Source organism: Sander lucioperca, chromosome 13, assembly GCF_008315115.2.
Source record: "Sander lucioperca isolate FBNREF2018 chromosome 13, SLUC_FBN_1.2, whole genome shotgun sequence".
Lineage (NCBI taxonomy): Eukaryota > Metazoa > Chordata > Actinopteri > Perciformes > Percidae > Sander > Sander lucioperca.
Genome location: NC_050185.1, coordinates 15,758,209 through 15,830,297, shown reverse-complemented (window position 1 = coordinate 15,830,297; position 72,089 = coordinate 15,758,209). Strand labels below are relative to the sequence as shown.

General features: G+C 40.3%; 2 protein-coding genes and 1 long non-coding RNA gene across 4 annotated transcripts in view; all 3 read left to right on the top strand.

Moving 5' to 3' along the window:
* Nucleotides 1–9,200, top strand: part of LOC116037068 (protocadherin Fat 3) — a 69,279-nt gene extending 60,079 nt beyond the window's left edge. The window contains exons 49-52 of one of the 2 annotated variants that reach the window (XM_031280832.2): nt 1,702–1,800; nt 2,613–2,672; nt 2,952–2,990; nt 5,489–9,200. In XM_031280832.2, coding sequence (XP_031136692.1) covers nt 1,702–1,800; nt 2,613–2,672; nt 2,952–2,990; nt 5,489–6,249 — 959 coding nt within the window. In that variant the 3' untranslated portion in view covers nt 6,250–9,200. The remainder of the gene's footprint in view (nt 1–1,701; nt 1,801–2,612; nt 2,673–2,951; nt 2,991–5,488) is intronic. The other variant, XM_036008804.1, reaches the window with a different exon arrangement.
* A 7,643-nt stretch (nt 9,201–16,843) lies between these two features.
* On the top strand, nt 16,844–45,647 carry mtnr1bb (melatonin receptor 1Bb). Its single transcript, XM_031280903.2, has 4 exons — nt 16,844–17,973; nt 43,676–43,794; nt 43,899–44,243; nt 44,741–45,647. The coding sequence occupies exons 1-4, from the start codon at nt 17,766–17,768 to the stop codon at nt 45,161–45,163; spliced, it is 1,095 nt and encodes a 364-aa protein (XP_031136763.1). The 5' UTR covers nt 16,844–17,765; the 3' UTR covers nt 45,164–45,647.
* A 1,862-nt stretch (nt 45,648–47,509) lies between these two features.
* Nucleotides 47,510–50,034, top strand: LOC118492995. Its single transcript, XR_004894923.1, has 2 exons — nt 47,510–49,414; nt 49,927–50,034. It is a non-coding gene; the product is annotated as an uncharacterized LOC118492995 (long non-coding RNA).
* The last annotated feature ends 22,055 nt before the right edge of the window (nt 50,035–72,089 follow it).

Sequence of the window (72,089 nt, the reverse complement as noted above, 5' to 3'; positions counted from 1 at the left end):
GGACAGAGTTTCAGTTATAAGATGGGCCAAGAACTGACTGCTTGCTTGCAGACTATCCCGACATTTTAAGAAGATGTGACAGACAAGGGGGACAAAGAAAGGCTGTGTTATGAGACGCAAGCCACAAATCACAAACCTTTTAAAATAATACATGCTACCAAAGTACACTATCAAAGAACAGAAAAAGCTGTTTACAAAAGAGCTGGGAACAACAGCAGTTCACAAAATATGCCAAATGTCTAAATGCATCTTAATACAAGCAACTGTACAATAACTCACATATAGTCTTTAATTACCAAAGTTATGATTAAAATGAAGAAATATTTGATGAAGACTAAGAATCTCGAGCATTCAATGCCAATCAAGTTCGGTACTTGAAGTGTATTGAGATTCAGCAGAGGAGGCAGTGAAATGTCTGCAAACTGTTTTCTCTTTCTGCTCTTTTTTATTTGTTCCACTGTCCAACATAAAATCTATTTAAGTTACTTTTATTCCCAAAAAGATTTGTTTTTTAAGCCCATACCAGTGATTTACGACCTTCTGTATTTCTTTCCCAATTTGAACACTGTGAAACCAGGCGTTTTATTACTGCTGGATTAGAGCACCTGGTAGAACTATGCACCTGTCTCTTGGCTTAACAGAGAGTCTTCACGGCAACATGCCTTTATCTGAAGCCATTGTGACACCTGCTCTGCCCCTCTGGCAGTGTTTTTGGAATACTATGTCAGGAATCACGCTGACTTGTACGCATCTATTTATTTGAAATGTTGCCTCTAAAATCATGCAGGTTAAGGGTAACTGGAGACCCTAAGGCTGGCAGCTTTCTGCAAATGAAATTGAATCTGACTTGTTCGCACAGACAAAATGTAAGATTTGTGACTGTGACTATAGCTTTGATTACTGCCATGTCAGTAGGCTCACCAGACCAACTTTTTAAAGATTTTAAATTTGATTGGTTGTACTTTTCCAATGTCCCTGCTGTTTAGAGAAGTTTGTGTTTCACATCTGATACGCCGAAATACACTAGAACAAGTAATGCTGTGGTCATTACCCTCAGTGACATGTCCATCTGGTGCAGACGGCATTAAAGGAGCAGACCTGGAGATGCAGTGGGTGTACTGGGATTTGTTGAAAATGCTCTTAGGCAGCCTTTGAGCACATGCCTGAATACATTTTTTGAGTATAGTGCAATTTAATTTAATTTTAATTTCTTTAGGTGGGATTAGTTTGTTGTGTGTGATTCTGAAGGATTGGTGTAGATATTCTGTAGTCTATACTAATACAATACTCAAATACCCATGTGTACATTGAAAGACTTACTGTAATCATGTATCCTGTTCATTCTGGCTGTTCAGACATCCCTTCAGTGTAAGAGATGGGAAAATCCACAGTTCTTGCTTCGTGCAAAAGTACATTCCAAATCAAGTGCCTACCCACCTGATTTGGCTAACTAAAACTGCATAGTGGAGTCATGCCAGGAAGGGATCTCTTCACGGCCAGGATGGACTGAAGGAATGATTACAACATTCAATTACTCTTTAAAATGTACATAGAGGCATGCCAGTATTGTATTAAGATATACTTACAATGTTGAATTATTATAGGTTATATTTTTTTTGGTTATTGGTTATTAAGAAAATGCTTCTGAAAGGGGTTTGGAAATAAATATGTACCTGTGTTTTTTGTGTGTTTGTACATTAGACATGCCAGAGCAGGTGAATGAGGTGACATGTCTCTCAGACTCCACCTCTGATGAACACTCACTCAGTTCCTACACATCTGTTTCCTTTGATGATAATGGTAAGACTCTTAATGCTATACAACCCAACACACTTTTCACTTTTTTACTAGTTTACCACATACTGTAAGGTGTCTAAAAGTTATACAAAAGAAAGAAAAAGCTCTTCAAGTAGACATTGATTCACATTTTGTAGGCACATTCAAACAGTCTGGGAACCACAGCTGTAGTAGATACAACTCACTGAATGTAGAAACAGTCCATTTTGCACTTTTGGTCTAGTGCATTACCTGTATTGACATAATGAAAAGCAAGCTGAAAATAGACCGGTGGAAATGTTTCATGCAAGGTACCTTATTGCAACCAAATCCATATGTGCAAATGCATTTACAGTTAATAAAAACGGTCTTCATTGAGTCTTCAATTCTATAGTGTCTTTTTCCAAGATAACTCAATAGCATTGATCTTTCCTTGGTTTAAAGTTAGGAAACCGAAACCGAACACCCTCTGATCATGTGTGTGTGCATGTGTTTGGGGGTGTGTCTTTCAGATAAGGAACCCATGTGGATGCTCTGTTTCCTGTCTTTTACTACTACTGTTGCTGCAAAGACCTCATGTCACTCCCACCCTCTATAGGACACACACACACACACACACACACACACACACACACCACATGCATACAAACATGTTGGCAAGACAAACAAGTCTCCTCTGTTCCCAATACATGTGCACACACCTGCTCAGGCACATCCTCCATCTCAGCTCAGTCACACCCAGCACATGAAACCTTACCCTATTCACAAGTGCACTGACATTGTTTCTGTTCTTCTTCTTCTTCTTATCTTCTTCTCTCTTTCTGTATTCTGCCTAGCCTCCATAGTGACAGTCATACGTCTAGTCAATGATGCTGTTGATAATATTGAAAGTGAAGGTATGAAAGTATATCTTCTGTTAACTCCTCTATCTCGTTTGTGTCTATCTTCTGATGCCAAAGTGTTTGTTCAGTGGTGTAGCTCTAAGATATAATGTACTGAATCCAGCCAAGCCTCTGTTGTTGTCCTTTCTATTCAGAATAAAACATCCTGCTTAGATTTCCAATATCTCTCTCAGTTTCTGACACTGGATCTCTGTGTGTTTCAATTTTCCCCCTTTGGTTTCGGTGTTGTTTGTCAGTCTTTCTCTGACTTTAGATTTCTCTCTCCCTTTGTAGTGTCAAACATGGACAAACAACAGCAGCGAATCAGCCCTGGTGAGTGAGATGCAAAGCAACTGAAAAACATCTTAATAACCTAACCTGCTTTATTTCCCAAGCTGTGATCCCAAAACCCAACCTTTTGTGTTCTTTACATTATTTACTCTGAATACTTTTTTTTTTATCATAGCCCATACAGAACAGATTCCCATTTCTGTTTATGCACAATTTCTGCTATCCAGACTTTATAAGGTTCCCTGTTTCCTTTTGGTTTAATAACCAAATATTAATGGATCCTTTTCAAGAATGTCTGTTTATGTTTTGGTTTTATGTTAGACAACGGATATTGTCAGATATTAAATAGCAATATCAGCATTGACTTTAATAAATCCAGGATCAGTTAGGGTCTTTACACTTCCCAATTTCAAACACCTCTTCAAACACGATCACGAGTGGTTTAACAAGTAGCAAAACATCTTTTCCCATCTTCCATACAACATGTATAAATATCATATAAATATTATGACCTTGCTAGCTTAATAGTTTAGAATCAGCACCTTTAATCGGATTAAGATGTGTGTGGAAGATTTGTACTGAAGTAAACTGGCTACACCTCTTATTTCAATGTGTCAGATATACATAATTAACATTTCATTTTATGCTGCTCGTGTCAGCTACAGATTGTAACTACGGCTTGTGATTGATTAACAATATTGGTAATTTACAAAAATTACATTATGGCTTCCATCAGAAACTAGATTGTTTCTGCTTTTTTAAGCAAACAAAAGCTGATAAAGATCACAATTGCATTTTTGTTAATTTATGTCTTGTGGGTTTGATAATGGATTTGAGATGATTTAGATTGGGTGAACAGAATTCATGTCTGTTATTGTCCATTTGACATATCATTAATCCCTCTTGCATGAGATAACGTGTTTGTGTGTACAATTACAGTGTGCATGTGTATGTACTGTATGTGCATATTACTTGTTATGCATTTTGTCGGCGTGTGTGTATCTGTTTAAATGTATCTGCGATATGCTAAATGGATCTCTGCCAGCCTTTGTCTTTCATTATCCAGTTGTGTTTTCTTCCGAGTCATAATTCACCGTGTCTTTCTGCATTGACTTTCATCATCAAAGGCTTCTTGTCCCAATAGATTTTTTTTTTTGTTTTTTTTCGCTTCACTGACAGCAATTCGCCACCTGCAGAGTAAAGATGAGATTTGTGTAGAGTTCATCAAAGAATACATTGTGGATTGTAAGAAAAAAAAATAGTTTTCCCCCTTTAACCTTTCTTATGAACATATTATTATAGAACATATTATTTAACAGATTTTCTAGCAGCATGACATACAGAACTCCCACATATCTCTGTCCACGCCTGTCATGCATTATATACCAGGAGCTGGCACCACTTATGAAGTGTACTCTCCATCCCACACAGAGGATGACCCCCTGGCTCCTTTCTCTTTTTTTTCACTATTTTTTCACTCACAGCTCATTAATCAGGAATTATGCATACCTATTTCTCGAAAGTAGTGGATTAGTGAGGAGTTTGGTGTCAGTTCATTTAACAGCATGAACTCTGTAGAAAAAAAGTGAATTTTGTTGACTGGTTTAATTTGCACATTAATAAATTCTCAATAAGAAGTGGAGCAATTACACAACATATGCAAACACACAGTCCCACAGAACAGGCATTAAGCTCCATAGTGACACAACAAGAAACAAAGCTCTTCATGAACCTGCCGCTGCATCAGAGACACAAACAAACATGTACTTACTCTCAAACATGCAGCGCACACTCACACACACACACACACACACACGCTCTCACGCACATAACAAGCAACACATTTCTATGAAAATAAAAAGAGATCAAGGGAGTAGATGAGAGCAGAGGAAAAGCTTAAAAGGAGGAACACAACAAGCCAGAGTGTATGCATAAGCTATTCATTAATGTCAGGAGCATTGGCTGACATTTGTTTTTCTTTTAATTAAAGGAGTTTGTTTATTAGGAGGCAGTCAATTCCAGATTTTGGCACCTTGTGTTTTATTTTTACAGCCAGAGTTAGCTGTTTGGCTTTATAAGGTCAGAGATGGAATTTCCAGGGATTTGAGTAATTGCAGCCAATCCCTCCAGTAACTGAAAGCATATTCACTGGTGTTACCTCGCTTACCTCCTGTAGATAAGACTGCGATGATACTGTTTTTTAGAAGTTAAGTGATTTATTCATGTGTCACCTTTTGCCGGCTGATCCTATTAGATAGATAATCTGATCCTTGCTTACTTGCTTAAGGCTGTTTGAAACGTACCACACACATTCAAGAGAGAACTACATATTTCCAGTGATTTGGCAGCGCTACTTTGTCCAGGGAATAAAGCCTAAGGCTCCTAACACAGTATGTTAACTAAAATCCTTTTCTTAACTCTCTTAAGTAAGTCGTCTCTGTACTTGTTGTTCCATTAAAAACATATTATTTCTCACTGCAATTATTATTCCAAACTATTTACAAAAAATATCTTTCTGTATTCGTCCTTTTCTTTTTCAGCATACTGCTTGGAGTCTTCCAGTCAGACTTCGAGCTGGTTGTCCCCATCACGTCTGCGTCCACCAGAGGTGGGATCCCATTCTGACCTCAGTGACACCCAGCAAAACATCAGACGAGGAGGCAGCACACGGTCTCTCCAGCTGGACTACAAAGCGATGGGCTACAGCGGTGCCAAGGGCCGAGAGCGGGGACCGGAGACCGGGAGGAGGACCTTCCAGTGGGAGAGGAATCAGTCGGGTGAGTGGGAGAGGAAACGTATCCTGGACAGAGGAGAAAAGAGAATGCGTGACGGGGAAGGTAAGGACACAGGCAACAGGAGCAGAGACATGGGGGTGAGCCAGGACCACAGAGACCAGCAGCAGTTGCATGGCCATGGCAGCAGTGAAGACAGCTCCTCGCCTGTTTATGAGGAATACCGAGAGTCCCGCCGTGACCCAGAGCAAAATGAAGACACAGAGAGCCTTTACGACACTCTACCCCCAACCCGACTAGCCTACGAAGGATACCCGGCAAGCCCCGCGGGCATCAACCTCCACCCGGCTCAACTTTTACCCCCCCTCAGGGCGTGGGACTTACAGACAGGGGAGTGGAGGGGATCACAGGAGGATCGCAGAGGGCTTGGCTCCAGCAGTCTGGCAGGTTCTGGGGACGAGCTAGAGAGACTACTGAACCTGGTGTCCCTTAGAGCCAGGAGAGCCACACGAACAAACAGAGCCTCTACTCAATCTGAACCCTCAACAGACTGGGATGAATTTAAATGAGCACACAAGACTGTTTAAAACAAATCAATTTAATATTCCTTTATAAATTAAAGAGAGGCAGTGACCTTCTCTGATTACACTTGACATTAATATGATTACAATGTTGGTCCAACACCTAAAAATAATTAAAGGAGAAGATTACCATATTATTATTACCATATACTTTTATTATCCCATATTATCGTCCTGCTGTAAGTAAACACTTATCCACCACCAATCCCCTGGCTCATTTATAAGCTGGAGGAATAAGAGGAAATATATGTGTTCTCTAGTTGCCTTCACCTGTGCTGCATGACAGTTAGCTGAGATTGGCTGTAAATCAATGCTATTATATTTATTATTTATGAAACCATCGGAGCACAGCATTTATCAACATCAAAATATGAAAGGAACTAGTCTGTCTGTTTTTAGATGATATCACTGTATGTACATATGATATTGTTTATTTCATCCTTTGTTCTGTTGAATCGTACACATACAGATACACACACACAATCATTTTGTTAGCTCATCCATGTAATGCTTAATGCATTTCTTAATTTTATTGGCAAGTGCTCGGGGTGGTTTTGAAGATAACTATTCACCCACATCCCAGACATAGCCTCAGAGATGCTATTAAGATTACCAGATGTTGATACCAGGAGATTTTTATTTAAATTCTATATTTAATTTTATAATTATTTATTTAATAATTACGCTAGTCATGTATTTGGTTGCTTAAGAGCCTCTTCATGAACACAGGCGTCAGGGGCATATATTGCTATGATTAAATACAGCATTTTACTCATGCAGCTCAACAATAGTTTTGACCTATCAGTTTAACTCACAATACCTGCTATGCAGTTATGAAAGACAGTGTGTGGAAATATACAGATAAACTTATGCACACAGATTCTGATGTACATTATGTACCTTTTACTGTATATATTACTGAACTTTAAGCTGCAGATAGAAAATAATCCCACTTAACACCCGGTATTAACATGTTATACGAATTTTCAGGCTTTATGTGCTGAAAGGCTTAGATAATTATGTGGAAATGCATCCGTAAAGTACCCAAGACATCTACACATGGTAGATGTCTCCCCTTCTGCTATCTCCGCTATCTATTTTGCAAGGGCACCGTTGCTGCGTCTGGAGCTTAGCGTCCCCCAAGACAATTGTAATTAGTTTAAAGAAATGCAAACAAGCCAGCATATTTCCCCCCCCTATCCCAGAATGATGAGCAGTGTAGCCAGACCAAAATCCAGCGCTGGAGTATGGTCTGGCTATGCTAGACTAACATATTCACAACAACAGTTCAGGACAGTTGTGGAGTGTAAATGAGCCAGACTAAATGTCACAGACACAGCTGCACTAACCTGCCTTCACCTCACACTTGAGATATATATTCTGGTAAAAAAAAATGGCTCCTTGTGTTTGATTTGAAAAAGAGATTTGTTTTTGACAAAACGCTCTTTGTGATGGAGAGGAAAAACATTACATCTTGCGCAAGGATGTAAACAGTAAACAATATGCATAGCAAACCTTTGGACTCTTGAAGGACAGAGTAGATATTACCAGGTGTAAATGCAAATCATCCACATCAGAATGTGCTCTACATGTATCTTAATGATGATGTAACACTGTGAAGAAATACAGCACTTAAAAAAATTCAAGGGCACACTGTTAAATGGAATCGTAATAATTCTAACAGAAAATGCTATTAAAATGTATGTTAAGTTTTGAACTGCTTTTGTTGTGCAAGTAAAAAATGTCTGCTTGCCAGTAAGAGTAAATGGATTGATTTGTTATTGCAAGAATGTTATTTTTCAGAATAACTGTAGATAATGTTAACACTGAAGGGAACTATACAGATTGACTCTTTGGAAGTACTGTAACAACCAACACCAATAGTAACAAATACCAACTGACAGGTCTTAACATAGTCATAATCAGGCCTAGTGTCATCTAATGTATTCATGTCTGACAGTATGGTGTCTACCCATCCATTCATCCTCTTTATCCCTTCCTGTTCAGGTCTGCTCTGTAAGTGGGTTGCTAGATAGAAACATCCTGGACAGGTCAGACGAACACAAAATAAAACATTCACCCTTGTGGGCACTTTACAGTATCTAGTTCACCTGGCCTTCATATCTGTGGACTGTGGAAGGAAACCAGAGCACCGTAAGGAAACCCACAGGAATACTGTGAGAATGTACAAACACAGCACAGAACAAGCCACTTCCAAAGTCTGAAAATTTGAACCTTAAAATCTCAATGCTGTGAGTCAACACTGCTAACAAGTGAAAAGCCATTGCTGTCATGTTTTAATACTTTATTGCCATAAATTGAGTCATCTCGCAAAGTACCTTTCAAGTGTGCTGGATTTTCAGTAATGTCTGGGGCTGATGTGCTGAAGCATAATGTTCATGTACCAGTGTGGATGTTCAAGGACTTAAACAATATTCTCCAATCAAGCAGATTCAAACTTAATTGGAAAGAAAACGACATCTGTCTTAGGGGTGAATATGTACCTGGCGTGCTGGAGCAGGTGAGCTATATCTCAGACTACATGAGATGAATAATCCCCATAACATTTGTAATCCTATCAAGTCAGTCTTGGCACGCCTCTTATATGTTTAATTCTTTCCTTCTCGACTAGAATCTGGTAGATTCATTTAGCGGAGCTTAAAGTCATCGATGTGCTGGGAAGACATTCATGAAGGCATAAGAATATCTTCTGAAATGTTAAGTTCATAAACTGTATGATAAGTCAAACAATACAATTTATTTTGAAATCATTTGAGATTATATGGAAAGGGTGTCATGATCATGGCTAAGATTGTTTTGGCTGTACACGCTGTCAACAGTTGAGCCGATTTCATCATAATCTTCTCATTATGTGCTTTTGTTTACCTCGGGAAGTGTTTTTTTTTGCTGACTTGAATAGATGTATGCAGCTTACTGTCTGACACTCTTTGTTCCTGTGAGTTTCATTGCTATACTGACCCAGTGCTATGATCAAATTATGCAGACTATGCATCTCTAAAAGCATCTGTCTGTAATCTGATAATACCTTTGCTATCAGAAATGTGTTAGCCCGTTTTGTACACCAGCCATTAGCCCCATTCCATAGCCCCAGTATATATTTGATTAATAGAATATGCACCTCTGCACATCATCCAAATTAAAGCAACTTTATTTACTGAATCTTACAAGGTATGCTACCGGTGAGTAAGGTGACATTTCTTAATCGCTTTATCTACATCCTCAAAAGGTGACCAGTCATAAATACTTGATAGGTGACAAAAGGTTTAAGGGAGGGTATTGTCAGCGTACGCGCTGCACTCACTGTGTGTAACTAACAAGGAAACACACAGAGGAACCGTTGTGGTTTTATGATCATTTTCCTTCTATGCCCCTGTGGAGTTGAGAAACAAACTTTGTCTTTGTTTTCATTCAAACTTCCTTCTATAAAACCCCACCAGTCTGACTGTCTGGCCAAAAACATTCCCATGGCAACCAGATATTCCCCTGATCATGTTTGTGTTTCATTTTCCCTGTCACACACAACACATTTTGGCCAATTAAAGGTATAGTAAGCAATGTTAATCTATTAAAAAAATGTTTAAATTCAGCGAATATCTCCTCATGGTCACCTAGCTCTCTATTTTCTGTGTGCGCAAAAAAAAATCTGGTGTTCCTACACAGCCCTGGCCCTGTAAATGCAAAACAAACAGAAAGGTGTGCTAAAGCCACAAAACACTATTCGAGCCAATCAGCAACAGGCAGTGCCAGTTGCTCGTGCAAGCGAGGGATGGGTGGTGTATTTTTTTTGGCTGTTGAGTTCAAATATCAACAATCTTTGCGTAGCATCACTTACTGCACCTTTAAGGGGCGAAGAGGTGTAAATGTGTGCATGTATTGTACGTGTGTGCATGTGTTTGCTGTAGTACAGATGCATAACGTTTGTCTCTGCACGCTGCTCAACATGCCTGCTCCCAAAATACTGTATGTTTCTTTGAGCAGTAGGGGGAAAGCAGAGTTGTTTGACACAAGAATAACCAATCGCCTACTCAAAAACATTATACGTAGGTATTGTGTATGCATGCACTGAGATAAGTCAGGATTCATTGGTAACATGCATGCCTGAGTATCTTAGGTTTTGGAGAGAAAAATTAACCTTAAAATGATTTATACACATTTAAAGAATCTGTCATTACATCCTTTTAAATGATTATTTGCAAAGTGCACATTTTAAGAAAGCCAGTCAGAGTAGTCTGACAGAGATATCTTTTTGAGTTAAACACTTCATATATCTTTTAGTGCATGCCAGTTTGTGTCAGTGCAATAGATGGAAATAGCTCATAGTCAAATGTTTGCTGGCTTGTTCCAGTTCTATTCTCCCTCCCTGCAGGAACCATAAACCACAAAAGATTCAAACAGGAACAAGGCAAAACCTGAGGTAGATGAATCCTCAGCCCAGTAAAAATAAATCCTGATGTTTTGTGTACAATTAACATAAAACTTGATGAGATGTGTCACTGCAAGAGACATTCTAAATCTCATATTACGGACTTTACATCCTAAAAATAATCAGCTTGTTTTGCTCCCCAATGTGATCACAACGCCTGCATCTGTATTTCCTCTATTACCCCTGCCTGTCACGGCAAGGCAAAACAGAAAATTAGATTTTATCAATTAGCATAATATGCTAAAGATGTCTCAAGTGATAACAGCAGGAAGCCTAAAATGTACAGGTGGCATGTCAGCTTTCTCTGAATCCACCCATTCATTCATTCATTATTATTTTTGTGGTGATCCTCCCTTCCTTTTGGGTCTTTAGAGGGAGAAAAAGAAGAGTCATTACCCACAAGACATGTATCCTTTCGGACAAAACCTTACATAATATTGCCTCTGCTTCCAGCCGTGCATGTAGTAGACACAGAATCAAAAACAAAAATGCAAACAGCACACCACAGGTAGAAATAGTCCTGCTGTCCGGTCAGAAGGATTGGAAAAACCACAAGCAATTTATTCATAGAGTTCCACATCTAATTAAACTATTCTGAGGGATTATGCAACATGTCCCAATAATGTACATACTCTCTCTGGCACACTCTTTTGATGACCAACCATTGTTTAACGTATTCCAAGCATGCTGGCTGTCCTAGTGACAGGCAAGGGGGTCAAACCAAAGACAAATACGAGGGTGCGTGAGCGAAAAGAGGCAGACGGACAGAGAGAGAGCAGTAAACAAAGTGACTGTTGTGTTTATTATGCATCAGAGGAAACTGATGAGGACCTGCCAGTCCCTTTAGCTCTGCTGGTTTTTCATTGAACCATCCGGCTAAGCCACTTAAAACCTCTTTCTACCCCCACATGTCCCATTTTTTTTTCTCCTTCTTCTTCTCTGTTTATTTCACAATGACGTTCCTACAGATCTGGCCGGACACACCAGGGATGGGAAGGGATGGACAGAATGGATGTTACATAAAGGAGGAGGGGAATAAAGGAAAGATCATGTAAGAAAGGCGTGAGATGAGCAGAGAAGTGGGAAAAGTATAAGAGATTACCATTCCCCAGTTTCTGTGTATTGAGGGGTAGCAGTGTGGGTGATTATAAATCCACGCTGTTCTCAGTAACACAAGGATTACACACCCAGCTAGACCTAATCTATGTGCCTAACATCTGCTTCTGATAACACAGACACATGAGCGCACACATACACACATGCAGGCCCACACAGTCATACATGCACGTACAACACTCACATGACCATATCATGGTCACAAATGCAGTCAGTGTCTCAAGCAATCCCATCACCTGTATTATTCATGAATACATTAATTTTAGAGAGTATAATCAGAAACAACATGCCTACACCATTAAAATAAGGCAACAAGGGGGGATGGGAAAATTGAATGGGAAAGGGTCACGTCCATTTGTGACAATATTAATTCACATCAGAACGCTGCCCTCAGCTGTGTGTGACTGAGTAGCAAAGCCCTACTCCATCACCCCACTCCCCCTGCTGTTCTAACAGATTATTAAGGCAATCCTCTGTCATATGTGTGTGAGACAGGGAAGTTAACTGCTCTGCAGCATACGTCATGTACTTTATTTGATTTTCTTGTGTCACAGAAGTACATAAATGCCATTGGATTATTCCACACAACTAAATTGGTGTTGAACATTATAACATTTACCTGACATTGGAAGACCAATTCTCTCAAACTATGGTACATTTCTTTGGATTGAAAGTTTTTTTTCACACAGCCACTTTCTGCAAACTACACAAAGAGCACAGAACAAAAGCTGAAAGCCATTATCAGGGACATGTTTATTTTACCCTCCATAAAGCTTGGCTTGAGTTCTGATATGCTGATTTGACAGGGCCCTTCAATGTTATGCTGTTGGCCTTTAGTTCTGATCTTGTAAAGAAATGCTGCGTTTAACAGAGGTGAGGCAGAATAATGGATAAAAAATGAGAAACTTGGCTGCATCATGGGCTTCAGAGCTCAGCTTGTTATCTGCTTTAGCTCTTTTTTTGGTACGCCGTCACTGTCGAGATTGCTGAGATCTGATTTTGGTAAGAAGGTCTGCTCTATGTTGTGCTTTGATCATCAGTGGTTTTTATGCTCGCCAGCAGAATAAGCATCTAAATTTGCTGAAGTTGCAACAACAGTAAGATTTTCATAAGGTCCTTGTTGAACTGTGCAAGCGTAAAATTCACGTGGTAAGTCATCTATCTGATGACTCAAATGTAAGAACTATCATAACGCACAAGACTGTGTGAGAAACACACCTAAATGGCAAACTGGAGAGCACAAACCTTCGCAAAATAGAATTCTTAATATGATTAATAGCTTCTACCTTTCTACCAGTCTCTGTCCCTGTAAATGTCCTCGTTGTTGCTATAAAATTATAATCTAATGTTAGAAATTGCAACTCTAGATTATCTATTAATATTCCTTGGTATATGGCCCACCACATTCTATTCCATATTTTTGAGATTTTTCACCAAATGTTATGAGCAAATGTTAAGTGATTATCATCGAGGGTAACAGGTTTCTACAGTAGTTTTCAAATAAGCCATCTGCCAAAGTTGGTAAGTCATCTGCAAATATAAATGTTGTGACACTATTAAAAATTAATATTACAACAATGGTCCAAATCTGAAATTATAAATGGCAACAAGTTGGTACTAAACTGGCAAACACTGGCCAACTTATGAATGTCTGTACAAAAATAAGTAAACAAATAAACAAAAATATGTCATTGCAATTAATCCAGTAGTTGCCAGGATTTATTCTCTGAGGACCATGAGGACCATGAATTTCTGTACAACATTTCATGTGAAACGATTCAATAGTTGTTGAGATATTTTAGTCAGACTCTGGACAAAAGTGTTAACTATCCAAAAGATTGTCATTGCCATCCATTGAGCCACTAGCATGGCTAAATATAGGTTACATCCTGAAAGACCTTGTTACAGAAAACACACACTCCAAGTGCAACATTGGCAAATAGCCCAATTTTCTTCATCTCATCTAATACACACAATAACTTATTTATAACACAGATTGACCCGCTTGTTTATTAGACTTTCCTCACACATCCACAAACCTTTAATACACATATTTTTATAATTTCAGTTTTATTTTAATGCACTACATTATTATTACATGCTGTACCTATACTGAGTGCTACTTAAGACTGCACACACCTTTCTCCTCCAAGCCTGTTTCTCAGTAAGAGGCAAGTCATTAAGAACAGGTTCTTATTTACAATGGTGGCCTGGGTCATTGTAAATAAACACTAGTAAAATGTTGTTTGTATGCATTACAGCAAAACAAATATGGGTCTCACTTTATTTTATAGTACATTATATGACGTAATAGTTGAAAATATGGCTTTTTATGTCTTATTAGTGTACCGTAAAATAAAGTGAGACCCAAATATGGTTACACTTGTATTTCCAAAGATACTTCCAACAAGAAAATATATACCTACAGTATAATATGGCCAGGTTACTTCCCCTTGTTAAATCACAACATACTCTACAGACATTTGTTTTGGCAGCACCATCTGGTAATTTCAACAAAACTTTCTGCGGAACAACGGCTCTGAGAGTAAGCCAACAAAGACTCATCAAAATTAATAAAATCTTGTTATCCTGTAGGGTACAGCACAAAGAACATAGCCATATGAAGCAGCAACGCTACTGGTTCTTGTAGAGGACGGTGTTGATGCTCAGTTGCTGTGGCCAGTTTGTCCAGACATCAATCATCCACATCCCCATTCCTGCTTTCATACCCACAATAATATGCTTTATTGCCGTAATGCCACAATAATCACATTGGTAATAGATTTAGAAGTCATCAAAGCATGTCCACCATAGTAATAGCACAGCAATATAAAGACATTGCACTTTTCAATTAGCAGATTTGTTTTATACACCAATGCTGTTTTTCTTGATGTAAGATATTGTGATGTTGTTAAGCATGCCCCAGATATTAGGGGTCCAAGCCCGAGGGGGCTGGGATCCCGCGTATGCAAGGCAATGCAGATCACAGTACCAGCGATGCTGGGAACCCTATTGTAATCGTATTTAATTTTTTCCGTTGATAAAAGTGTCGCTACAGCCTAAGCTGTACATGGTGTGTCTGTGCAATTTTCAGGACTGGTCTAGAACCCTGCAAGGACCTTAGGCACAAAAATGTACATACTTCTGCCAGTAGGGGCGCTATAACAAATAAAACGCATTTGCCCTATAACTCATATACCATACTAGCCTGGGAAAACCCTGACAAACTTCTGGCAAATTTGAGATTTGCCCTGCAAGTCAGTCTGGCCAAGAGCCCATTCAAGCCCATTTCCAATTTTTTCAAATTGAGACACCAATCACAACCATTGAGGCGGGCTTTACACAATGACAATAGCGTAGAAACAGCAAGCTGCTTTTTGTTTACATTCAACATGATGGCCACCAAAGCGCAGCAACCTGTTGATGCCGCTGTCGCTGCTACGTCACCTGGATCGTTGGTCTGATTGGTTGAAGGACTATCCAATTGCGCCCAGAGGCATTTGAGTGGCGTCCGTTGGTGACACCCCGTTGGAAATGGGCTGTGAATGAACCTTGCCCAGACCCACTCTCAGTTACAACTGAGAAGGGTCTGGTGTCAACCAGGCTAATACCATACATCGCACATTTAAAAACTTTATATCCACCGATCCTTGAATTTAGCTGAATCTCCTGATATAGACCACGCCCAGCAGCTCCGGCTAGACTTTTCTCCCTGCAAAATCATGATATATTGTAAAACTATGTTTCCAAACTCATCCTAGGCCATGTGTCCGATCTGCACAAAACTTGGCCTATAGCATCTCCAGACAGACCTGATAAAAAGTTTTAAAAACAATTTTGCTCCATTCAAAAATCCGAAAATTATGTAGGTGAACAAATTGGTGTAGCTAGCTACCAAAACACAAACTTTTGCATAACTCTGCCAAATTAAATGATATAAACGCTAAACTTAAGATTATTGTTGGCAATGACACTCTGTGGCTCAAAGGACCAAATTTAGGGCCACTACTGCCTTTACAATGGATGTATAAAATGAATGTAAATGGGAAGTTTGCAGTTTCAATTTACTACAGACCTTGCAGCTCACGCATTGCGATATTTCCTGACGTTTGCCTCGTGGCCGTTGCACTTTGGGTTCGACTTTCGCGGACTCCGCGGGTCGTCTGGGGCGACTCGTACCGGGGAGGCTTGGACCCCGTCATAACTGCTTTCAGTTCTAGTTGAGTTTAGCTCTGCATTTAATGTGTGTGTGTGTGTGTGTGTGTGTGTGTGTGTGTGTGTGTGTGTGTGTGTGTGTGTGTGTGTGTGTGTGTGTGTCAATCTGGCTGACCTCACAGCCAGAGCTGTCTGTTGTGCCTGGTCATCACCCTGCTTTGAGGCTGACACTGGGCTGCTCTAATCTGTCCCTGCTGCTGTGCTTGAGGGCATCCGCTGCAGCTATTCGCCCAGCAGTGAGGATTTAAACAAGTGAATGGTGCTGGCCTCAATGTGTCACCACCGGCACTGACGGTATCGATGACATATGAATCCACTGGATCAGAGAGAGTTCGACTGAACTGTTGCCACCAGTTACCCACTTTAAGGATAAATGGAATTATGCTGCCACCTCTACTTGCTCTGACTGCACTGTGCACAAATTATAGTCCACAGTCAAATGATTGGTACCCTGGTGAATGCATTCACACTGCTAAATGTTTTTGGTTCAATCAATAGCGTATTGTGTTTGCAATTGAAAGACAATACAGCTCCAGCAGTTTTAATTTTTTTCAACTTGTGTTTTTTATTGAAAAGGTTAATGCATTAGCACAAGTTTTAATAAACCTAATAAATCAGAAAATGTACTCATATTATGTAACTTCAGATTACGTTTTAAAAAAGGCTGTTTTTTGTTATGTGCAACATTGTATTTTCAAAAGTCTTGCGCTCATTTGTGACAAATGCTCCACATAAGTCACAGTGTGCTGATTGGATTTCCCGTGCAGACCCACCGCTGTGTGTGCATTTGGAGCAACTCCGAGCATTGTGCAGAGAATTCAAAGACGGATTCTGGGAAGTCACGCTGGGAATTATAGGCAGTGTAATATGAGGGGAATGTTTGTCTGCACGCACACCTCCGCTGCTCGGCATGGTAGCCTAATATATGGAGAGAGAAAGTCAACAGGGGAGAAAAGGGAGATGCACATTTAAAGCGTAGTCTGATGTTAATAGGTTGTGTGTGAAGCCGTGTCTCTCTCCGTCCTCACTCTGTGGATTTCTCCACATCCTGCTGTGTGCCTGACTGAATATTCTCAGAGATACTATTCTCTGTGATATTTACCTCAGTGCCTCTTCGCCACGCACAGCGCGGGTTGCGTCGTAGTTCAGCGCATGGCAAGGGCATCACACATGGTTAGGGAAGACAATTTATTCCTCTGTTTGTTCATAGAATAGCAAATTAAATCAGAAGGACTCCCGAGGCGGTACAATGGTTTGACATTTTACAAAGAAATAGCCTTCTTTTTTGCAACGTGGGCGCATGGGAGACAGATATGCCAAGCAAAAAGCCAGGGGCACTTCAAGAGGATGAAGACTTGAAATATGAGTGGAATGGAGCTTCTTTTATGAAATATCATCTAAACGACAAATAATTTACATTTTCTCACCATGGAAGAGGTGTGGCACTGCCGCGTGTCCGATCAGCTTTTGGTGGCACATGGATTGATGACTTTTTTGCGAAGATAAACAAAGCGTAGAGTCGATGTAACTTCATATAGGTCACATGTGATCACAACATAGCATCTAGTAACTCATATCGCCTTTAATTAAGTAGCACACTCGACGAAGGAACTCGGGAAGGCATCCAGGTGCGCCTCATGTTTAGTTTAGGACACACCGGTACTTGCGATACCTGCGGGACGTAAGGCACAGTTGGGACTTGAAAACAGCGTTGGTCTGTGGGCCAGTGATGCCGGACACATTCACACACATAAAGAACCGGACAGAGTCACGGCTGGGGCAGCTAGAGCGCACACTGGCCACGGAGGGGAGCGCCCGCCCCGCCTGGGTCATAGCTATCCTGGCCAGCGTTTTGATCTTCACCACGGTGGTGGACGTGCTGGGGAATCTGCTGGTGATCATCTCGGTGTTCAGGAACCGCAAACTGAGGAACTCAGGTAAGATCTTTCTTCCCTTGAAATGATTGTATATAATTGCAAAGGCGATTCGTGGTCGCAACAACAAATAGACTGACTCCCATTTTGAGGGAAAAGTCGTTGTGCACAGGCCTGTTGAACTTCCATTACTGTGGCAGTATACATTTCCATAATGATATAGGCTGTGTATGCCTGGGTGTAAAATGATGTAGTGAATTCTGGGTAAAGTAGTTTGTTTTACCCTGACCTTCTTTAGCTGCTGTTGACCTACAGACCTGTATCATTGTCATCAGTGAACCCAGTGACACAAACTATTCCAAAGTAAATTGGTGCATTTTACAGCTTTAGCATAAAGAGCACACATTTAACTGAACTCGCACCACATCATCTGTAGTTTCAAGCAAATGCCTCCTTTTGGATTAGGGTGTTAACCTACTTATTGCAACCTAAATGCAAAGGATAGCTTCCATCATTATCCAGAGCACTATTCATATCATGCTAAGGGGCATATATACAGGACACATGGCTGCTGATAGACACAGCGATAACTGGTAGGGATTTAAACTGTACATTTTCAGTTCTTATATAGTGTATTGATGACTCGCTGATGGCCAAGTATTTCTTCACAAATTTAGCTAATGCTATAGTGACTTGATTGACACTTTGCACTATTTGAAATAACTGCCTGTGTATCTCTCTTCCCTCACTCTTCTGCTCTTTACAAGTAAAGTTCAAAGGTCGTCTGAATCACAGTTGCTGTGTAAGAGTAGGTTAATAAGCCCAGGTGAGTCCTTTTGAAAAGCTGACTAGTGTTGAGAACCTATTGATGTGAATGTGTGAAATTACCCAGGAGGCCTCATGCAGCTACAGTGAAGCAAAATGCCAAATCATAAAGCATGAAAGTACTCTTTCCCTGAACCCTTGCTTCAGGTAAAAATGAACCTTTGAGGTTGTGATTCAACTCTTTTTTGATGATAATGAACCCCTTTCAAGAATGTTACTGAATCATGCAGTTGGTTTACCACCGCATTTGCCCCTCTTCAATGTACTGACAGTTTGTCTTTACTAAAAATGAATGAAATAAATTATTCCTGAAAAATGTATTTCACCATAATGTCGTAAAAAAATGTAAACAGAAACTTGTCAAGATAGATATCTTATGCAGTAAAGTCTGCCACACTGTGCTGACCGGCTATTTTGTGCTTTATGGGGCAACAATTAGTGCAAGCATTTATTTGCATAGCCAGTAGGATGCAACCAGGAGACTTTCTTCCTTATTAGTCGATGAGCAAAAAACTCCACTAACCAAAACAACTACTTTCCTGTCATTTAAGAACATTTTGAACCTCTTATATTTTTCACATGGGAAAACATATTTTTCTTTTATTTGAGCATATTTTTTTCAGTCAGATGGACGCAGTCTTGAGAGAAAGACTCCCACTTTCTGCACTCTAGCATGAATTCTTTTTAAGGCTTAGATAAGGTTCAGCTTATTCATAGCTCTGAATCACCTTGAACAGAGGCTATTGAGTTATTTATTGAAGCTCTTTAGAAGTGGAACTCAAAAAGATCTCAAGAAACACATTTGTAAATCAGGATCAATATGCCAAGTGTGATTTCATTTGTGTGTAGCGTAATATACAAAATCCTTTTTTTTAACATAATGCACAGTGACAGACAGAAAAATGAATGTCATTTGTACATTTTCTTCACCACCATAAACAAATAATATTGAGTTCAACATGTACATTGTAGCACATTGCCCTTCACCCCAAGATACTATATTCACTGTCATTCAACATACTATAGCAAAACACACTTTTCACAAAAATATAAAGTATAAGAATTTACGGTAATTATCATTTTTTTATTTCAACCTTGATTTACAAGATAAAAAAATAAAATTCAAACTTTAACTTGCTATCTAGCTGTGACTGGCAATAGTTAAACAATGTCAGCTACCATTAGCTTACATTAAGTTTGTTGGCCAGCTGGCTTGCATTCGGGATGATTGAGCTGGCTAGGTAGCTAGCTACAGTAGCACAATGACTAGGATAGCCTATTTCATTTTATGTTAAATGACTAATGTGAGCTGACACATCACATAACAAAAAAATGCAATTACAACACCCTGTAACACCTGTGGGTGTTATGGGCCAGATTTAAACAAAAGTCTTCCCAATTCTTGAGTGGATATAATTATATCTTATTAAAAAAAGAACTGGTTGTTGTAAGCATGGGAGTTTGTTTTTACATCTTTATCTCTGCTGGTTTTCATTTTTACTCCTGCATTATGTTGATATAACCTTAAATAGTTTTGGGAGTTGGCCCTACACATACTATGGTGAGTCAAATTTAAACAACAACTGTGGGAGTGTTTGTCCTACATAAATCTCACATAGCACATGCAATGGTATTCTATATAAATCATCATATTATATAAGATAATGTTCTGCACTGTAATCATGCTTACCCTTTGGCAAAACATGCTTATCTGTCCACGGAGCCTGAATCAAGTGCCACTTGTGCTTTTACTGTAAGAGGAAGCGCTTGTGGCTTGGATGTTAAAGAAAAGGGTGATCATGTTGATTTTTTGCTCAATAGGACCATGAGACCACCAAAGGGCAAATCAGTACATTTTGCATTAGGACCCATACATCAGTCAATCTCATCCACAATTTCAAGAACAATTGCCTGCACAGGGACACCTGACATATCTTCAGTTTAAAGCTGAATTAAAAATTACCTGTTTCTATTCAAGATTTACTTGGATATTGTGGGTTATCCTTTCTTTATCTATTTCTAGGTTTCCTATAGCCTATAGCATTTCTGCCTTAAAGCTGATCTCTCTCTACTCAAACAGCCCACTCAGCATTTGAGAAACCACACTGAACCCACAGTCATGAACTCGCAGGAAGACGACTGTAGATTGAAACAACCCACTCAACGGTTTAGATGGGAAAACACCTGACTTAACAACAGCTCATAAACAGTCACAGCAGAAGCAGCGTGTAGCATAATTACCCACTACAGTTGTCGCGGCTTTGCATGAATCCCTGCTGTGGCAGAGTGAACAAAGTAAACTGACCGCTAAGTGTTGGACCACAATATTTCGCCAGATGCTAGGTTGGTGAGTGATGACTAACTCTGAGTCATTCTCACCTACCCTTAATAACAATGCATTCATACTGTAGTAAATCTTATAGTACAGACTCATTATTCTGACACTGAATTGGCATTAAAATATGTAAATCACACTAATCAAAACTCCGATGCATGTGCCATGTAACCAAGCTCCATTAGAATTGCTCAATATCTTTCTGCCCTCACACTTTTTTTCCTCTTTGATATTTTTAAAGACCTCAACGTTTAATTTAAAGGGCTTTCTCTCTCATCATGTGCCACTGTATATCAGCAAGCTTGTGCCACAGACACACAATTACACACATGCATGCATTGAGCCATTAGAGCCATTTGTTTCCTGAAATTCATCTTTAAAAAAAATAATTTGAATCATATACAGATTTGTGCCTGCATGCAAAAACACATAAAGCATATTCAGGAAAATGCAGTACAGTAAATCTACACATCATATTGTGATTGTCTTGTATGAATGTGCATGTGAGTATGTGAAAGGTGTCTTGTACAGTTGTGTAGGGCAGAAATTTGTGTCCCCTGAGATTTGTCTTTGAAGGGGCGTAGGTGTTGCAAACCTTCAAAGAGATTTAGACAGGGTCACACATTACAGAGACTCTCTTCACAGAGACTCCATTTACATCATATCTCTCCACCCATCCCTCTCGAGCTTCTTTTCTCTAAAGCTCTCTGCCTCTACAAAATTAATGTTCCTTAGTTAAAACTGAGGTTTGAGGAAAAAAACACTCTTTACAGTGCAGCGTTTCACATCCAGTCGCTCTCAGTCTGCCTCTATCCATGGTGCTGAAACACTAAAAACCGGTCTCTATTCGTCTGCCTCTCTCCATGGTGCTAAAATACTCAAAGTTAAGGCCTCTTTCAATCTTTCCTGTCTGTGCTTGTGTTCTTTTGACCTTGTGGAACACATAAAGTCCAACTATTGTTTTGATTCAAATTCTGCATCTAGCCAAGTACAGTCCAAATGAACAGGAGTGTTTGTCGGAGATTTGAGCAGCCGTCGACTAGGTGCGACCGACCGCTCATTTTGGAAGCTAGCAGGCCGTCTCCCAAGATCGCCGACCAGCTAAAGTACATGGTCATCCAAGGTGAGAACAGTGTTATCTCGAGAAGCCATTTAGTAATTTACCGACTGGGTTCCTCTGATGTCTCTGTAGCGTTTTGAAAGTATGATATAATTCCTTTTGGAAGATAAACTTTGTTGATGCCAAATTTTAAATGAGTTTGTGTTGGACACTAATGTTGTACAACAGCCAGTGTACTTTGGGTCATTATCATATATTTAAATGAGAAAGAACACAGGAAGTGTGGTAGATATACATTCCAGTTAATATAACTGTTGGCTGTATTTCATAATCCAACCTCAATCCATTTAAAAGCTCCAAAAAAAGCTTTGTTGTTTTTTAGATTTTCCCAAAAAGCCTGTTAGCGAAGCTTTGACTGGAGGTATTTTGTCATAGAACAGTTGCACAGTTGTGTTGAAGTGTAGCCTAATCACTAGAGCTGGAATGGCAGCAAAAACACTCCTGCTCTGACTGCATATTTAGCGTACTGCGTCCTCCTGTTCTGGAGCGTTTGGACTCCTAAGTTGAACTTGGCAAGTTTGAACTCCCAAGGACACGGGTAAAATCTTGGTGTACTCTGTATGGAAAAAGGCCTCCAGTCTCTCTGTCTGACTCTGTCGTGTCCATGGTTCTGAAACATTTAAACCCAGTCTCTCCCCTGACTTTTCTGTTTCTCCCAATGGTCCTCTGTGACATTGACTAATACTGCCGCTGCTCTGTCTTAGCTGTAGTTTAGTTAGTTTTCACATGACAAAACATGAAAAGCGATGAAAATATTAATGCAGGAGAGAGAGAGAGAGAGAGAGACCATTCACATGTGTATGTCTGATCTGATATGATTATAAACGTCAGCTAGAACTAAGCCTAGCTGAACTATACCCTTTGTATCATTGTCCTTATAAATCAGGTATTACACTTTTTTACCAACCACTGAACATATTTCTTCCAATTCACTTTTAATTACAGTCTTCTTGCAATTGCTTAATCTTGCTTTGCCTAACTGTGCAGAAATATATTGAAAATATATTTCAACACACGACATATCGGTTAAAAGCGAGACTTTTTGACTAATTTGTAATTGCATCTTTGTAGTTTGAAGACTGCATGGTGCCATTCTATGAGATTTATTCTTCCAAAATAAATTAAGAAACAAGTTAGCAAGAGTTGAGCACACATAAATGGGAATCATAAGCTATCTTACTGTTGTTAAATGTGACTTTTCTTCCAGTTCATTGTTTATTTTCTCCTCCTTAAGCAATAATCAAATTGCTGTTTTGTGAGTCTTTGACTGCTACATACAAGAATGATACAAGAAGCTAACCAGAAAACCATTGAAACCACATCAAATATGCAGGAGAAACAAAAACACAACAGGTAAAACAAGTTGTGACACACAGGGTGTATAAAGCATGTAGTAGGAACTTCATTTTGTGTGTTGATCTTTTTGATTGTTTTCAATGTTTCAAAAGGTGCTGATTTACTTACTTGCTACACTAGCATCTTGTTATTCCTGCAAGATTTCTTGGTGAAAAACGTCTTCTCAAGTCTTAGGTCTAGAATGGATTTTAATATTCCGCTCATCACTTTTAAAACATAGTTATGCTCTTCATTTTCACTATGACCCAGCAAGAACCCTGATTTTAATTCATTGAATTCATTCAAATCAAAACAGGAGATCAGACAGCTTGTTCTGTTATCTCTGTTTATGCTTTGCATATACTGACCCCTAGTGGACATTTAGGTAGAGCTAAGGTATTCTTAAGTTTCGCTTTCCATTCTCCATTTTGTTTTCAGCTGAACAAAGAGCAAGCTACTGTGTGCATGTGAAACAGTGCTCTCCTTTCGTTTAAGCCTTGGAGATATGTCCGTAAGTAAAGATGCAAAATGTTAGAATGAGTATTTTCATGGTGAAATTAATCTGTGAAAAGAAACATTGTCAGTTGCTAGATGAATGTATAATTCACATGTTTTTTTGCTTCATTTTTCGGCTTAGCAGCTAGCTTGAAGGAGCATTCCTGTTGAAGTATGTGCTAAGTTAGCTGTACATTCCTATGTTAATACTTACTTGAGTTACTTACCATGCTGTATACTTATGCTAGAACAGATAAAAAATACTTACCTTCCATGTTACCTGTGGCGAGAAGTTAAAATACATGTACTGGAAAATGCATGGGCATTCAAGTATAATGTTAATTGCATTAAGTTAACTGTAACTTCATACATGGACCTATTTACATTATTATTATTTCATATGCATATGTGTGCAGTATATTGATACATGCTTTGTATTGTATCTTTCAGTTTTACAGAAACGGCCATCAATAAAGCCACACATCTTCTAAAACACAGAGTTTCTGTTCACTATCTGTCTAGCCTTGCCCAGACATGCAATCGCGAGGACAGAATACAGCTAAACAGGTTGTCAGTTCAATCAGATTTTCTTTAATTCTGAGATGCTGTCTCAGCTTTCTGTTGCACAGTTTAAAAAAAGCAGACAGCTGAAGGCAGACACATACCATCCACCCAACAACCCTCTTAGAACCTTTTTATGTGCATGTCAGAGGAGATGGAGAAGGCAAAGAGACGAAGAGATCACAGAGCAGGCAAAATGGAAATAGAGGTGTGTTAATCTGTAGCTCAACAAGAAACGGGGAAGCTATTAGACACATAGGGGCTCTGTTGCTGGTTTGATTTGAATTAATCAATTTACTTGATATTGAATTATTTTGAATCACGCATGAACATTGCATGTGACATCCCATTATACATCCCATTGTGACAAATATTACCCACTCTGTTTAGTTTCATCATGTAGTTTATGTAGAATCCATAGGGGAGCTGAATTGCAACAGATCTATAATACATGGGAGGAGAGAGAGGCTTTGGGGGATTATCTGTATGTGTTGAGGCGGAATTCTTTATCATCTGGTTTTACTGTTTTTTTTTTTTGTCTTACTCAGTGAGTATTTAGGCAGAAGTGAAGGTTGGGCATGACTGCAGTGATGTTTTCAGCAGCTTTAAGTGCTCTGGAATCATCAGCTTTAAGTGCTCTGGAATCTACTTCTGCCTGAGCTGTGCCCAGATACTGTTCTGTCTTTTGGGTGAGGCATGACTTCTGTAATTCCCTTGAACACAGACAGCAGGATAAAGGAAGCAGGAAAACAGAGAGGCTTGAGAGAGAGAGAGAGAGAGAGAGAGAGAGAGAAAGAGATGCAAAAGAAAGGTTTGGAACAGCTCAAAAACAGAAAAATGACAAGGACACAGGATATAAAATAGAGAAAGACAGACAAACATTTAGATGAGAGGAAATCTCCCTCGCTATAAAAAGTATGAGAGTGATGCTGTGTTTCTAAAGGCAAGAGGCACAGCCGAAACAATGTAAGAACTACTGTCATGTTTCATCACAATCATCAGTACTTTAGTGCTGAGATGGGGGATGACTCAGTAGCACAAGTTTGCACATATGCGCGCACATACACAGCAACTGACAGAACAATTTTCTTTAATCTTAATAACCATGAACACGATAGATTGACCCATTTAATCTGCAAAGAAACTGATCCGTAATTCCATTCCTTTATTCTTTATCAAATCCTGTGACGCCTGCTGTAGTATGTCCCCATATCCATAATACATGTGTTGTGATAATTTGAAGTGCATTATGTAACATTTTTTCAAAACCCTCGGGCAGCGGTGGGTGAAGAGGTGGAAGAAGCAAGGGATTTGCTGCAAGAGAAGGAGGAGAAAGAGAATGAAAGGAGGAGGAAGGTGAAATAGAGAAGACGTGAGAAATTAAGGGTAATCTAGGATGAGAAATTGAGAATAGGATATGGGGGGAGGGAGGTGTCCAGGGATGTGCAGAACTGCATTCATGCAGACGACTCTGCAAACAAGACAAACAAACCAAACGTTTGTTTCAGGCAGACAGCGAGAGACAGCGGAGCTGGTTGGAAGCTACTTGCTGATCCACTCTTGGATGCAACCCTACGGAGATGTAGATAAAGACGGTACATGTACATAAAGCTTTAGAGGCCACATGTTAAAGGTATGATACTGATTTTGAAGGCATCTGGGAAGTTATTTTATATTTTGAAATACAGGAATCTATGTTCATATTGTGGTTTAACTGATGGGACTGGTCTATTTGTTGGTAGAATATTTACAGGGCTGATGTTTGAACTGTAAAATGCTCCCAGCACAACTGATATAATATCATAAAGCCAAAGTAGTCATGGCGAAATGCATGACAAAAAGTTATAATTTGCAGCCAACTGTATCAAGATTGAGAGCTACACTTTGAGGTGTTATACCTTGTTTAAATCATTCAAGTGTTCTGTTGTGTCAGTGGTATTTATGATACTGACTGAGTGCTTTACTTCAAAGAAAATTAAAAGATGGAAAGTACAATATTTAGTTTTCATTCAACTAGTTTTCTATTCAGTAAACCCTGAAGTCATGTTAAATACAGTATAGCAGTTAGATATGTCTGATTAGAGACGGGCATATAATCACTCTTCCAAAAAGAAACCATGGATTAAAGAGACATGTGTAAAGACACCATATGTTTATGATTGATTTGAAAAAAAAAAACCTGAATTAAATACTAAATCAAATCTTATTTATTTCAACTCATAGTCTTGTCTTTCGAACTCTAGTTGAATATGCTCAAGGCTCTGGAGTCAAAGTTAACATTTTTCTTACATAAATACATTTTTCCCTCACTTTCATCTATTGAAATTGAACTTTTTTGGGATATGTTTGCAGTTGAATGTGTTTAGTGATTTAGACAATGATAACTGTCCATTAAAGCAGCACTTTGTGAGCAAAGACAAAGTCACTTTTCTCTCCTGGGGGGCTACGTGTCCTTTGGTTTCTGTCCGTCTGTTCCACAACTCCCGATAAGAGCATGTTTGCAGCCCTGGTGTAACTTGGCAGACGGGACAGACAATTTGAGCACTCAAATGCTGTGCATCCACAATGCCAAGTGTTCTCATCAAACACAGAATGCCCAGAGAAATTAAAACCTTTAGTGCAGCTTTAATCTCGACTTTTATTTTCCCAATGTTCACTGTTATAATGATGAGCTAAGAAAGCTTTCTGATTTAATCATCTGCTTTGCTTTACAGTTCAGTGTGCACTGAACAAAGGTCAATCTCCTCGGACTAACCAGACTTAATGTCTGCCTGCTGCACTCCGTAGAAAAGCCAGAAAGCCAAAGCATCACAGGATAATGTTGGTCCAATGTGTACATTTACCAAATCACAGTGTAACATATTACAAAAATACATATAACAACAATACAATACAGAGTTTGGCTTGCTTGAGGCAAAGCGTCCACAAAGTGAATTTTAAATTTTAATTGTCCTGACCTAAGGTTATCTCCACGAAACACAAAAGCTTACCAACAGATGGCAACTTCATCGAATGCACGCATCATTTGTGGTGCACACAAATAGTTTCTCATATGTTATTCGCTGTATGAGATATTCAATAAGATTTGACAGACAGCTTGAGCTGGACTAACAGCCGTGCAAAAGATAAATAGTTAGCAGCCTTATCTCTATTTCCCTTGTAGCCTCTTAAAATCTACAGTAGTCCTGTACAACTCTATTGAGTAAAACAACCTGCTAAAACTTACTGAAACTCCCTGCACCCACGTCTGTGATAATATATTCTCAATATTCTCATAATGCTCACAAGGGGATAATTGTATTATTCTTGTAATAACATATCACCATAACAACATAAAAACATATAGAATCGCTTGTTTCTGTTTAAACATACAAATATGATTAAAAACCATATATACAGAATGTATGTTCTGTTTGAAAACACTTCACTTACGGCAACAAGTAGTCAGCTGCTGCCAGACACACACATATTATATGTGACACGTCTGCATGTTGGGGAGACAGGAAGTGTTATCATGCCTAATAGAAAAATAACTGTGTACCTAGAAATCTGGCACTAAAACATCTCGACAGACCTGAGCATTGTTGTTGTGCTGTGTTAATTCTTGTGCACTCACACCCAAGGTCAGGCAAGAAAACAAGTGCATTGCTAATGTGGCATGCATTAAAGATACAAATTGAGAGACACTGACAATGGTCTGGAAAACATTCCATGGTGCCTATTAAAAATGTGATGCTTGAAGAAGTTGGAGCACCAAGGAAAAGAATGTGGATGTGGACATGATTAACAGATTGATTTATCAGTGATTAAACTCTCACTTCCACATTCTTCAAGACATATAGTTCCATGTGTTATTCTGCCTTCTGATTTATTCTTAGCCTTTAGCAAAACGTCTCTTTGGGTTCCACTTTGTTATTGTGATTTAATCTGTGATTTTAAATATAGTTGATTATTCCTCAGCACATTTTGCATATTGCAATTGCAAAATGTTAAATAGTATATTTTAAGAGGCAAAAAACATCACCTGATGAGCTTAACTGTCTTGCACTTACTCTTACACTGTTCTGTTAATTTTAGAAGATAGAATTACCAATACTGTAGTGTTTGTATCATCTTTCATTTAGTGTTAATGTTGCTGGCTTTTTTATGACCACATGGTGTGTGTGCAGTGCAGTGCAGTGAAGTGGGTGTCGAGTCTAGGGCCCCCAAACATTTGTGCAGGTCCCATCCAACTTTTTTGTGTAACAAGCTGTTTAATAGTTAGATTTTTAATTTTTTTTTTTTACATGCAATAATCTGACATCAATGAATGGCAGCAGAACTGCAGGTAGTGGTCTGTCTGTTCTCCTCTTACTGGAAAGTACTTCAAATTTGATGTTGCTAGAGTCTAAGAGACTTTCTGTGAGTCAGAGTCCTCTGCTAAAGAAATGCAAAACAGAGAGGCAGAGGAAGAAAGATACAGCTGATGGTGCTGTAGCCCTCGGTTGGATAGCAGCTAGCCTGGCTGGTGAGCAGCCTGCCGGCCAGCAGCAACATCATCACCTTTAGCCAAGTTGATAAGGACTGAACCTCTGGGAACGAACAGGCAGAGCTGACTGGCAGTATTTGCTCTGCAGTTGCCCACCATTGCCAACTAAAGCTACAGTAAATTACTATACTGCTGTGGGTTTCACCATGGCTTGTTATTTTTTATTGGACTATGTTTCTGACACCAGTACAGAGAGGGAAGTGCCAACATGTGTGAAAGCAGGAGGTTTGAAACATTTCTCAAAGATAAACTGTCAAGTGTAACAAGAGGCAAGCAGAAACCTTGCGCTCAGAGCATGTTTTCATGGCACAATAGCCATGTGTTTAGTGCTAATTAGCAACTGTTAGCATCCTAACATGCTAAGCTAATATGGTGAACATGGTAAGCATTATACATACTAATCATCTGCATATGATCATGTTGACGTTACATTCAGCCTCACAGAGCAGCTAGTTGTTTAGGTTTGAGGACGGTTTATGGATTTTTTACAGACTAGTCATATGCAGTTGGGAATACTTTTTCACTCTCCCCATTAACATTAAATACAATGCAGTCATTGTATCATAAGCTGCTCATTTCACCTGCACGGTGAGTCCCAGAGACCTGCTTTAATCTCCAGCTCTTTCATATAATCGCAGCGCAGCCCTCCATCACTGAGGTACGAACGGTTCAGACTTGTTAGAGAGAGCTGAGATAAACTAAAGCTTCCTGTTTGGCCTGGTGTGTTGGATGAACTTCAACTTTCAAACGCCAAGTCCTTGAAACTTGGTGTTCCTTTGGTAATTGCTTTGGTCGATACCCCACTTTAACTTCCCTGCAGCCTCTAAACTGCTGCACAGATGTTTTATGATTCTGAGATTCAAAGAACTCTCTCTCGCTCACTCACTCTCTGTCTCTCCTTCTCTTCAAAGGTGTCAACATTCAGTTCAAGTTTCTAGTATATTTTGCCATTTATTGTCACATTAGGCTCCAGTGCTGTTACATAACATGTTGTTGCTCTCTTATCAAGCCAATTTCTCCCAATTTGTGTTGGCTTTGACAAATCATGAGAAATAATTTTTGGCAGTCGCTATTTTTGAGAGATTTTTACATGGGCTCTGGCTCACAGTACATTCACGATGCATAACAAAAGACATCACATGCACGATGTAGCACATTCAGGAATACTGGAGAGTTATTATTTCATCTCTACTTCAGAGTGCCTTTTATGTGATTCGTGACACAACAGTCTATCATTTTACTGAGCAAAGACTGTTTACAATAAATTGCAAATGATACTTTTACTTGAAGGTTCTATATATTAGACTAGTTATACAATGCTCATCCATCTACGTTACCACATTTCACATTTCTTGTTCCTCCTCTTCTAATATTACATCCAAAAAAAAAAAAGAATAAAAACAAGGCCAGGTTAAATGGTTTGTGTGATCGGGATCCATTTAGCATCATGGAGTGTGGCCATGACTCAGCTCCTGAGGGTTTGGGGTTTCTGTGTGTGGAATCACTCATCTCTTCACCTGACAAGCTTTTTATCACAACACATTATTGCAATTCCACCAACGTCGTCCATATGCTGACTTTCTCTTGCAGCATGAGGCCCATGTTGGCTGAACCGAGACAAGCCCGGCAGCACGCGCCTGAACACAAAACAGCCATATGTACAGGCAGCACTAATTATGCAATGGCCAGACATTTGGAAGACGAATGCTGTCTCTTCTCATTGTGCTTCGGAACTAAGTAGCCTTCAGACCAGCGAGCAATTTATCCTAACTGCAGTAACAAAAAGAGATATTTTATTACATATGGTAATGGAGTCAGGTTATCTGGTCATCATGTGATACCAAACCATCTGTCTTTCTAATGCATCACCTAGTGTAATGTTCACACTATTTTTTTTCTTTCCTGGTGTTGTCTGTGTTCGTTTATTCTATCAGATCTGTTTGCTAAGCATTTTGTTCTAAATATTTAAATCTGTAAATACTAAAACCAGAAATGTAACAATGTTCATTAAGTTATTAAGAAAATAGCCCACACCGAGGGCAATATAAAATTATGTCCAGAAAATACTTGGTAATGTATCAATATGATTATTTTTTTTATGTGGCATAACAATTGAGCTTAAGATTTGTCATTTTAAAAATGAGTTCTAGTAGTAGTAGTAGCCTGCCATTCCCATTTGTCATGGAGTTTCTGCATAGTAAAAATAAACTGTAGGCAGACATATTTGAAAGAAATATCCCAAAGGACTGTGGTCCAAAACCTGTCTGTACCAAAAAAGTCTCTTTTCTCCATCCCACATACAACAGATAATATTTTAAATAATTTAATGTATGAGCAGTTACATTTGAGGCATTATCTGCACATGTGCAAGTAATTAAGCCCAGCTGCACACACAGATGCACACACTGGGACAGCATGTTTAGCATAAACTGGTGTTCAGATGAATGGCGGATCAGTAAAATAAATATTAACACAAGCTCCACATACTGATGCACACACAAACTAGAAAATGAATGACTTTGATAAGCTACTTCCAGTCTGGACATTTCACACAGCATAAAGAGCAGAAATGTCCCATCTACTGAATACAACTATTGATTGTAGTTAACTATGCAACTGTCTGTGCAGAGAGCCAAACAGATAATTTATTTGCATATTAAGATGTGTGTTAAACTTCATACAAACATTTATGTGTTTTGTAAAATGTACGAGATTCACTTGGACTGAATTAGAACAACTGTATCTTTACCATTGTTTTACACCTACTGTATAGGTGAACACAGTTATTAAACCTAATAACATTACCAGTTGTTGCCACTGCTGCTGCTGTTATTCTTCAGTACCCATTGAAAATGTGCCTGATTTCTTGGCCTCTGGTATTCTTTGAGAACCACCTATCAAAACAAGTTCACACTGTTTCCCTGTACACCTTCTTTCTTTCTTTGTGCCTGACTTACCATGATTTAAGTTGTTCTTTATCATTATGGCTATGATTTACTCAGCAGTGTGTCAGTTTGCACTTTTGCCTGGAACTAAGGTTATACTGCATGGCCGTTGCTTAATTGGTTCTCAGTTAATTAGTGTAGAGCACACAGGATGAGGGTTCTGTTTGTTTTTTTGCAGTCAGTGTGTTGTGTTTGCTTTAAAACCTTGTGAGTATAATAGTAAAGTGATGCGACACTACATTGAATGGCTTTTTCCAGAAATAAAAACTGCATACAAATCTATAAAAAATATCAACTAAGAGCAGTAACTATCCAAAGGCAATATAAGCAAAAATAATACTAAATTATATAATAATACTTAATATTCGTGAGTATGCAAAAAGATTTTGGTGTTTTTTTATGCATGCAAATTATTTTTTCTCCAACTGTGGAAACAGTTTATTACTTATTACATCATCTTGCATTTGATATCTTGGAGCTGGGTGCTTTACACTGTAAACATGGTAATCATTGGGTGTGCAAGTTAATGTGATAAAGCGTCATATGTGGGGATGCACATTGTTTACACTGTCCAGTGTTCTCTAAAGAGAGGCAATGGTGGCAGAGAGAGAGAGAGAGAGAGAGACCTGAGGGAGGCAGCTAAAGGAAGAGCTTCTTTGCAAAGATGGTTTTAAAGCAGCAGCCGGCCAATGGCTAAATAAGATTTACTGAAATATTCAGCAACCACACACACTTTCCTCCAATTAGTTTTTTTTTTTCACTCAGTAGCTCTTTTTAAAGAATAACTTAACATCATCTCAAAAAAAAAACTTGCTTACCCCCAATGTTTGCAGTGCTGCAGTAATGTAGCAAGGATGATGTTGGGAGTGATTACACTGTTATCCTAAATAAGTTGACTTTACTAGAAATCTGCGTGGAAACCAGTTGCCTTAAACTGTTTAAGTACCTGTGTTTAAGAAGGTGAAACTTAACAGGTTAAGTTGTATTAACACAGAGCGGTAAGTTTATGCAGTAGACAAATTAAGTTTACATTAGTAGTCATTACTAAAAATCATTAGTAAACATAAAGTGACTATATATAACTATTTAATCTTTCTGAAAGTGTGTAATTTTTCATTTTTGATCATAAATGACCTGTAACAGGAAACAAGACTTACAGTGAAATGAATGTATTTTTATATAGTTTTTAATAATGCCTTTGCCCATTTTTTCCCGCAAAGTCACAAAATGATTTACAGTAGGTAGATGGAAGAAACAAACATACTGACGGTTCACAGATTTCAATGTAAGACCAGAAAAGACTGTGTTAGTGAGTATCCATCCAAGTCCATCTAAGTTATTATTACGTTTTGTTGCTACAACGTTTGTTGCTACAACAATCTCTTAATGCTTTGGCTCGTGACAGTGACACCCCTGGTTTAGCTCACTAGACATCCAGGCTAAGTATGCAACATGAATGATGTTCTGTCTGCGCAAAATATCAATCCCAACTATAGACCTCAACAGTCCCGCCCCTCCTCCGAGAGACCTTAGGTTCCGGAAGTAAATTTCCCATTCATTTCAACCATTGACGTCTGGAAAAATCCGTATATAAAGAGAGAGAGAGTTTTAGACCATGCCTTAGGCTAACCAGCTACGACGTGACTCATAAGCATACAACATATAATTTTGAGTGAAAAAACGAACAGAAAATCCAAAAAAAGTCAAAGGTACAAGACTGTGTACATATTTTCATTTCCGAGCGAAGGAACTACTCATCCCATAAACCACCACGCACCACTGAATAATATAGTCGAAGACACAACCGCGAAAGAGCCTCTTGAACGATAGTTACGTTATTGTAACTCCAGATTCTATGAGTATAGGCGTAGCCCTCTAAACCACGCTATTGGGTTTATCCCTTCGCGCATGCGCAGTCGTGAAGATTTTCTTTCCCGCCCAAGCGTGCCGCTCGGGCTTCAACTACGTCCGCAAATACTGTATATAAACAGAGCGGACCCGTAGCTCTGCTCCCAACATAAGCTTTTTCTTCCGCTAATGTAACTGGAGAAGATGGCCCGAATCTTAGAGGGCTACGCCTATACTCATAGAATCTGGAGTTACAATAACGTAACTATCGTTCTATTCCGTATAGGCTTCGCCCTCTAAGCCACGCTATTGGGTTAGGGCGAAGCTGATGTAGTCAATGCCACCTGCGACCCAGAGCCCACAGTGGAACATAGATTAAACTTCTTTTCCCCTCTGTCTCTCTCTCATGCACTGACAGGGGACTGTATCAGATAATCCGTTATCTAGGTAACGGGGCCTGCCATGGTAATAATTTGGCCTAGCCGAGAGGGCAGGCGTGCATGATTGGTGAGGGTAGTACACGATTGATAATTATGGGACGCCCGAGTCCCTCCCAGCCACCCAGAGTAGGGGGGGGGGGACCCCAGGCAGTGCACATGCAGTGGCACATATCATGATTGTAGGCGTGCATGGCAGTGAGAGAGGATGTGTGATAGCGACAAATATATATATACATATGTACATATATACATAGGCTACACATATATGTGGGACGCCGCTCTCCTCCCCACATACGACGGGGCATCAGCCGTCGTTGAGTGAGGATAGGACCGAGTGAGTCAGAGAGGGCTCGGACATATCCCGCAAATAGAAACGGGTGAAAGGGCATGGGGATGCCCAAGAGGCCGCCGCGCAGATGTCGGTTACTGACATGCCTCTGAACAGAGCTGTTGATGCCGATAGTGCCCTTGTAGAATGTGCCCGGATGCCCTGGGGGGGGGGCTCCGCCCCCTCTGTGTTATAGGCCTGGGTGATAGCTTCACACAGCCAGTGAGACAGACGCTGTTTTGACAGGGTCGCTCCTTGGGAGTGTTCCCTATAGTGTACAAACAGCTGTTGTGTCCGCCTTATGTCCGCCGTGCGTAAAACGTTTGGTGATAATGCACCCACCAGGCACAATCGGTGGGAAACCTCCTCCACGTCGTTGTAATGAGGTGGGGGGAAAAAACCCTGGAGGGAAAAAACCCTCGACCGAAAGGAATTTGTTAAAATTTTCGGTGTGAAAGAAGGGTTAGGCTGTAGGGTGGCTGCGCTCTCGTCCCCTCTAATGGAGACAGGACGGTGAAACTGACAGCGCACATAAGCCGCTCACTCGCTTGGCTGACGCCAGGGCAAGGAGAAGCGCCGTTTTTAGAGACAGCAACCTGAGAGAGGCTTGTGCCAAGGGCTCGAAAGGAGGCTTCCCCAGAGCTCGAAGCACCAGGGCCAGATCCCATTGGGGAGTGAGAGAGCGCACGGCGGGTTTTTGTCGTCTGACCCCTTTCAAAAAAACGCTTTACTAGGGGGTGCGCAAAAAACGTTCTCTCTCCATAGCCTTCGTGGCAGGATGAAATGGCCGCTGCGTAGGCTTTGACTGTGGACGGAGCCAGGTCGTTATCTACCAATGTTTGGAGATAAGTCAACACGAGAGGCAGGGGACACGATATAGGGTCTGTTTCCCTCTCCGTGCACCAGCGCTGGAAAGCGGCCCAACGCGCCGCGTAACACGCTGTTGTGGAGGGGGCTCTCGTGCTCTGAATAGTGCGCACCACGGCAGGAGGCAAGGCTAACCTCTGCAAGCGTTCCCACTCAGCAGCCAGCCCCACAGTCGCAGGGTTATCACTTGATTCTCCTCCTGGATGCGTTCCAGGAGACGAGGAATCAGAGGGACCGGGGGAAAAGCATATAGGAGGGTTCTGGGCCAGGGGTGGTGGGAGAAAGCGTCCACGCCGAGGGGTGGATTGTCCCGTGCGCTCAAGGAAAACCACAGAGCGCACTGTGTGTTTTCTCGTGAGGCGAACAGATCCACCTCCGCTTTCCTGAACCTGCTCCGCAGCTTCTGAACAATAGTGGGATTCAATTTCCACTTGTTGTGAGAGGGCCCTCCCCTCGACATTAGGTCTGCCGCCCGGTTTAGTATCCCAGGGATGTAGACAGCCTTGAGGGACAGCAGGTGACTGTGTGCCCACAGCAGAAGGCTCCTGGCTATTTCCAATAGCTGGGCCGAACGTACGCCGCCCTGGCGATTTATGAACGCTGCTGCAGTAACATTGTCTGTCTGTATGACGACATGTCTCCCTGCTACCACCGGGGCAAAGTGTTTGAAAACCTTCAGCACCGTGGACAGCTCCAGACAAATTATGTGTGGGAGGGGGTGGGGGGGGGGGGGGGGGCCATTCTCCTCCCACCACCTGTGATTCGGTCATTCCCCCCCAGCCAGTGAGGGACGCGTCCGTGTACACTGTCACGTATGACGTTACCTTGCCCAGGGGAACCCCAGCTGACAAGGTCCGGGGGTTCCCCCAATATGACAGGTCCGACTGCAGGGAAGGAGGAATGATCAGCATTCGCCACTTGTGACGTATGGGGTCGAGACGGTGACGGAGGAACCACCTCTGTATTTTTCTCATGTGGAGAAGCCCCAGGGGGACCACCATGTAGCCCGCGGACATCATGCCCAGAAGGCGCATGACGGACAGCGCTGACACCTTTGCACGTGGCGTGGTGCGCAACAGGAGAGAGAGCAGCGCGTCTTGCCTTGGTGTTGACAGCCTGGCTCTCATAACAATCGAGTTTAGCACTACGCCCAGATAAACTATCGATTGTGTGGGAACCAATGAGCTTTTCTGCCAGTTTATGGCGAAACCCAGTGTCTGCAGGTGCTGCAGAACTGCCACAGTGTGCAGCGCCGCCGTTTCCCGAGAGGGAGCCAGGATGAGAAAATCGTCCAAATAAAACAGGACTCTGACGCCTTTTTTTTTCTGCAACGGCTGAAGTGCCGTCTCCATACACTTGGAAAATGTGCGGGGGGCCAGTGAGTAACCGAACGGTAGTCGGTTGTACTGAAAATGGGTGCCCTTGGAAAAGAAGCGCAGGAATCTCCTGTGTGTGGGAATGATTTGGATGTGAAAGTATGCGTCTTTCAGATCCACAGATGTAAATCATTCTTGGTGGCGCACACATTCCAACACATGTCTGATGGTCAGCATGTGGAATGGGCGCTCCATGACAGTAGCTCCCCTAGCTCTGTCATGGCATCTGGTTCTGCCTGGGATGACACGGTTGTCTCCAATACGCCCGCGAACCGAGGCGGGGGGGAGGCGAGCTGAAGTGTATCAGCTTTGACATCCATGAGTCCATGTGTGTCAGCCTGATCCATGGTGCTCTGAGAGCAGGCGTGCACATGTCTGTGTGTTTGTTTACGGACATGGTCAGCAAGGAGCGCAGAGCCCATTCCGCCGCTGGGCGGGACGTGAGATTGTGACGCCCAGCCCATGGAGGGCTCTGACGAAAGGGCCGGTCACCGCCGTTGAGAGGCGGGAGCGGTCACCGGGTCATTGTCTTCCTCGTCCCGCTGGCGTGGGGAGAGGGATGACTGAGCGGCACCATTCATAGTGAATGAGCGTTCGCTCTCGCTGTCTGCATAGTGAGAGAGCGGTAGAGCCCGCGTGCAGCGGTGGGCTGGTGTGCGCTTGTGTGGGGAACGACTGTCATGTTGTCAGCACACTGTTCAATGGGAACAGGGGCTGCTTGGCTGAGGGGAAACTGCTCTTTAGAAGGGTGGGGGTGGCCCTTAAAAGGGCCGTTGTGTTTCCATCTCTCAACTGTATGTGGACAGACGTTTCCGGCGCCCCGACGCCGCTGTTTGTTGGGGGGCTCGGGGATAGGTTAGACCAGGTGGGGGCCGCCTTCATGGTCCTCCGGCTTCGAGAGGCCTGCCGGTCATGTGGAGCCGGCAGTCGCTGCGGAGGGGGGCCGGGCGGAGGAGCGGAGCTCGAAGCCTGGGAAAACGCAGCCGCAGCAGAGGCTGTGGCGCGCTTCCTTTCATGCCGGTTGTCATGGTGACGGAGGCGTGGAGGAGCCGCCTTCCAAGAGCCGAGCATTCGAAAACGTTCCGCTTGGTGCAAATGGGACGTGGCTGTCTGTAGGCGGGGCCCAAATAGTCCATCAGGAGCTATGGGGCCGTACAGAAGCTTGCGTCTGATGTCAGTGGGTAGCTGTGTCATGTGGAGCCAGATGTTTCGCTGGCTCCACAGTCTGCCACGCCATGACTCTGGACAACGCCACCGTGGACGCCATGGTCAGGGTGAGGATCGCGGTCATAGCTTTGCCAATCTCCTTGACTAGCTCCGGAGGAAGAGCTCCCGGAGTAGGCTAATGGCCATGGCGGAGGCGGCGGAGGCTAGCAAAGCTATATTGTTCTGTGCTGCGAGACCCTGGGCCGCACACTGGTGTGACCGGTCAGTGACCTGAGCACATACCTGATCCATGGGGCGAAAGAGGCGTAGGCTTCCGGTGGCCGAAAAAAAGTGGCCTTCGGAAGCAGGATGGACGTCAGGCTCTGCTCCAGGTGGGGGACCGAAGGGAAGCCCGCTTCTGTGTCGCCTTGAACCCAGGTAAACAGGGCGTAGCGAAAGACAGGAGCCTTCAGTTTCCCGGGCTGGGAGAGAGCCTCTTCCACAAATGGCCGAAGCTCTGTGAAGCGCGGCCAGAGTGGGGCCCGTGAGGAGGGCGGCTCCTGAGCGTAAACATCCCCGCTCAAGAGGCCACGAGCTGGAAGCTCAGCCGGGAGCGCAATGCCTCTCTGGTCTGCCGCCTTTTGATGATCTCCGGCAGATCCAAAAGAGAGGGTGGAGCTGCCTGAGGCAGAGGGGAAGACCGCCGGAGCGGTGCCCTTGGCCATTCCGGAGATGGGGAGAGCCGCAATGGGAGGGCATCGATCCCCGTTTCGAGGTCCAGATCTCCCAGGGGGAGGAGGGACAGCCGGTGACGGAGGCGTTATCCAAGAGAATCGAGCCATCGGACTCGTGCTCGTCGATAAAGCCTTCCTCCGGCGGATCCAGAGTGTTGACGGATTGCCGTCTGTCTGCCCAGCTGCCATCCCCTTCCCTGCTAGCCTGACACTCCAGAAAAGCTTCCGCCCGCCGATAAGCTCTTTAGATGGCAGGCGGATGCAGAACTGGCACGAGGCGTCGGGGGTGAGAGCCTGACACTCCAGAAAGCTTCTGCCCGCCGGTTAAGCTCTTTAGATGGCAGGCGGATGCAGAACTGGCAAGAGGCGTAAGCGGCGCCAAGGCAGGTCTCACAGCGGGGATGGAGGTCCGGCGGCAGGATGCAGCCAGTCCGGCAGGTGGGGCAGAGGTGAACACCGCTGGAAGTGCTTGTCTTCATACTGCTAGCTTGAAGAAAAAGTGGGAGCAGAGCTACAGGTCTGCTCTGTTTATATACAGTATTTGCGGACATAGTTGAAGCCCGAGTGGCACGCTAGGGTGGGAAAGAAAATCTTCACGACTGCGCATGCGCGAAGGGATAAACCCAATAGCGTGGCTTAGAGGGCAAAGCCTATACGAAATAGAACAACTTCCAATCTGACGACAGCCTCGTGCACCTTTTCCTCCAAAACATAGTGATTTTTATATAGTGAATGTACAGTTAATAGCAGTTCTTTCAGTAGTAATCGTGTAAATAATAAAATGATTGATATGACTCATACAGTATGAAGGCTACAGTAGCCTAGCTAAAGTAAACGGATAATGTTAACTAACGTTACCAACCTCCCTGTAAAACTCACCACAACTTTGTAGGTGTTGTCCCTCATGCTGGCCCTTACAAAACCCACGTATGTAGTGTGTCATTGTACTGCAATGCAAAATCTCTTCAGCAGGAGGTCAAGGAGAGTAAATACTATGCGGTAGGTACGAAACACAAAGAAAAACAAGGCAGAATAAAACAAGGAGAAACAGAAAACAAAAATCTCTGAACAGTTAATTACATTCATGGCTAAATGTTTTACGGTACTTAAAATGCACATTTTAGCCTATTGGTCTTTGTAATTCCAATTATCTGCCTCAAAGAGAATCTGCAGCATTAACCTTTTTTTAATTGATCTTGTCCATCCAAATGTGCATGTCCCTGTTTGATGTATTTGAGCTGGTTAGAGTCGAGCGCTAACTTCCAGTTACATTAAGACGTTCAAATCGAAAGGACTTGTCACATTTCTTACTGGATAAATTGCTGCACATTTCTAAATAAAATGTTACCTCAGGGATGTTTATACCAATTAATTCAAACAGGATAATATTTCCCCTCTATACTTACTTGTGAGTTAGATAAATGGTGTTGTCAAGCCAAAAGTGTTGGAAAAGACTACTTGGTGAGCCATGGATGAAGTGTTTGCAAATAGCAATTGTCTAGCCATTTATTTATGGGGATTTTGTGGATTTTATTCATTCATGCTGTTATTTCGTTTGTCCCAGTTCGACCAAAAGCTCAAAGAAAGTGAAACACTACATAGATCTAAGTGCGGATATCCTTTCTATCTGTTTGTCACGAAAAAGCAAAAATCAGACACTTAAAATGTGGATTTGCTGTAGGCTCTATGTGTCCTTGCTCTTGCAAAAAATGTAAGCTTATGAGAGTGTAAAGTTGTACAGTATTTGCCTGAGGCAAAAACTGCTTTTTTAGTTATAGCATAATACTACATCTGAACTCTTAAGAACAGACTCAAACTTTGCTGGAAATCCTGTTCTTCTGTGAACTTCTTTTAAAGGTCCCATGGCATGAAAATTTCACTTTATGAGGTTTTTTCCCCCAGCCTGCCTATGGTCCCTAGTGGCTAGAAATGGTGATAGATGTAAACCAATCTCTGGGTATTCTGCTCTGCCTTTGAGAAAATGAAAGCTCAGATGGGCCGATTTGGAATCTCCTCCTTATGACATCATAAGGAGGAAGGTTACCTCCCATTTCTCTGCTTTGCCTGCCCAGAGAATTTGGCCCGCCCATGAGAAAGAGAGAGACGTCATGGCTTGAAAACAAGTGAAGCATGGCAGTTGGTCAAGACCACACCCCCACACTCCACCTTGCCCCCCCTCTCTCCTCCTCAATAGCATTTAAAGCTACAGACACAGAAATGGCACATCCCAAGTAAAGCTCATTGTGGGACTGGCTCTAGTGGCTGTAATTCTGCACCAAGGCTGAATTTTGGGAAAGAGACTTCAGATACAGTATTAGGGGACCACTAAGGCCTATATAAAAGCATCCAAAAAGCAGCATGTCATAAGACCTTTAATGTGTGGAGTCTAGAGAGTGACGCAGTGCACCTTTTAGGTCATCTTCTTCACATAGTAGTAGCCTGACATGCTCCCAATCCATTTCAGACTGGCAACATGGCCTGATCATCCAATCTGCAGTGTATTTTGTCTCTTTTCTTCTGTGAGAAACACATTTAACCTCTGAAAATAAGGTGGAAAAAAGAAAAAGCAGGATCATTAAGGAGCTCGAAAGGAGGGTTATTGGGTCGTATCGTTCAAAAATAACACTGGCTGAGAAATTTGAAGCAGCTAAGTGAATAGACACATGAAAGAACAGGCAGTGGTGGAAGTGGTAGAAAGGTTTGCCTTGTGGGGTCAGCTATGTGTGACCAGGCAGTCGGCAGGGCAGTAGAGTGAGGAAGCTGCTGGCGTGCTGAGGAAAGGGCTCTGATGTATAGTAGTGATGACAAGATCGTTTATTGCCTTGCCTACAAAACTATGAGAAAACGCATTACTCTTTTATCTTGTCCACATGTCATCAGCTTATTCTCCCTTATTTTCTTCTGCCGCTAACAATCCCATCCTCTGCCGACCTTTAACCTCCTTTTATTTTCCACCATCTTCCTAATTTTCTATTTCCTGTCGACAGCTTTGGTCATTCATCTCTGCAGATTGAGTTAGACATTGCCTCCCGTTTGTCTTTGTGTCATGTTCTTCCATTTAACAGATTGAAGAAATGACCAGAGTTGACAGCTTTATTAAAAAAAAACAAGGCTGTTAATTGTTCAGATCATGTCTTGTGGAGATAGTATTATTTATCCTCCTTAAATGAGACTGCCTTCCCACTTTTAGCACAGCCTTTCCTCATGAAAGTGCAGCTTTTATAATGCCTCACCATGTTTCCCTCCACTCCTTTCTGGATTCAGTCCCCATTCCTGTCACTCCCTTACCATGTTTTTTTTTGGCCCCACACCTTCACTGAAAACAAATGTAAATGCAACAATGCAAATCTGCCTAGCATGTCCTCCTACATGAAAGGCATTTAAAAAAGCAAACGAGAGGAAAATCTTTGCAATCCCTCCCCGTGGGCGAAATGCTTTCAGACATGCAGGGACATTTTTGGTTCTAATATTGTTTATTACAATCATGCATAGATGCCTTTGACAAAGCAGATTAGGTTTCAGTCAACATTATCATATGCAATCATGTGCATATGAATAACCTGGTGAAGAGCGGTACAAACATCCAATCCACCTATTAGGCATAACATGAGGGAAAAAAACAAAAATACCGTTTACTATGCGTTTGTTCATTTCCTCTTTGATTGGTGCAGCCAAATAGGTTGCTGCTGCAAATTAAACGCAATGCTTCAGAGTGTGTATATGCTTTCATATGGAAATTCAAAACATTCAAGGTCTCTGAGCAGTTGCTTGCCCAAATTACACCCATATTCCAAGGGCTGCTGGGTAAATGAAGTTGTAGTGTAATCTAACTATAGTTTACATTGCTCTAAACCCTGAAACAAGATTGTCTCATTTAAGCTTATACTCTCATTTATGAATATGAGGAAATGAGATCACCATCATAATCCGTGGTTTAGTGAACAGATGGTTCAAAAATTCTTACAGGTGTGCATCTACGTGCGCTCGCTACATGTGAAACGTTTGTTTGCTGCTTCATCAAATGCGTGCTGCTCTCTATCAGGCTAATGTAGGAGAAAGTGAAGCGGCCAGCTACTGCACGCACACGCGCACAAACACACACACACACACACACACACACACACACACACACACACACACACACACACATTTATTGTGTCCATGCCATGTGGCAATGGCTGCTTATCCAGTCCTCATGCATTAACAGCATTGCGTGGTCAGAGAAGTCATTAACAGCTATCACAGAAAGGATTTCTCTTTTCATTTTTGTTGAAAATTACAACCATCTGGCTTGTTTTTCCAGCTATATAACATAACTGATACATGTCCATTAGTTGTGTGTGTGAGTATAAAACACTATTCACTCCTTTATCTTCTTCTATTTAAAGGTGCTCTAAGCAATGTTGGGTGACGTCACTTCTTGTTGAAGTATTGTCAAACAAAACAGAGGCTAGCTCGCCCCTCCCTCCTCCTCATCCCGTCCCCTCCCCTCCCTTCTGCGCACTAATCCCCCAACCCCCACCCCAAATCCTTCTTGTCGGTTATTGGCTGGAACACCGTTTGTTATGTTTCGTGGTGCAGGTTGGCGCATTTTTGTTGCCGTTTGTGGAGCCTGGGCTGGGCTGTCTACAAAGACAGTGTGTTCAGGGGACAGGCAGCTAGCGGATAGTGAGGAGATGTTTGCTGTATCTGACAAAAAAAATTTGTAGCCTAAAAAACGCGCGACAGCACTTAGAGCACATTTAACTTAAATTAGAGGGTGAATCCAGTGTTAATAGAAAAGCATACATGGTGTGTCTAACATAATAAAGGACGTGACTCATCTCACAATAAGAGAGCAAGTTACAGTAAGAGACTGTCTCCCTCGTGTCTTCTTCTCTAGGTAATGTGTTTGTGGTGAGTTTGGCCTTTGCTGACCTTGTGGTAGCCTTCTACCCATACCCCTTGGTTCTCTATGCTCTCTTCCATGACGGATGGGCACTGGGAAACACACAATGCATGGTAAGGCCGCATCAGTTACCACATGTTTCAGTTTATAAACAAAACAACGGCAGTAAACCCTGACACAAACACTTCACTTTCTTTCTTTCTGTCTTTCTGTTCAGGTCAGCGGTTTTCTCATGGGGCTGAGTGTCATTGGTTCCATTTTCAACATCACTGGGATTGCAGTGAACAGATATTGCTACATCTGTCACTCATTCTCCTACAGTCGTCTGTACAGCTATCGCAACACTCTGCTGTTTGTTGCCTTAATTTGGGTGCTCACAGTATTGGCCATTATCCCCAATTTCTTCGTTGGCTCCCTGCGCTATGACCCGCGGGTCTACTCCTGCACCTTCGCCCAGAATGTCAGCAGTTCCTATACAGCAGCAGTAGTGGTGGTTCACTTCTTGGTTCCCATTGCAGTGGTTACCTTCTGTTATCTACGCATCTGGGTACTTGTGATTCAGGTCAGTCTCCTGCTTCTCTACACGGTTATTTATGTCTTTACAGGCACACAGTAGGTATTAATGAGGAGGGTAATAACACCAACCAAATAAACCTGTAAACATGCATTAGTTGTAAATAACACAGGCACCCCTTGGGCCAAACAATGATAAGCCATTAGCCTTCCAGGGTTCAACCTAATTGGACCTGTAATGTAAACAATATGGTCACTCCAAGTTTTGAAATTTTGACCTTAACCATTGACCCTTTACTGGACTACTACAAGTGTAGATTTAAAACAAACTGAACACAGCAACAATTTGGCATAGTCGAGGAATATCATGTTTGACAGGCAGATAGATGGATGAGATCAGCGGAGTGGTTGTATGTGTGTATATCTGTGTGGGTGTCTGTCAGCTTTTGTGTGTTTTGATGTAAAATAGAGAGGCAGACAGCAACAGTAGCTTTATGGCATCATTAATAGTCTAATTCCTATCTTATGTGTTTTCATCATGTCCAGGTGCGACGTAAGGTGAAGACAGAGGAAAGCCTTCGTCTCAGACCAAGTGACTTGCGGAATTTCATCACCATGTTTGTGGTCTTTGTGCTGTTTGCCATCTGCTGGGCTCCACTTAACCTGATTGGCTTGGCTGTGGCCATAGATCCGTCCCGTGTGGCTCACCGTATCCCTGAGTGGCTTTTTGTGGTCAGCTACTTCATGGCCTACTTCAATAGCTGTCTGAATGCCATAATTTATGGCTTACTCAACAGGAATTTCAGGAACGAGTACAAACGCATTGTCACTTCTGTCTGGGTGACTCGGCTTTTTGTGACAGAGACTTCCCGAGCCGCTACGGACGCCAGGAGCATGAGAAGCAAGCAATCGCCGCCTCCGCCACTCAACAACAACGATTCAGTCAGAGATCGCACAAACAAAGAATGAAATCTTAAATCCTTGAGCCTGTTAATTCCTGTTTTTATGTGACATCCAGTCAGTTGTGCAGCTGAAGAGTATCAAGTAACGGATGAAGCTGGAATATATGGCTTGGTTTTCTGTTCGCTGACATCGATCAGAACAGGGCGCAGATGTCTACATCTGTGGAGAAGTTTTTTTTAAATCATTTTTAAAGTTGTGAAGAATTATATAATTAATATAAATTCTTGAAAGTTTATCATTTGGGGGATTAATTTAACAACTTTGCTATAGTGCTAAATAAGGCCAAGTTTCCTCTGTGATTATCAACCACCAAGCATTAACAGAGCAAACATTTAAGAGATGAGTTACGTCCTGGGAGAGCCATGCATTGCAGTTTCACTTTGCTTGTACTCTAAAAACCATCTGAATGGTGCATTAACATTTCATAAAAAAAATGTAATATCCTTTAATATCTACTGCTGTAGACTCTAGACATATTTCACAAAACAGGGTAACCACTGTTAAACATCAACCTATCTTTAGTAATTTTTAAAAGCCTCAAATAGTACAACTCGCCTCACCTGAATGCTAGATGAGGAGATGATGTCAGTCTGTCTATAATGTCTAAGATCAGTTTGTGGGGTTTGACGTGGTGACAGTAATGTGGCAGTAGCATAATACTTCACGCTGCCTGGTCTGACCTTGCACTGCAAAGAATGACAAACAAAAACTTAGCAATGAACATAATACACAAATTCAGGAAATTAACTCAAAGCATTTATTGCACAAAACTAGCACCACACTACGTAAAAAGTGCCAATTAACATGTCTGTTTGTTTTTTTTTAAGTTCCAAAACAAATAGTGTATGTGATGTAGCAGGTGGAGGACACCTACATATCTACAAAAGTCGCTGTATCCATCGTTGTACATATCACCTTACTACTACAAATACTTCTCAGCTGCTGCGGTTTGACCATTATGTAACTTAGGAGGATAGGTCACTGTTTTGAATCCAAAATGTTTCTAACTATGAGCAAAAACAATGTTAATAAAAACATAAACAGCCTATTTCCCGGAGGGCTAAATGTTAATTTGATATTGAAGTTATTCTTAAAAACATTTTTTCCCAAAATATTCCATTTGTTTTCAATTGAATAATGTTGACTAGTTTTCAAATTGTCTGCTATACGAGTGCATTTATTAAAGTTTAATTAACTATCAATTTACCATTTATTAATAATGGTTATTATGAAGTTTAACAAACAGATTTTTTTTTTTCATCAAAAACGTAAATATAGCATATATAGCTTCTAGGGTTACACTTATTGTTTATTTCATATTAATGTTCAATATGTTTGTTTGTTTATGTATGCACCAACCACTAAGGCAAATTCCTTGTAAGTGTTCTCCAGGCCACACAGCAGGCCAACAAAAGGATTAAGGTACAAAAAAATTTGAATACAATAAATACAATATATACATTTATTGAAGATGCAGCAAGCAATATAGAAGGGGCACATGTTCCTCTGCCTTCTACATCATATGCAGGATGTGGCAGTCTGATGCATTGGTAATTTGTATTCTTTATTCTGAAATACTTGTGCAGCTTTTCATTTCATAAGTAATGGATCTTCATAGTTAATTTATTTTCTAATAAAATGTAATTCACCAGGAACACATTTTGATGAATTCAATGTGGAAAAACAAAAGTGTACATAGGAGTTGTACTGTCACTTTGTCATATTTCTTGACAGAAGAGTGACATCCATTGCCTCTTGATTGAATAGTGTGTCGAAAGATGTAGATTGTTGAGAAGGTACAGCTCATATCTGTATTCCCATCTCAGGGTGCCGATACCTAATATTTTGTCATGCTACAGAGTTGTCTCTAAAACATTTGCAGGTTATAAGCTGCCATATAAGGGAGTCTGAAGACATTTCAAAGGGATATTTCGTACATTACTGTCAGTGTGTTTTTTAACTGTGGTATATTGTTATTGGAGATGTATTCGAAATGTGTTTTTATAGTCTTTATATAACCTGAAGCTAAATAACCCCACACAATTAACAGTTAATTACCAGGTTATGCCTAACCTTTATATCCATTTAATTCTTCTACAGTAAAGTGCATCTAAAACAACCTCTTGCTTAAGCATGTACATGGCATCACTACAAATACATGTGTTTTTCAGTGTGGAGTGATGAAATCAACTTCTAATTGCATAAATCAAACATCCAAGAATGGCAAAACAAGGTATTCATAATAATTGTAATGTTTTTAATTTTTAATTTTATTTAAATTCATTGATGTTTTCTATTACAGTGTTAAAATGTGCAAAACCATAAATCAAGAATGGTAACAGATGCAGTTTTTGTTAAAGAAATGGGATTTAAATAAATGTAGGGAGTGACTATGCTACCCTGACAAGAGAGGTGAGAAGGTCACTCCACCACTGGGGAGCAGGAGTGGTGTCCAGGTCGCTGCAGGAAAGGGAGAACTGAGCAGCAACATACTGTAAACTAAAAAAATAGTGATGTTGTGGTAGAGAGAAAACCAATGCTTTAACATCTGAAGAGTGTTTTATGTGCATTTGGAGGGAAGCAAAGACTTTGAATCAATTTAAACCAAAGAATCGGGCACAGCTGAAGAGCGTTAGGTGTACATACATTTTATTTTCATTCAGAAATACCGCTTTACAGTTACAACAATAGTGTCAAATTTTAAATTCTATGGCAAGTGGCATATTTTGTATTAAAAACTAACCCATTCAGCAAACCTAGTTTGCCTCCAAAATGCTTCTTTTTACACATTCAGGCCAGTAGTCTATACATTTTCTCTTCAGCATTGTGTAGAAGTTTACATGCAGGCCTCAGGCAGGACACTCAATTTGCAGTAGAAGAGAAGAACAAATATTACCTTTTTCTCCTTTGTGTTTTCTTTCTATTCACCCTACAGCAACAGTATGTAGCTATGTTCATTTATCTTTCCTATATGCTCACTGTCGGCTGCCTTACTTTGGGCCTTTTTCTCCATGAGACCAAGCGCTAGCTTAAAGCATAGATTCACACAGCATGTTTGTAAAGCACAAGCTCACTAACCACTCTGCTGTAATTCTCACTGGGCTTTAACTCAGAATAATGCGGTAATTATTCAGTCTTACAAATCCTATGGTGAATCTTAATCAAAATTTATAAGCTGGCAGCTTATAAAAAGCTTATAAAACAGGGTCAAAACACTATTAGTTGTATTAATGCTGCAGAGTGTAAAGCTAGTTTCTAAAAACAGAAGCTACAGGTGTGCTATGTATTATTGTAACTGAGGCGTTTGAGTTCTGAGTCAAAAAATTGTGAACCTAGCAGTGAAAGTCATCACAATGTTTTGCATTGAAAGATAACAGCTAAGGTTTCTATGTGCTACTAATCATTTTGAGTGGTGTACTCAATGATGCAACATTGGATTATGCTGTTGGAGTCCCTGTTGCACCTTTCTTAACATCAGTGCACAAATTTCATGCAGGGTTGACATTTTCCTCAAAGATGCTTCCCTGAAAAGTAGCATGAGTGAAGTAACCACTTTGCATTTGATAGCTTCTGTAAACACAGTCGCTTCATTTTGCTTATTTTTACGGATGCAGTTTTTAATTTACGGTCCATAGATCACAAGATATTCCTAAATCAAATTTGATCACATACAGTGATGTGCTAATTAAGACTGTTTGCTTATTAAGGCTTTGGTATGATTTTAAATACAACATAGCAGAGCTTTTTGATCAGTGTTACTGTCTGCTATGCAGAAACCTGGCAACCTCATAAGCAGATATACAATATGATTTAAATATACTGCTCACAGCACAATTCAGACTAGAAGTACCCTTAAGCCTCACTGTTCTCTTCCTTTATTTTCATCTGGACATACTCAGTAGCCAGTTTAGTTTTCTTTGTGTCATTAATGGGTTATGTAACAGCATGACAACATCAGCTGACAGCTAAAGGCAGAAAAGGATGCAACACTGATCAACTTATGTGCAAGGTACCTTCACTTAGATGAAAATAAAATGACAGGCCCTGGGAACATAATTGAATGCACTGATGACAAACCACAGAAACGTAGCTGTTTATGCACCTCCTATACATTCCAGACAGGAAAACAATTGCTACATTTAAAACTGTGACTATGAAAACATGAATGAAACAGCTATTGCAAAGCACAAATCCTTTTCACCTGATAAATATATACTCTCAGTGGCAACTTATTTAGCTGCAACTCGTTAGACGTAGGTCAGATCTCTGTTTGCTCGCTGCCTGAATTTCCCTTTCTTTTCAGTCTGTTTTATTGCAGCATAATACTCTAAAGTAAGTGGTCTGAGCTGGCATCCAGTGCCATCTTTAAAACAATGTTACTGCTTAACATAGGTCACAGAAATGAAGTTCAGCGCAAATTCTTTCAGGAAGTCTTCTAATAACTTCAATCACCGCTCTCTCTTCCTAAAACTATTCAGCTGTTTAGAGGCGTTCACTTTTCAGTAAACCAACCAGAATTGGCCACGAAATTCACGATCCAATCACAGCATTATATCCCTGCTTAAAATCTGTTTCTCTCTCTGCTGCTGTCAGCTGTCATTTCAGGCAAAGCGTGCAACCCTCCTCCCCTTCCACCTCCTAAAACTGAAAACTAAAACTGTGACTATGAAAACATGAATGAAACAGCTATTGCAAAGCACAAATCCTTTTCACCTGATAAATATATACTCTCAGTGGCAACTTATTTAGCTGCAACTTGTTAGACGTAGGTCAGATCTCTGTTTGCTCGCGGCCTGAATTCTTTGAGGCATGTTCACAAGAATTCCTGTTCAAGCTGTAATGTTTTTTTGTGTGTAAAGAGGCACCAAATTAAACAATTAAACAATTATTTTTAGAAGATGAGCGAGATTGGATATTGCTCACTGAACTTTGAGCTTTTAGCCAGTCGACTACTCGTGTCTTGATAAGTATCTTTTAATCCAGAGGCGTGTGTGAATGTGCATGCTTGTCTGATGTTGTTTATGAGGTGATGCTCATTTACAAGAGTTCACTAACAGGTGAAGGTCACAACGCCCAGAGGATGGTCTGCGTAACCAAATGGAAATCTGTGGAATGTAATGGACTTTGACATTCAAAATTCAAAAGGCTTAGTTGTGAGTCTCCTCAAAAATGAACTGTGTGTAAAAATATACAGTATGCATTATGTGTACAGTTCTGCTGAAACACGATGTTATGTAAAATAAAATTGAGATATCATAGCCTACTTGATATTTGCTCATTAATGCGTTTGTGAAATCAGCACTCTCTGAAAGATTTGTTGCTCTCTTATTAAACATATTTCATATTTCATCCCCAAGTACTGTAAGTGGTAAAAAAGTTTTTGTGAAAGCACAAAATGCTAGCCTGGAAATCCAGACCCAAATCCGAAAGATTAAGGGTATAAAACACAACACATTTGTCATCATAGACCAGGATTCCAGACTTTTTAAGGGTGTTTTAATTGAAGGCTCCCTAGATGAGCCTCTTAAGGCTCAGAATTTCGTTAAATTGGAGCAAGAGAGCTTTTATATGTGTAGGATAGATAGTTTGAAGGGAGAGCATACTGCTGCCCTGTGTTAGTGAAAAGGTGCAGATTTGAATGAGGTAAGCAGCTTGCAGAGTTTAAATGGAATAAATTGGGTCACATTAGGCATGCTTGCTGCAATGTGAAAAGATACATCTTGAATTCTATACTCTTGTTTAGCCATAACACTTAAATGAAATTGACTGATTAATTAAAAACATGTCCAATCATCAGCCCATTATAGTGTTTTAGCAGTTTCTTGACTTACAGTCATATAATACACATTTAATAAACATACCTGTGTGTGTGTGTGTGTGTGTGTGTGTGTGTGTGTGTGTGTGTGTGTGTGTGTGTGTGTGTGTGTAAAGTAAATGCAGATTGAATTGTAGCAGGCGGCAGGACATGGACAAGTGGCTGGAGGTGATCCAGCAACGCTATGATTAAGAAAGGGGGATGTGGTTGAGATAAATTACTGCTTTGCTCATGATAAATAATTGCAAGAGGAGATATCCAGATGGTGGTCTTGACTCATCCCCATAGTCAAAGTCAGTGCACAAATCAGCGCTTTAATGGGATTATAGAGGAAAACAACCAGTCGCTTCAAGAGAATAAATTCAACAAGTTTTATTCTTTGTAATTTGTTATAACAAATTACAAAAATGTAATAAGGGGTTTTTGCAAATGTACATTCCACTCTAACCGTTACAGCCTCATACATGTGTCCTTTTATTTAAAAAGATAGCCTTGCAAACTATGACACACAGGAGACACAATATGCGGCCACAGATGAGGAGGTCAACTGATATCAAAGTGATTAATAAGGCTTTCAAGTATAATAACTTTGTTCCACTATTCATTATTGCCATACTCCATTCTTCGCTTACAGCCCATCTAAAAAAAAAAAAAAAGATGCCTTCTCCTGCTGCAATATCTGTTATTTATTTAATTTATTTTATTTTATTATTATGAGGTTAATGTGTATATTTAGAAAGTTAGAATTACTTTAATTGAAGAAGCTTTCTTTTGAATTAATTTGTCACCATATGCACAGTGAGATAAAAAGAAAAGGCCTTGATTTGAAAATTTAGAAAACATGGTTATAATTATCGTGAGAGCAAACAAGGAAGTAAGATGATGAAGTAGAAGCGTGCCAAATTCTGGATAAGGAGGCAAGTTGGGGTGGTGGATGGGACAAACAAATACAGGACTTTCACTCAGGAGGGTTTGTGTCCCGTTTGAAACAAAAGTCTACTGTCATTTTTAAATTAACCTAGTTTCACGGACCTAAGTCTGTGATGCAACCTAACGTCCTCATTGTAGTAGTTTACGTGACTCATTTTAAGCCGAACCCTGATGTGTTTACTAACCCTAAGTATGTTTGTTGGGTTACACTTTACTTGAAGGTATCTACATAAGAGTGACATGGAACTGTCATGAACACATGACACTGTCATGACACTGTCATGACACATGAACCCTAACCCTAACCCTAACCCTAACTTGTCATGACAAAAACCAAATGACACTTACTAAAAGAAGCGTTATGTCATAAACGTTCATGACAGTGTCATGTCACTCTTATGTAGATACCTTCAAGTAAATTGTAACCATTTGTTGCCTAAACCTAACTAGTTATATATATATATATATATATATATATATATATATATATATATATATATATATATATATATATATAACTAGTTAGGTTATATATAAGCGTTATATATAAGCGTTATATATAAGCGTTATATATAGGCGACTGTGTTTACAGAAGCTATCAAATACAAGCCTTTTCAAATGCAAAGTGGTTAACACAGTTAGTTCATAAATACTGTTTTGATAAAAACTGTATTCTGCATTTTGTATTTTCTATGATTAAGTAAAAACCTAATGGTTGCAATTACTCTCACGTTTGACACCAAGCTGCAGCAAATCTCACTGTAGAATCAAATAAATCAGTATTGTCAATCTCTGTTTAATTAACCCTTGATATCCAATTGTCCCCTTTTATTACTTTGAGGTTGGAAAAATCATCTTATTCCGGAGGCCTGAAAGCATCATATTTAATATCTATCAGCTTGTTCCAACCCTTCATTCAAGCCACAGGATATAATGTTTACACTCAGTGAAATATTGAAACCCAAGACTCCATGTTTTTCATGGCTGCACCATTCCATCAAATGGAAATACATATTTCCCAATATATACATATTTTGTCCGACATAGTTGATATCTTTGGAAACGTGGAGACCTCTACTAGAATTTAAAATTTTGTTTTGTGGGTTGCAACAATGTTTAGCTGCACAGCATGAGTTGGAAATGACAGACACACCATGTGAGCTACAGCTTTCTAAGGGTATCACAACCCCAGCTCCTAGTATTCGTAATGTTGCTACTCTGCCATGACTCTGTCCTTTCAGATCCAGCCACTCTCTTCTGCCCTGCATTAACCCCTCTCCCACCATTCCCATCACTTGATCTTCCCCACCTACTCACTCACCTGCTTCCCATTTCCCTAATCAGCCTCATAGTATATCGCCCCATCTCTTATCTCTCACTCATTTCCTGCCAGGTTTCCTGCTAGTTTGCATCCGCACTAGCTTTCCAGCCTTTGTTCTGCCTGCCTGATCTACAGTTTTATGATTCTCTGCCAGCCCCCTTTTGAATAACTTTGACCCTTTCCTGTTTCCATGATTAAGTAAAGTTGTATCTGCCTGTGAAACATGCTTTTGAGTTTGGTTTGCTGTTTTTTTTAGCTGTTACACAGGGTTTAATAGCTCTGAGCTTTAACACTGAAAAGTGGACTGCAAAGTTCTAATACAGTTTAAGACGCATGCCCTTTTCTTTACACCAGCAAAATATGACTATAATTACTGTAAACACTTTTCTTTCTTTGTTTTTTTTTCAGAGAATTGACTTGGTCTATTTTCCAGGAGCCAGACTTCACAGCATTGTCAGCAGAAAAACACATTCAAAACTAATGATTTTAAACTGTCTTATCCAGAATCCAGCTTTTGTCCTGCTGCCAACAAACTCAGCAAACAGCAATGACTGCTCCACTGCAAACACTTTCAATTACTGTACTTTGCAGCTGGAAGAACTATATTGACTTGACTGCTACAGTAGTCAGCTGTCTGCATTTGATGAGGACTAAAGGAGCCTGAAGACTATGTCTGTCATGACAACAGACGCTGTAACAAAATAAAAACAGGCCTAAAGAAATGTAAGGCAGTTCCTCGACATTTGGCTGAGTGTTCAGCGGTGAATATAAGTATTACAATTTTCATTTTCTTTTCAGTCTGTTTTATTGCTTAATACTCTAAAGTAAGTGGTCTGAGCTGTCATCCAGTAACCTGACTCCGCCAGATGGATTGCTTCGCATTTGCTCGGCATATCCATCTGGGAACTTTCCGTTGGAGAACTTTTGGGAAGGGGTGAAAATACTGGTTAGCTGATTGGATAAACCATCTGTCTATCACCACCTATGTTGGTGATAGATGGGCCAAATCAAGCAATCAGATCAACGATATATCAAACTCTTACCGAAACTGTCGGGAGAAGAGCAAAAACATCTTTTCCTCCGAGAAAAGCCTCCAGTGCCGTTTTTTGCTCTTCTTTCAATGAAGGAATACTTTCTAATTCGGATAAAAGTTGTGCGATAGCTACGCTCATCTCATCCGTGGAAGCCGCCATGCTGTTTAGACTGAACAGTCGCTTCTCGTTGCATCACACCTAAACCCGCCTCAAAACCAATGCTGATTGGTCGGTTGTTTGGCGAACGGCTCCAAATTTTTTCTGTCTCAAGATGCCAGACTGATCTGTGAGTGGAAAACTGGAGCTCGCGAGATCAGGACGGTCTCACGAGGCTAGTCATCCAATGCCATCTTTAAAACAATGTTACTGCTTGACATAGGTCACAGAAATGAAGCTCAGCGTAAATTCTTTCAGGAAGATTTCTAATAACTTCAATCACTGCTCTCTCTTCCTAAAACTATTCAGCTTTTTAGAGGCATTCACTTTTCAGTAAACCAACCAGAATTGGCCACGGAATTCACGATCCAATCACAGCATTACATCCCTGCTTAAAATCGGTTTCTCTCTCTGCTGCTATCAGCTGTCATTTCAGGCAAAGCGTGCAACCCTCCTCCTCCCTTTCCACCTCCAGTCAACATCTCCCGTGGCACCCTGGGTCTTCCTCCAGCAGAACGCTCCGTCGACTCCTTCGGTCTGGTCTTCGGGCTCTTCGCCACCGCCACCAGTGTCTAGACTCCATCGGGGGGATATGTCTTGGCTTCTCTACCCCTTTAAAAATGTATTTTATAAAGATGGAGTCTAATCTCCAAAGACTCTGTACATTTCATATTATGCATATGTACAATAAATCTTTGCATATCTGCAACGAAGTCTCTCCTGATTGAAATATCCTTTTTCATTTACACTGAGCCATTCACAGAGAAGGCAGTACATTGTTTAGTTGTTGAGACTCTTTTTTATTAATGATTCCATAGTAATGTCTATTTCTAAAATACAATTTCCACCAAGATAAGAATACTGGTAACACTTTACAATAAGGTACACAAAAAAGTATGTAGTTAATGATTAACGAATGAGGAACGAATGAGGAATGAATGAGTAACGAATGGTTAGTTAATGATTAGTTACTGATTGACTGTGATTCAAGCACTAATCATTAGTTACTGTTAAACAGACTGGTAGTTACTGTTAAATTAATGAGTAACGAATGAAGAACTACTGGTTAGTTAATGATTAGTTACTGAATGACGGACTCAAGCACTAATGATTAGTTACTAATAAACAGACTGTGTGTGTTACTGTATTAATGAATCATCACATTGTTGAAGGCTTAAAAGCAATTGTATGCTGCTGCAGGGCATGCTTTCATCCTGCCACCCTGGGTTTTGTGCGCTGTCGAGCGGTAATTAAAGACCAAAGAAGGATTGATCCTTAGTTAGCTGCTACTTATTAACGATTGATTACCTAACCATTATTTACCATTACTGAAGCATTGTGCATACCTGCAAATAAAGTGATGCATCATACTGAGTGGTTAATCATTAACGAATGATAAGTTAAGCATTCACTACCATTAGTTAAGCATTGTGTGTACCTGGAGATAAAGTGATATATCATACTGAATGGTTAATCATTAACGAATGATTAGTTAAGCATTCACTACCATTGGTACTAAGTGGTGGTTAATCATTAACAAATGATTAGTTAAGCATTCACTACCATTAGTTAAGCATTGTGCATACCTGGAGATAAAGTGAGATATCATACTGAGTGGTTAATCATTAAGGAATGATTAGTTAAGCATTCACTACCATTGGTACAGAGTGGTAGTTAATCATTAACAAATGATTAGTTGAGCATTCACTACCATTGGTACTGAGTGGTGTTTAGTCATTAACGAATGATTAGTTAAGCATTCACTACCATTGGTACAGAGTGCTGGTTAATCATTAACGAATGATAAGTTAAACATTCACCACCATTAGTTAAGCATTGTTCGTACCTGGAGATAAAGTGATATGTCATACTGAGTGGTTAATCATTAACGAATGATAGGTTAAGCATTCACTACCATTAGTACTGAGTGGTGGTTAATCATTCCTTAATGATTAGTTAAGCATTCACTACATTAGTTAAGCATTGTGCGTACCTGAAGATAAAGTGATATATCATAATGAGTGGTTAATCATTAATGAATGCTTAGTTAAGCATTCACTACCATTGGTACTATGTGGTGGTTAATCATTAAGGAATGATTAGTTAAGCATTCACTACAGTGGCGGCGCCAGAGATTTTCTTTTGCTGGTGCTATGGGGTTGCTCGACGTTTCAGTGAGGGTACTCTAAAATTTAGAGTTTCCCTTGACACACATGCAAACAATACACACACACACACGTGCAGATACACACCCACCTCCGCCGCGGTTTACTAAGATAGCGAACGAGAGGGAGAGAGAGATTGATTTATGTTTTTTAGCTAAAGTTAAAACTAAAGTTGCCGATACAACAGCACCATAAAACTCTGATTAGCCCACCGAACATATTTCAAATACCAGCCAACAAGCCGGGTTTACACAGTCATTACTGGATCACGTGTGTTTGCTTCATGTTTTTTTAGTCTAAAAATAATCGGTTTGTTTCAGTAATGTATTTATTCATTTTTCAAATATAAATTATACTATTTACACATTAAAAAAAATATTTTTTTATAAATAAACCACAGCAATTTCTTGGGGGTGCTAAGGGGATGCTATGGGAATTCTAGGGGTAGCTACAGCACCCCCAAGCCCCTCCCTGGCGCCGACTATGATTCACTACCATTGGTACTGAGTGGTGGTTAATCATTAACGAATGATTAGTTAAGCATTCACTACCATTAGTTAAGCATTGTGCGTACCTGGAGATAAAGTGATATCTCATACTGAGTGGTTAATCATTAAAGTGCCCATATTATGAAAAAATCACTTTTTCTGGGATTTGAGGTGTTATGTTGTGTCTCTGGTGCTTCCACACACATACAAACTTTGAAAAAAATCCATCCATGCTGTTTAGAGTGAGATACAGTTTCTGAATGTGTCCTGCCTTCAGTCTCTGGGTGAGCTGTTCAAAATCGACACGGCTTGTGACGTCACAAGCCAAAACGAGCAGGCTAACCGCAACCATTAGCTCGTAGCGTTAGCATGCTAACGCTAATGCTAACGCTAGCATGCTAACGCTAGCATGCTACCTCGTTCTCAATAGCAAAGCACTGCTACAACACACACAAGTTCACCATAATCTACAAAAGAACTACTTACATGTGCGCCCTCATTTAGAAGTCTCCCAGCTAATCCTGCCTTGTAAATGACCAAAGTCAGCCTTTCTTTTACTGTCTACGGAGCTAGCTAGCTGACATGATCTACATCTGAGCTACTGGGCATGTGCAGTGCAATCAAAGATAGTACAGAAGAAGAAAAGAGGTCTCACTCTGTAGCTAAAACAGAGACCAGCTAAAAAGAGGATCTGCAGCAGTGAGAGAGAGCGGTGCAGTACAACAAAAAGATGGTGTTTTTTGAAAATTAAACCATGTAAACCTATTCTGGTACAACCTTAAAATACAATTATGAACCTGAAAATGAGCATAATATGGCTGCTTTAAGGAATGATTAGTTAAGCATTCCTTAATGATTAACCAACACTCAGTACCAATGGTAGTGAATGCTTAACTAATAATTCGTTAATGATTAACCACTCAGTATGATATATCACTTTATCTCCAGGTAAGCACAATGCTTAACTAATGGTAGTGAATGCTTAACTTTTCTTCGTTAATGATTAACCACTCACTATGATGCATCACTTTATTTGCAGGTATGCACAATGCTTCAGTAATGGTAAATAATGGTTAGGTAATCATTCGTTAATAAGTAGCAGCTAACTAAGGATCAATCCTTCTTTGGTCTTTAACTACCGCTCAACAGTGCACGAAACCCAGGGTGGCAGGATGAAAGCATGCCCTGCAGCAGCATACAATTGCTTTTAAGCCTTCAACAATGTCAATGCTACAGAATATACCTTGTTTGTCAATGTAAATGTTTTGTGAATATCATTATTAAAATATATTATGAGAATCATCCTGTATCATGTCTATTCTTTTTATTATTATAAATCCCATGAACAGATTTCCTAATGATTCATTAATACAGTAACACACACACAGTCTGTTTATCAGTAACTAATCATTAACTAACAGTAGTTCCTCATTCGTTACGCATTCATTCACCAGTCTGTTTAACAGTAACTAATCATTAGTGCTTGAATCACAGTCAATCAGTAACTACTCATTAACTAACCATTCGTTATTCATTCATCTAACAGTAACTACCAGTCTGTTTAACAGTAACTAATCATTAGTGCTTTAATCACAGTCAGTAACTACTCATTAACTAACCATTCGTTACTCATTCATTTAACAGTAACGACCAGTCTGTTTAACAGTAACTAACCATTAGTGCTTTGAATCACAGTCAGTAACTACTCATTAACTAACCATTCGTTACTCATTCATTTAACAGTAACGGCCAGTCTGTTTAACAGTAACTAATCATTAGTGCTTGAATCACAGTCAATCAGTAACTACTCATTAACTAACCATTGGTTACTCATTCATTTAACAGTAACTACCAGTCTGTTTAACAGTAACTAATCATTAGTGCTTGAATCACAGTCAATCAGTAACTACTCATTAACTAACCATTCGTTACTCATTCATTTAACAGTAACTACCAGTCTGTTTAACAGTAACTAATCATTAGTGCTTGAATCAAAGTCAATCAGTAACTACTCATTAACTAACCATTCGTTCCTCATTCATTCCTCATTCGTTCCTCATTCTTTAATCATTAACTACCTACTTTTTTGTGTACCTTATTGTAAAGTGTTACCAGAATACTTATCCATCACGTATCCATCATTAAACACTCTCACTTTTCTCACATGTATGGTGGCACAGTGATTAGTGTTGCTGATGTCTGCCTGTTTTTCCTGTGTCTGTGAGCAGGTGCACTATTTCCCTCCCCACTGTCCACTGACACATGCAGGTCGGTGAGATGGGAGCTCTAAATTGTAGGTGTGATTGTGAGTGTGAATGTGTTTGTCCGTGATGGAGTGGAAACCATGAACACAATAGGTTGAGAGGTGGGGTACACCCTGGCCCAATCGTGATGGGCTCCAGCCTCGCGTGCCATGTAGACAATGGAGTAATGGGTGTTGTGTGTGAAAACAAAACAGTATCTTTGATTGCACCTCTCACACAATACATAAAGAGTAAAATCATTGTTTAAATTTTCACAATCGGTGTTAAAACAACTGTAGAACCAACTACATTACTCCACTTGATTTACAGTTCCCAAAATTGATTTCCTTTCTGCTCACATAGCTTTGGTTTTAGGATTTCCAGCATCAGTGCTTCATCAGTGCTTCAACTTTACACTTTCCATCCACTGTAAGATGAAAGTTTCTCTCACTTCACACCCCCTCTCCACCCCTAAATTCTCCTCTTCTACTTCTAATATGCACTTTTGCTAAGCCATTTGTGCCTTTCTCCTCTTTTATTTTCCGTATTTAAACATTTTTGTACTGTATATGATTAATTTTAAGGTCACAGGAATATGTTGTTACATCTAGCACTATGGCTCTTATGCAAGCACATTTTATTATTGAATTTGCATGTGAATTAAGGTAAAAAGCCAAAATTGACTTGGTGTGTACATGTCTTTGTTGCATAGACTTTTAGTGGCAATGTGTAATGTATTACCTTAATACATAAAGATACAATGCCAAATCCACATTAGCAGCTTATATATCTGAGGAGTTATTGGAGTAGGTGTTTTGTTAGCAGTGAATTCAATAACAAGAATTTTGGAATTGTCCTTTAAAATATTAAAGGACAATTCCGGCGCAAAACAAACCTAGGGGTTAATAACAGATGTGTACCCACTCGATCGCTCTCTGGGACATGTTTTCATGCTAATTGAATGTGTTTGTAGCTTGAAATAAGCTAGCGCGGACCGCTGATTAGCTTACAACGCTAGTATTCAGGGCACAGGAAAAGTAAAAACAAATCACTATTTATACCACTAAAAAGGCTCAAAATATCACCAAACTTCAACGGTAGCATAATGAGGGTCCCTAAATGTTAGTGGTACAAAATAGCGATTTGTTTTTACTTTCCCTGTGCCCCGAATACTAGCGTTGTAAGCTAATCAGTGGTCCGCGCTAGCTTCTTTCAAGCTACAAACACATTCGATTAGCATGAAAACATGTCCCAGAGAACGATCGAGTGGGTACACATCTGTTATTAACCCCTAGGTTCATTTTGCGCCACAAAAAGTAAGGAAATTTGTGTTTGGTAGATTATTTCTCTGTGGTAACAATGCTTTTTGGCAATAAAACTTATACCGTTGGAAAGCCTGTTTAGTTCCCTTTCAAATGGTGCCCCATTTGTAAGGAACATGCATTTGTGGGATGAGCAGCAGCGCTGAGTATGTGGGTTGCATCCATGAAACATTTGCCAAATCTTCTCTGCCAATGCCAAACAGCTTATTCTGCCATTGACTCGTTTGGTGTTTGGTGGATTGGATGATTGAAGTTTGAAGAAACAAGACATATTGGCAATTTAACAATGTATTCATTTCACAAACCGGAGCCTCAGTAGCGTGTGGAAGAACCATACACAGCCACAACAGCCTGGCACCTCCTCCTCATGCTGGTCACCAGCCTGGTCACACACTGCTGTGGGATGGCATCCCATTATTCAACCAGCATTTGTCGCAAGTCAGCCAACGTGGTTGTGTTGGTCACTCTGGCACGAACAGCACGCCCAAGCTGATCCCACAAGTGTTCAATGGGGTTGAGGTCAGGACTGCTGGTTGAAGAATGGGATGCCATCCCACAGCAGTGTGTGACCAGGCTGGTGACCAGCATGAGGAGGAGGCTGTGTATGGTTCTTCCACACGCTACTGAGGCTCCTGTTTGTGAAATGAATAAATTGTTAAATTGCCAATATGTCTTGTTTCTTCAAATTGCAATCATCCAATCCACCAAACACCAAAGGAGTCAATGGCAGAATAACCTGTTTGGCATTGGCAGAGAAGATTTGGCAAATTTTTCATGTGGCGCAACCCACATACTCAGCGCTGCTGCTCATCCCACAAATGCATGTTCCTTACAAATGGGGCACCATTTGAAAGGGAACTAAACAGGCTTTCCAACGGTATAAGACTTATTGCCAAAAGGCATTGTTACCACAGAGAAGTAATCTACCAAACACAAATTTCGTTACTTTTTGTGCTAAGTTTAGAAGTAGGGAGTGAGAACATAATTGTTTGGGCAGGCTTTAATTTAGACCCTGCCCTTTTTTCCTTTGTGCACTTTTCAAACTGAACTCCAAGATGATTTTTTTTAAACAGTAAATTTGAAGGGCATTTAGGATTTCCATGAAGCTCCCCAGATGTGACGGACGTGACTTAGCTCTTTTCAGCAGCTTACTGTGGTCCCATTAAAGTACAGCATTTTGTCTAAGGTTTTTTTTTAATTCATCACCATGTCAAAATGTCAACAAAGAGTCATACTTTAACTTCTAACCTTCTAACCCTACTGGGATGCCTTTAAAATTACTGTTACCCTTTCTAAAAAAAAGTGGTTCTGGTTCTGAATCTTTTTTTCCCCCATCACTCTCATTTTTCTCACTATCTTTCCCTTTCTCTCTTTCATTGTAACAATATATTCTCACAAAGGACATAAAGAGAATAATGTATGTGTGAGATCTGATGCAGCCATCTGGCAATAATTAGCCAGTAATTGATAAAATTAGTGCGGCAGCAGGCGTTTAGTTTAATGGTCAATAAATCAACTGGCTGCAGAGTATCCACTATACAGTATACAGTATACAAAAGCAATACAAAACATATATCTAATTATATATCACGTAAACTTTAAAAGTTAAAAAAGAAACATTAGCCTAATGTGCAAAAATGTAATGTTTTGCCTTCTGTCAAAAACAATCTTTTTTGTAACCTGACAGCCATGTGCAGTCTGATTAACATACTTATATATTATCACATTTGAGGAGGAGTACTCAAGGAGTACTCAAAATAAAATGTGTCATCATTTCTCTTTCCGATTTGATCCATTATTTAATGTATATGAATTATATTTATTGGCTAGCACACAACAGATGTCAATGGCAGGCTTTGCGAATTCTTGATAGTTTATTAATTAATTGAAATGGATACATATAGGCTAGGTAATATATCTTGTTAACTATAGTTAATGTAATGGCTACATAATAACTTGTCAAATGTTTATTTGATTATTTTTATAGTTGGGTATTTTAAAATAGATGTTATCATTCATTCTAGTTTTATTTTCAGGGTAAATGATTACATTCTCTAAATTGTGGCTGCTGCTTCTTACCAGCTATCCATGCCAATTATTCAGTCAATACAAAGTGAATAATAAAACATTGTTTATTTTGTATTAACTATGCAGACATGCTGAGTGCCAGTGGGATGTATGTAGATCTATGAGACAATCTTGACATCTGCATGGCCTGCATTTGAAAATGCTTGTGAAAAGGATGATGGATTTCTCTCCATTCTGTTTGTGTCACAGATTAACTGTGAGACTCTTGATGCATTTCAATTTCAAACAGGACTGAAGTTGCCACAGTATACCCATTTTATGAAACTGTTTGCAAACTGCATTTCATGGTGCTTTACAGATACATGTATTTGGTTAATAGGCTATTTCCTCAATGCATTTGAGTGTTCACATGCTGAACACTCACTGTGCTGATTGGCAGGCAGTCCCAGCTCTCCTGATCCAAATCGGCTCAGCAGAGGCAGTCCAGAAGGTGTCTCAGTTGCCTGACTGGAAGGATTAAAGACAGCATCAAACAGTAATCTGAGATCTGTTCATTACAGCTCCTCTGATAAAATGGAAATATGGATGTGAGTTATGCAAGTTGAACAGAGGGAGAGAGCTCCTGAAGACTGTCAAGGTAAATGGTGCAGACACAATGAGAATAGTTACTAAAGATCAATGAAATAAGAAACAGTAATATATTTCTCAATCAGTGTAGTTAAATTATTGTTTACATGACACTCTGAACAGTTTATCATAATATGACTTGGCCATCAAAACAATTTAATTCCAGTTGGTATAGTCAGTTTAGTGCTTATAGTGAAATAATCCATTCTGGTAATGACAAAAGCTATTAATTACTCACTGCCTATTGAACTCTCTGTAATACTTCCCACAAATCATTAGCTTCATAATCAACTTTTTCGTTTCATGTTACCTCATCTTACCTCCAGTGAAGCATTCTAATGCTTGGGTCTTAATCAAAAGTTTAGGCCTCTAACCTTTTTAACACCTTTCTTCATATATAACGTATCACCTTGTTTTTATTATCATGAATTAAAGTCAGTCATTTATTTCATATTGTAAATAAAGATGACACTTTAACCTTCGTACTGCTGCCAAAAGACACTGACTTGTTCAGATAATTCTAGAGGCTTGTACACGTGGGTCTGGTTTCAAGTGAATTTAACAGCGGTGACCACTAAATTACATCTCTCACTTTGTCTTTCAATCTAGCTCAATCTTCTGCCTCTCTTGCCATTTGATTAAAGTTGTCCTTGGGTGTGTGGCTTCATAAAACATAAATTATTAACAGAGTAATGCAAACTTCATGCACACATGAATTATGTTCCATGCGTCACATTTTGTCTTTCCTGAATGGAACCAGAAATAAGTGACAGACTAGGATCCAGATTGGTTACTAACCAACTATGTTACTTTTGTACATACCCCAATTCCAATAAAATTGCGACGTTGTGTAAAACGTAAATAAAAACAGAATACATGAATACATGAGGTTTTATTGACAACTTCAATCTGTTTTGGGAACGTGGCTCCCTGTTCAGCAGGGATGGGATTCATCCCAATACACGCAGAAGCCAGATGCTACGTGGAAATTTGCACCACGCCCTGCATACCCAGACCTCTGATTGACTGTTTACATCCCGTAAACACTCCCACAAGCACACTGACCAGACACACTCTCCCAAAGTCAATAATCAGAGATACAGCGCTACACGCCCCTCTGTGCTCCCTTCAGAGCAATCACCCATTCATAATCCTGTAACCACCGTGTCTGTCCCCCGACTGAGACTGTTTAAACAAAACATTAACAAAAGAGGTGCAATACTAAACAACCTAATTGGAATTAAAACAACCACTGCAACGATAGAACAGAATAGGAAAATCAAATGTGGACTATTAAATATTAGATCTCTGTCATCGAAAGCATTATTGGTAAACGAATTGATATCACATAACCACATTGATTTATTCTGAATATGTTAGTTTAAACGAAGCCACTCCTCCCAGTCATAATAATACCCAAATTCCACGAGGCTCAGGCCGAGGAGGGGGAGTTGCAGCCATATTTGACTCGAGCCTGTTAATTAATCCTAAACCTAAACTAAATTATAACTCGTTTGAAAGCCTTGTTCTTAATCTTCAACACCCAACATGGAAAACAGTACAGCCAATTATATTCGTTGTTGTTTACTGAGCACCAGGTCCATATTCTGAGTTTTTATCTGAATTCTCAGAGTTTTTATCATGCGTAGTCCTTCAATCAGACAAAGTACTTATTGTAGGTGATTTTAATATCCATGTGGACGTTGACAGCAATAGCCTTAGTACTGCTTTCAATTCACTGCTAGATTCTATTGGTTTCAGTCAGAGGGTGCATAAGGCCACGCACAGTTTTAACCACACCCTCGACCTTGTGCTAGAATATGGCATCAAAATTGACGATTTAATAGTATTTCCGCAGAATCCTTTATTATCAGACCATTTTTTAATAACTTTCGAATTCCTACTACCAGACTATACAAAATTAAATAAAAGTTTCTACACTAGATGCTTATCTGACAGTGCTATAGCTAAATTTAAGGAAGATATTCCAACAGCACTTAACTCAATGTCATCCCAACTTGATAACTTTGTAGACGCTGCTACGGCCTGCCTACGGACTACTTTAGACTTGGTTGCTCCTATCAAAAAGAAGATGATGAAGGAAAGGAAACTAGCACCTTGGTATAACTCCCAAACTCGCAAATTAAAACAAATCTCACGAAAACTTGAAAGTAAATGGCGTTCCACCAAACTGGAAGAATCTCGTGTGGATTGGCAAGATAGTCTAAAAAATTATAGGAGGGCCCTCAGAAATGCCAGATCAGACTACTACTCAATACTAATAGAAGAAAATAAGAACAACCCAAGGTTTCTTTTCAGCACTGTAGCCAGGCTGACAAAGAGTCATAGCTCTGTTGAGCCATCTATTCCTATAGCTCTGAGCAGTGATGACTTCATGACCTTTTTTAATGATAAAATTATAACAATTAGAGAAAAAATTCATCACCTTCTGCCCACAGCTTCTAACGACTCACCATTGGGCGCAAGAGGGCTAGAGAGAACGATAAGACCTGATACTTATTTAGACGGCTTTTATCCTTTAGACCTCCAACAATTAATGTTAAGGGTCTCTTCAGCTAAGCCAACTACCTGTCTCTTAGACCCCATTCCAACGAGGCTACTTAAAGAAGCACTACCCGTGGTCAATACCACATTACTAGATACGATCAATATGTCCTTATTAACGGGTCACCTACCGCAGTCTTTTAAAGTGGCTGTGATAAAACCTATTCTGAAAAAACCCACCCTCGACCCTGAGGTCTTAGCCAACTATAGACCTATATCTAACCTCCCGTTTCTCTCCAAAATCCTTGAGAAGGTAGTCGCTAATCAATTGTGTGACTTTCTGCATAGAAATAGTCTATTTGAAGACTTTCAGTCAGGATTTAGAATGTATCATAGCACAGAGACGGCACTGGTGAAAATCACTAACGACCTTCTAACTACTGCTGACAAAGGACTTGTTTCCATACTTGTCTTATTAGATCTCAGTGCTGCATTCGACACTATTGACCATACCATCCTCTTACAGAGACTGGAACATTTAGTTGGCATTAAAGGAATCGCACTAAGCTGGTTTAAGTCCTATTTTTCTGAGCGATCCCAATTTGTTAATATTAACGATAAACCATCCAAATACGCTAAAGTTAGCCATGGCGTCCCTCAAGGCTCAGTGCTTGGACCAATTCTATTCTCTTTATATATGCTTCCTCTAGGCAATATTATTAGGAAACACTCAATTAACTTTCACTGTTACGCAGACGACACCCAATTATATCTGTCAATTAAGCCAGACGAAAGCGGTCAGCTAGCTAAACTTCAAGCGTGCATTAAAGATATAAAATCCTGGATGACCCACAATTTTCTGATGTTAAACTCAAACAAAATGGAAGTTATTGTGCTGGGACCCAAGCACCACCGAACTTCATTATCTAAAGATATAGCTACCCTAGATGGTATTGCCCTGGCCTCCAGCACTACTGTCAGAAATCTAGGAATCATTTTTGACCAGGATCTATCCTTTAACGCCCACTTAAAACAAACCTCAAGAACAGCCTTTTTCCATCTTCGTAACATTGCCAAAATCAGGAACATCCTCTCGCAAAACAATGCTGAAAAACTAGTCCATGCATTCGTTACTTCCCGGCTGGACTACTGTAATTCTTTACTATCAGGCTGCTCAAATAAGTCCCTCAAGACCCTCCAGCTGATCCAGAATGCTGCAGCACGTGTTCTGACAAGAACTAACAAAAGAGATCACATTTTTCCTGTATTAGCTTCTCTGCATTGGCTTCCTGTAAAATCCAGGATTGAATTTAAAATCCTTCTCCTGACCTACAAAGCACTAAATGGTCAAGCACCATCATACATAGAAGAGCTCTTAGTACCTTATTGTCCCACTAGAGCACTGCGCTCCCAGAACTCAGAGCTACTTGTGGTTCCTAGAGTCTCTAAAAGTAGAATGGGAGCCAGAGCCTTCAGCTACCAGGCTCCTCTCCTGTGGAACCAGCTCCCAACTTGGGTTCGGGGGGCTGACACCATCGCCACATTTAAGAATAAACTGAAAACCATCATCTTTGATAAAGCTTATAGTTAGGGAGTGAGGAGTTGCAGCATAGTAGAATAGAGTAGAGGGAGGCAGGAAGTACAAGCCCGTTCCGGCAGGGGAGAGTACGAGCCCGGTCCAGGGCCCCTCTCTTTAGCCTGCCTCTCTTAGTTATGCTATTATAACTCTAGACTGCTGTGGGAAGCTCCTTCCAAGGACACAATGAGCTGCTCCCTCTTTCCTCTCTTTTCACTTGTCTCCTTTTGTGTGCATCTTAGTACCAGAAATGCCTGTTACTAACCTAGCTCTGGGGAGTTTTCTCCCCGGAGTCCCTTTGCTTCTTCTTCACCCAGAACATCGCCTTGGAATTGGGTGGCACCTACACCGGGGTCCTGGGTGCAGCTGACGCTATGGACTTACTACACCCTGCTACGCTCTGCGATTCCCCGCAGTGTCCGACTGCGTCCTGCCGCGTCCACCCAGGCTGCTGTGCCACACTACACCCCGTAACGCCCTGCTGTACCCTACTATGACATGAACTACTACGACTACCATTGTGATCACTGTTTCACTATCTTTATTATGACTATTATTGCCACCATTCACCACTCCCCCAACTGGTGCCGTCAGACACCGCCTACCAAGAGTCTGGGTCTGTCCGAGGTTTCTTCCTAACAAAAAAGGGAGTTTTTCCTTGCCACTTTCGCAATAGCTACTGCTAATGCTTGCTCTTGAGGCAACCACTGTAATAGTTGGGGCTTCGTAAACTACAGAGTTTGGTCTAGACCTACTCTATCTGTAAAGTGTCTCGAGATAACTCTTGTTATGATTTGATACTATAAATAAAATTGAATTGAATTGAATTGAATTGAAATGTGTACCAACATTACGATGTACAATATGTACCATGTGTAATTCCATTGTCTTCATATGATAATACTGAACGCATATGCCAAAAGAATAAAGACTTGTCTTTTTACACAGAAATTAATAATGATGATAGACAGGATTTAATTGTTACAGTAACAATGTTCCACTTCCATCCACCTCCTTCAGGTGGTTCATCAGCAGTGAGTTCAAATCCACTCGCTGTATCTGTGTAATGTTGAATTTCAAATGACCATCCATATTGTACTCAGACTTGCGTTAATGGTTGACTTTTGTTGAGTCAAATTTCACTGGTTCACAGCCATTTTCACAGTATTTGCTAATGGTTGCTGAGCAAAGAAAAGGTCTGATGTGCAGTTGTTTGTGGTCCACTGTAAATGGGCTTGTTGGACAATGTATCCATGCTGATTATGTGAAAATAGGCCATATTCCTGATGTTGGGTTGATTGCAAAGTGTTGATCTGTCATATTCATATATCATACACATATTCCTGGTCATGTATTAATATCATATGTTGATTGGTTCCAGAATAATCTGCCATACTTTCTGATTGCCATATGGTAGTTGGACTGTGTGTAGAACTTGCATGTATTTATGTGTCTTGTATGTGTTTATACTTGCTGTACACCTAATCGCCCTTCGGGGACACAAATAAAGTTGAAATTGACTGTAATTTCACTGAGTAACCTGATGGCCATGTGATGATGTTCCAGCTCAGTAATCACAGTGACTCGGTTTTTCTCACTGGTTTGCTCTGGCAGAAAAGAGGTGGGTCCACTTATAATGAAGTTTGGCAAATGTGATGTGTTTCATAGCTTGACAGGCTTTCCTATCAGAAAAGACTTGGGGCTTTAAGTTTGGTTGACTGGCTAAAAGAGGAGGAGGGACAAGTTGCTTAACTGGTTAGCCAGAGAAGAAAGTTATCTGACTGGTTAACTGATTCAGAAAGGAGGTCAGGCCAGCTGTCTGATTAGGGCCAGCAATGCACTGCCTGGGCAGAGTCCGGACCTAGCTGCACTAAATCACAAGTGAACACCAGCTATTATCCAAAATCACATAACAAAGAACAATCAATCTGATGAGCACACACTTTAAAGTCCAACGACCAAATAAAAATACTGAAAATCCCAGTTTACTTCCCTCAGATGTTCATACTTCTCTCCTGTTCAGTAGATAAATGTATGTTGCTTATGAATTAGTGGCACAAAGAGCTGTGTTTATAAGTGTCCTCATATGACATGTAAACTTGGTTTACCCTGCAAACAATCTGTGTTTTCCTGAATAGACTCATCCCTCTACACCCTATGTTTCACTTTGCCTTAATCAGATTGCCACTTCTTGTAAAAATAAAGTATCCACTTAGTCACTGGGGACAAACCATATGCTGTGCGTGTTACTCTTGCCATGATGGATTGGAAAGTACAACAAGAAAGTCACACAAATGCAATTTTGTCCTACTCCATTCAACCGCCATACAAGAGCTTGTTGCCATCACTGTAGGTGTATCCCTTCCAAAAAACAAGTTTCTTTTTTTTCTGTTGGTTTTTGAATGGCACAAAAGTAAAATTGTATTACAGTGATTCCAAACCAGGAGTAGTTCATTACACCAATGGAGACATGGGCACAGTTGCCATACGTAAAAGGATCAACTAATTAACTATACTAAACTAAAAAAAAAAAAATGGAAATTGGGATTGGATTTTAAAAATATATCTACATATTTGTGTATAAACAGCTGAATATGTTTATTCATTAATGTTGTGCTAGAGTTTAGTAATTGGACAATAATCAGAAAGCTGCCAAGATGTAACACATTAACACCATATACCCGTAGGTAAACCTAGTACCTACGGGTACCAATAAAGTAACCTGAACCTGTGTTGCAATTGAGAGTGCATTAAACCTACAATAGTTAGCATCCAAGCAGAAAAGCTAAAATAGTAAGTTAAGGTATAGTAAGTAGTAGTAATAGTTAGCTAACAGTATGGATTAACAGTTTAAATATAGTTTAAGTATAGTATAGTATAGTTTTTTTTATTTTTTATCATGATAACAGGAGTCCATTTCTGTGTGCTACTCAACTGAGGTGAGTATAAGCAAAGGTACCTGTTCGTAAGCCCCACTCAAAGGTTCAGGGTTTCGATGTCGATGTGTAACAGCCTGAGCACAACACAGACAAGTCTTTAAAAAAAAAAAAAAAAAAAATCATTACATCTAGAAGTGGAGCCTTTTCCATGTGTTTGAACAAAAACCTTAACAGCATTGATTAAATAAGGCTGGACTTAGACTTGGAGTTAGAGTAACAGGTGACCCAGCTGTGAAGTGTGGCAGCTAGCCTTTTCACAAATTAATTCACTTACAATAGATTTGTTACAGGGGAGAATGGGGAAAAAAAGCCCAAACCTTTAAAAATTAAATAAAATGGGAGGATAATTATTTGTGTTGAATAGACTCTTTCAGCAAGCCATTTCTTCTGTAAGGTTAGCACAAGTAACTTTTGCTATTTCCTCTGTGTATAGAAAATTATACCACCTTTGATCCTGTTCTTCATGCACAGGTGTGTTCGTGCGTTAGTATGGTTGAGTGTGTGTGTAAACAAGATGTAAATATGGATTCTGCTCTCCTAGTTCAATTAAACAACTCATCAAACAATAAACGTACGTTAACAGACATCAGACAACAGACGTCAGACTTGCTATAAGTATGCCATTGGCTATAGACAGCTAAAGGCATTTGATGAATTATTAAGGTTTTTTTTAGTCTGGATGTTTTTTTTAGTAACATAATTCAGCTACCTCAATGATATTGATTGCAGTTTAGAGTTGGAGATACACAAATCTTTAATTCAATCCGATTGCCAAACTGTATATAGCCTATATATTCATAATCGACATCCCTCTAGAATTCCATTTACAACAATCACTTTATATAAATTAGGTTCACTGTATATACAGTATCTAACTTGATATCTCAGCAGTAAAACAAAGACACCACACGTCTGACTGCCATAGATGGTGACTCTCTGGATGTTCAAGGACTACATATAGAAACAGCAGCACTTCGATCAGACATTCAAAAGTGTTGGAGCAATATCCAAAGTAAGTATAAGAATTGTAATAAATTAATTTATGTCAAAGAAGGATGTGATCATGTAGGGAAGAAAAATGCCTCCAGTGGTGGTCCACAGGGAGTGTTTTCAGTGTGGAGTGGAGAAGAGCATCTCAAATGTAGCTCAGCGTAAATTCTGTCAGGGAGACTTCTAATACGTTGTCTCTATTCTCTTTAACTGATCAGCTGGGCAGTGGGTGTTTCGGTTCTGTATACCAATTAGAATCGGGCACGTATGTTCTATCCAATCACAGCATGACTACCTTGTTTTAAATATCTTCTCTCTCCCGTTTCTGTCAGTTGTATTTTCAGACGAGAGTGCGACCCGCCTCCTCCCCTTCTACCTCCAGGCATTGTCGACGGTGTATCGGTCTTCTCCCGGCTGACGGCCCATTTTAAATCTCGGATTTTCTCACCACCACCGCCAGTGTCTAGATTCCATTGGGGGATATGTTTGGTTTTCCTAAACATTAGTTGTATAGATCCCCTTTACAATGGAGTCTAATCTCCAAATAATTGTTTGTACTTGTTTGGTGAGAATCAGAATCAGAATCAGAATCAGAAAAAGCTTTATTGCCAAGTACGTTTACACACACACAAGGAATTTGTCCTGGTGCTGTAGGTGCATGTCACATTAAAGCAACACGCACAGACACACCGAGTCGCCATATATGCGGCGCCAAAACAACTCTCTCTTAACTCTCGCAGGGAGAATACAGCATCACATGAGGAGAGGAGAGGGGAAAAAAAGCAACTCTCAG

Excerpts from the sequence above, each read along its gene's own strand:
- mtnr1bb (XM_031280903.2), top strand. The coding sequence starts at position 17,766 with ATGCCGGACACATTCACACACATAAAGAACCGGACAGAGTCACGGCTG. Across the intron at positions 17,974-43,675 it reads CCGCAAACTGAGGAACTCAG|GTAATGTGTTTGTGGTGAGT; the intron begins GTAAGATCTTTC and ends CTTCTTCTCTAG. Across the intron at positions 44,244-44,740 it reads TCTGGGTACTTGTGATTCAG|GTGCGACGTAAGGTGAAGAC; the intron begins GTCAGTCTCCTG and ends CATCATGTCCAG.